General features: G+C 41.4%; 1 long non-coding RNA gene across 1 annotated transcript; it reads right to left on the bottom strand.

Annotated features, from left to right (window-relative positions):
* Positions 1 to 27,854: 27,854 nt before the first annotated feature.
* On the bottom strand, positions 27,855 to 44,357 carry LOC132834821 (uncharacterized). Its single transcript, XR_009647249.1, has 3 exons — positions 44,292 to 44,357; positions 43,892 to 43,925; positions 27,855 to 27,941 (listed from the first exon to the last, which is right to left on the bottom strand). It is a non-coding gene; the product is annotated as an uncharacterized LOC132834821 (long non-coding RNA).
* Between the last annotated feature and the right edge of the window lie 20,128 nt (positions 44,358 to 64,485).

Here is a 64,485-nt window from a genome sequence, read left to right as displayed (position 1 = left end):
ACAGTGGTTAGCACTGCTGCCTCACAGCGCCAGAGACCCGGGTTCAATTCCTGACTCAGGCAACTGACTGTGTGGAGTTTGCACATTCTCCCCGTGCCTGCGTGGGTTTCCTCCGGGTGCTCTGGTTTCCTCCCACAGTCCAAAGATGTGCAGATCAGGTGAATTGGCCATGCTAAATTGTCCGTAGTGTTAGGTAAAAGGGGTAAATGTAGGGGTATGGGTGGGTTGTGCTTCGGCGGGTCGGTGTGGACTTGTTGGGCCGAAGGGCCTGTTTCCACACTGTGTAATCTAATCTAATATGCCCTCTAGTTTTGGACTCCCCCACCCTAGGATCAAGACCATTGCTGTTCGTCCTATCCAACCCAGTGACTCTTCTTCAGGAGAGGAGTCATATTGGACTTGAAACATTAATTCTGTTTCTCTCTCCACAGATGCTGCCAGAAATAGAACAATGGGACAGCACTGGAACAGGCTGTTCAGCCCGCCATGCCCACAAAACTGCCTGCAAAACTTCTAAGTTCTCACTATCAGAAGAATTATACCTTGTACAAAACACTGCTAAATGAAAAAGAAAGATAATTTAGCAGTCAAAAATGTCTGAGAGATACAATAAGCCAAATTAACTTCATGAAAGGAAATTCTCTAGAAGGCCAGGTGAGGCTACAGGGATGTATACGAGTCCAACCAGGATACCTGGTGGAATTCTAAAAATATGTGGAGGTCAACAACCAGCCATCCAAATTTGCAAAGCTGACTTGCAAGCCCTGTGCCTTTGATTCTGATCAGCTTCTCTGTAATGGCCGAATGAGCAAATTGCTCAGCTGTCAAGGTGTTTGGAGATGGATGGGTAACCAATGCTGCCCCTAATCCTGTAAAAGATGAAGGGAGAAGTAGGCCAGGGGTTTGAAAGAAACGGGGTGGGTGAAGAGAAAGGACCATTTTTTGTTTCAGCTGAACAGTTTCATTCAAAGTCAATAAGTTTAAATCGGACCTGGCGACCCCAGAGAAACATAGGACCAAGAGTGGGACAGTTAGCCTGCAACCCTGTTTCTCCTTTGAATATAATCATAGCTGATTATCCAACTTAGTTACCTTCTTCACCATATCTTTTGATCCCTTTAGCCTTAAGAACTATATCTAAGTCCTTTGTGAAAACATTCAGTGCTTTTGGCCTTAATCACTTTCCACGGCAGAGAATTCCACAGGCTCACTACTCTCTGACGAAAGTTCTCTTCATCTCAGTCCAGAATATCATATCTTTAAATTATGGTTCTGGACTACCAAATCATTAACTACATCCTTTGTGTTTCTCTCAGATCCCACTCCCCAATTCTTCTAAACTCCAGCAATATAGTCTTAACTGAAGGCACCATAACTCAGTGGCTAGCACTACTGCCTCATTGCATCAAGGACCCAGTTTGTAGGTTGCCCCTGTGTCTATGTGGGTTTCCTCTGGGTGCTCCAGTTTTCTCCCACAATCCAAAGCTGTGCAGGTTAGGGGGGGATTGATTATACTAAATTGCTGGTAGTGACTTTGTATGTGTAGACAAGGTGTATTGGCCCTGGTCAATGCAGGGATACAAAAAGGGGGCAGAGTCTGGGTCAGATGTTTTTGGAGGGTGAGTGCAGGTTTAATGGGCCGAATCGCCTCTTTCTGCTCTGTAGGGATTCCATGAACTGATCCAGCCTCTCTTCACACATCAATCCTTCCACCCCAGGAATCAGCCTAGTAATCCAGAACTTTTGGTGTCAGACTTGAAGGCAATTAATGCCTTTATTGGGGAGGCAATGACCTAACGGTATCACCAATGGATTGTTAATCCAGGAACGCAGGTAAAGTTCTGGGGACTGCATTTTTTAAAAAAAAGTGTGGTAATTAAGAGTCTAATGAATCCATTGTTGGGAAAAACCCCATCAGGTTCACTAACGTCTTTTAGGGAAGGGGACAACCTGGCCTACACGTGATTCCAGAACCTCAGCAATGTGGCTGACTCTTAACAATTAGGGATGGGCAATAAATATTGGCCTGGGGAGCGATGGATGAATCCAGCTACCCCAGAATAGAATGTTTTACAGGCCTGGGGACGCGTGTAGCACTGAAACTGGAGCTTCCCGCGGGGGGCGTTAGCTTCCCTGGCAGTGCTCATTAAAATCTATTAAGGAGCTCCATCCCTTTCAGATGAAATTGCCCCGGATATAATTGGAGATTGCGATGTTCTTGCATTGTCCTTTTTGTAGTTAATGAGACGGCCGGTGACTTTGCACATTCTGGATCCATTGGTAAATAGACAATAAATCAGAACCAGTTCTCCTTTTGAGATACTTGATTTGTTGTCCCGGGGAAGAGATTAAGAAAGATAACCTTTCCGCACGCAAGGCTGTCTAAGAAGAAGTGCTCGGGGCTAAGCCGCGAAGAAAAATGACGTAACTTGTAGAGAGCACCTCAACATTTCACTGGGTGCTCAGTCCTGGTCCGGCTCTGGGGCTGTAAATTATACAGAAGGCGAGGCGATCCCCTAAAGCGTAGCACGTTTACATAAGATTTCTCCACATTAAACTATTCAGCTGAACTTCGTTTGTTTGCCCTTTTGACAGGAGTATGCCAAACAAACCTTTGCATTGAAATAATCAATCAGTCAGTCAGAGCAGAAGAACCAATAATCTTGTGGGTAAAGATCAGGGAATAGTGGCTGTGCTCCAACATTACCGCGTGGCAATATCACAAATTATCAGGCTGCTAAAATGGATACGTGTTAACCGTCTGATAGTGCAAAGAAAACGTTCAAGTTAGTCACCCCTACACATCGGCTTCACCCACTGGATAACTTCAGTAAAACTAAACAACTCTGGATACTAGAAACAAACTCAGAAACTGCAGTCTACTGCGTTCTGAGGAAGGGTCACTGGACTCCGAATGTTCACTCTGCTTTCTCTGTACAGGTGCTGCCAGACCTGCGGAGTTTCTCCAGCCATTTCTGTTTTTGTGAAACAGAATAGCTTCCTTCCGTGCTGTATCATTGTTTCATTCCGTATCTCTCCCAAAATGAAGACGCCTTGTTTAAATAAATTATTTGATTATATTAATCTGAAAACATATTTTTGGATGTGTCAGTCCTGGAGTATGCATTGTTAATCTGAAAGTACCTAATCGGTTATTTAAGGCCTAATCAAAATGAATGCAAGAAGACACGTGCGCTTTGATACATAGCAAATCGATTACCTTAATATATACAAACTAATAGGCGAATCCATTAGCTTAAACTGCTTTATACATACAGAAACTGCTGCGTCTCACAGCCTTTCACTATCTGATAGGGGTTTCGCTTACGCTGAGCCGTCACCCAGGAACCCCTCGTGGGCAGAAGTCAGTGATACTCGCCAGGCAAATATATCTAAATAGTTTAAACTAACAGATTCACTCATTAGTTGGCACATATCTAAATTAGATTCAGCGAAGACATTTATTTTACATCAAAGTGCACATGTCATCTGGTATTTAATTTGAGCAGACCTTAAAGTATCCATGAGGCACTTTCAGCCTAACGATACAGAGCACTGAACATTTCCGAAGCATTATCCCTCTGATAGGTGATGGCACAATGGCTCGCATCGTTAACAATTCAGAAAAGCTCTGGGACGTGAGGTCAATTCCATCTTTGCAGCCAGGGACATTTCATTTCAGTTCATAAAATTGTGAAATTATCGATGATTGTGGCAAAATACCATCTGGTTTACTACCCTGCTGTATGAATATGAGTAACCTCAGAATTTACCAGACCAGTCACTTAATTCAAGGACCGTTAGGTTTGACATCCACATCCCTTGAAGTGATATGTTGAAAAAAAAATTAAGACTCTTATGTTAAGTTTAATAGTCACCCTCTTGGTGAGTTGCTGGAACAGAGAGTGTGCATGAACATGATGTACTCTAACCATTCTGTGGAACTTTCTATTTTACCTAAAAGTAACATTGTATTTTACTTCAGAGCAGAGAACTCAAAAGGGGAGATTTAATGGATTTGAGTTTATGGTGAGATTCTTAGAGAGAACAAATAGAAACTGTTTCCAGTGGCAAAGGGGTCAGCAACAATGGAAATGATTGGCAAGGAATTGGCGATGAGACGTTCTGTAAAGTTTCTACTCAATGACTTCTAATTGTATGACAGAGGGATGGAAACACTCCTAAAAGAGTTCAGAATATGAATTGAAAAGGAACAGTTTGTAGGACTGGGGAGATACTAGGGTGAGTGGGACCAGTTGGATATGCTTGGAGGATAAAACAACAACACAAGCCTTTTTTTGAAAGAAATCATGCGAATATGGATGTCACTGGTGAGGGCAACATTTGCTGTCCATCCCTAATTGCCCTTGAACTGAATGACTTGCTATTTCAGAGTGCAGTTAAAATAGCCACATGACTGTGGATTGTGAATCACACCTAAGCCAGATCGCAGAAGCATTTCTGATTTCCTTCCGAAAGGAAATGAAAGAATGAGATTTACAATAAAACAACAATTGATAATACTTTCAAAGTCAACATTACTGAGGCCAGCTTTCAGATAAAGATGTTCAGAATTAATTGAACTTAAATTCGATCAACTGCAATGGTGAGATTTGAACACATGTCTTGGGAGTATTAGTGTTAACCCTATGGCTTACGAATTTAGGGATACCACTACCATCCCTCCACTTATTGGACTAAATGATGGACCATGTTTATTTTCATTAATTGGAGTTTTAGATTATATTAGATTACTTAGAGTGTGGAAACAGGCCCTTCCACACCGACCCGCCAAAGCATATACACCCAGACCCATACTCCTACATTTACCCCTTCACCTAACACTACGGGCAATTTAGCATGGCCAATTTACCTAACACGGACATTTTTGGATTGTGGGAGGAAACCAGAGCATCCGGAGGAAACCCATGCAGACACGGGGAGAATGTGCAAACTCCACACAGAGAGTTGCCTGAGGCGGGAATTGAACCCGGGTCTCTGGTGCTGTGAGGCAGCAGTGCTAACCACTGTGCCACCGTGCCACCCACTGTTTTTTGTGAAGACAAATTTGTGGAAATCTTGCAGGAGAAATTAATTGGAACCTATTGAGATTGACATTTGCCGACAAGAATTCTCCTGAATAAATATGGACAGCACAGTTTCTTCATGTATGCTCACACTCTACTTACCCAAATCTAGAATGTTTAGATATTGGCTGATAATATACAAACTGGAGATCTCCAGTTGTAGGAAAGTGTATCAATTAAAGCCCATAGTTTATTTATTATATATCATTGGTATGTATCTCATCACTCACCCAACTATGACTATTATGAAAGACATAGCAACTACTCATCCCACTGCAATGCATTATGACTGGCATCAGATCATGTGAAAATGTGTTGCTGGTTAAAGCACAGCATCCAAGGAACAGGAAATTCGATGTTTCGGGCATAAGCCCTTCATCAGGATCATGTGAGCCATACTCACAAATACATCTTCCAGGTAATATTATCTTATGCCAGAATGTTGGCATCAGAGCTGTAGAATGGACATGCATTCTCAGAAGAGTTTAGCCTAAGTCAGAATTCCTGAGTTCCTAAACATTCAAATTTAATGTCACATGGTGAGATTTGAACCTATATATTGGGAGCATTATGGCTTGCTAGTTTAGGGATACTCATCAAGACATTTATGTCAGGAAGTTTCACAGTGATGTGATCCATGGTCTTGAGAACTCCTATAGGATACTGATGAGATATAGTCATGATGTGGAGATGCCGGTGTTGGACTGGGGTGTACAAAGTTAAAAATCACATAACACCAGGTTATAGTCCAACAGGTTTAACTGGAAGCACACTAGCTTTCGGAGCGCTGCTTCTTCATCAGGATCATTGTCACCAGATGAAGGAGCAGCGCTCTGAAAGCTAGTGTGCTTCCAATTAAACCTGTTGGACTATAACCTGGTGTTGTGTGATTTTTAACGATGAGATATAGAGTGGAGATCTCCCTCACACATTGTATATGTTTAAGCCCTATATCTAATGACTTACCTCATAGCTTAATCATATAGCTCAGACATTAGCTCAGATGCTTATGTTTCTAAGAGTTATGAATCATGAATGAGAACGCTTTAGATAATACACTTCATGGCATGAACTTAGACAGCTCTGATGACAACCAGCAGTTGCCAGTTGGTTATCATCAAACAGACAAATTCTAGAATCCAGGACCAGCGAATGTTGTGTTCTCTATATAGCACTTGGAGCATATGATCTGCTCCAGCACACAGTGTCAATAGGAAATACTTCCAGTTCACTGTAGCACATACAAAAACCCAATCAGCTTCTATGACCTTGTGAAGAAGATGCAAAATAGTCAAGTGTAAGAAGCAGATAAAATGATGATAGCTGAAACTGTTATTTGATTTCAAAAGTCACATAAAGATCCAATTTAGTTGTGACTGATAACAACCAAAACTATGCATCACTGTTTAGTTTCTTTTCCCACTGTTTCAGGGGAATGTTATCGATTACATTCTTTGCTGTTGATGCAAAGTCTTTTGTGAAATTAAGGATTATAACGGGCGACATAAGGTAAAAACGCATGCAGCAGTTCAAGAAGGCAGCTTACCTTCTCAAGGGCAACTAGGGATGAGTCAATCAGCAACGCCCATGCCCATGAGGGAATAAAACAAAGCTGTTTGTCAATCTGATTTTGCATAACATGAAGGCAGGAATTATTTAGTACTTCTTCAAGAATTGGTTTGTTGATTAAATCCGAAATGGTTTCTAAATTAATATTTTGCTGGTTTTTGATCTATAAAAATCATTCAATCATCTTTTAAAAAAACTAACTGATGTTGTGTAGTGTTGTAGAACAGAGAGACCTAGGGGTTCAGGTTCATAATCCTTTGAAGGTTATATCACAAATAGATCGGGTAGTTAAGAAGGCATGTAGTATGTTTACCTTCATTGCTCAGACCTTTGAATTCAGGAGTTGGAAACTTATGTTGAAGTTGTACAAGACATTGAAGCCTCTTCTGGAGTACGTGTCCAGTTCTCTTCGCCCTGTTATAGAAAGGATACTATTAGCTGATGAGGGTTCAGAAAGGGATCTCAGGATGTTGCCAGGAACAGAGGTTTTGAGTTATGGGGACAGGCTGGATAGACTGGGACTTTTTTCACTGGTATGTAGGAGGTTGAGGAGTACAGATAAGGTGAATGGCAGGTGTCTTTTCCCTAGGGTTGGGGCTTTCAAGACTAAAGGGCACATTTTTAAGGTCAGAGGAGAAAAATTTTAAAAAGACATGAAGAACAATTCTTTTTACACAACGGGTGGTTCATGTGGGGAATGAATTTCCAGAAGAAGTGGTGGATGCAGATACAGCTACAACATTTAAAAAACACTTGGATAAGTACATGAATAAGAAATGTTTGGAGGGATATGAGCCAAGTGTAGGCAGGAGGAACTAGTTTAGTTTGGGATTATGGTTGGCATAGACTGGTTGAACCTGAAGGGTCTGTTTCCACGCTATATGACAATGGCCTGAAAATTGTAATATACCAATGAATGCAATGGGCCAGTGAAACAGCAGGGGGTATTCAGATGGTATCATAATAACAACTTACATTTATACAGCATGTTTAAAGTAGAAAAACATAACAATGCACTTTACAGGAGCATTCTTAAATGAAAAGACACTAAGCCACGTACGATGATATTGTCAGTTGGCCAAAGCTCAATCTAACTGGTAGCTTTTAAGAAACATCCAAATGGGGAGAGAGTGAAGCAGAGAGGGGCAGGGTGGATGTTTCAGAGTTTCAGACCTAGGCAACTGAAGCTGCAGTCACCAGTGACAGTGTGATTAAAATTGGAGATGTCCTAGAGACCAGAAATAGAAGATCAGAAATAATTTGGGGGCTTTTGAATCTGGAGGAGATTGCAGTGATAGGCCCAAAGCAAAGCCATGGAGGAATTTGAAAACAAGGATGAGGACTGAGGATTAATAAGTCACAAGTAATCCCCAAAACCTATATGAAACTTAAATCAAGTAAGAACACTGATATAATGGAAAATGTGAAGAGATCACCTGAATTAATCTGCTCATTTGTTAGCCTTGAACTTCTATGATGCTGACCAATCCGACAAAAATATTGATTTTGTTTCAGACACTGAAGTGACCATCAATCTCTTGGCCATTGCTACATTATTTGATCCATGCTACAGCAGTGAGTGATTCATGTACCTGGTCGATATGATGGGTTAAAATTATAATTGAGGATTTCTCTCGATTTCAACCAGCGACCCAATCGAAAGTGTTACATTAGATTTATATGTTGGATTTATTTTAGTTTATGTGTGACAATTAAATGTGGAAAGAATTGTGCTTGTTAAGATATGTCCTCTGATCATGTGCTATTCCAGTATATTACCAGTTGAGCTATCAATTGAAGCAATTTGCAATACACGTGGCTGCCATCATACATGAAAAATTAAAAATCACACAACACCAGGTTATAGTCCAACAGGTTTGTTTGGAAGCACTAGCTTTCAGAGCACTGCTCTTTCAACAGGTAACAAGTGGGACAGGACCATAAGCCACAGAATTTGTAACAAAAGATCACAGTGTCATGCAATTAAAACAACTGTTCAATATATATTGCGATCTTTTGCTATAAATTCTGTGTCTTATGGTCCTGCCCTGATGAAGCAGCAGTGCTCTGAAAGCTAGTACTTTGAAATAAACCTGTGGGGCTATAACCTGGTGTTGTGTGATTTCTAACTTTGTCCACCTCAGTCCAACACTGGCACCTCCAAATCATACATGCAAAAAGAGAACTTTGGAGTATTTACCATTTTCAAACACTACCTCTGCCTGTTTATATCTGGAATAATTTAACTTGAAAGCATTACATTTATTTTGTCTATACCCAAATTTGTGATTACTGTTCTTCCTTGGCTTTAGTCTGCAGGTTTAATGATTCTATACAGTACATACTTAAACGGAAAAGAATGTTAGCACACCTGCCAAACAGGTCCTTGCCTGCAGAACACCTGTCCTGCACTAACTGGCATTCAGCATTTGGCTGCTCTCTATTGCAGTTTCCATCCTGGAATGACCAAAGTTGAAGATGCACCTCTTGTTTGTAAGCAGTTGTTCAGTGACTCGTGCTCTCATCTCAAAGTCAGAAGTCTGTATGTTCAAATCCCACACAAGTAATTGTGTTCATGCTATAGAAGGTCACTTTGCTGTTGGCAATGCCAACCTTTCAGACAAAGAACTGAGGCTGCCCTTTCAGGATAAAAAAAAATCCCAATACATTATTGCAGGGGCTGAGGGCACATGCTTTGATTTAATTCTGATAAGTTTCCATTCTTCTTTTGATTTTTTTTAACTGCGGCCCTCAGTGGTTTTTTAATATTTATTTGCAAAAGTGTAGAGAGGCTGTTGCATTGCAGTTACTACATGTTTCTAGACTCTCCAGGGATTAACTGAATTGGAATTGGAATTGGAATTCCAATTTTTGTCACAGGTACTCCAATGAGTACAGTGAAAAGTTTACAAGTCACCATTTACAGCGCCATCTTATGTTCCAAGGTATCTAGGTACAGATTTTGAGTACAAATTTCCAGAGAAAAAAATATCAAAAAAGTAAAGAAATAAAAGTCCGGCATAACAGACCTTCAAAAATACAAAATCACAGTAATATATTAGAAAAATAAAGAAATAACAAAGTCAGAATCAGAATCCTCCACGGTAATGTAATAAAGAAACAAAATTTTAAAAAAAGAGAATTTAAGACAAAGTCTATTTAGTCCATTTCACAACTCTGGGTTCAAGGACCCGATCCCAGTTGGAATCCCAGGCTGGTCCCAACGTAGTGCTGAAGAAAACGCCACATGGTGTCACAGACTGACTGAAGCTGCCACAGGAGACCCAGACTGACATTTACAAAAACAGCCACCAAAGTGGCTGAAAGAACTCCCAGGCCAGGCCAGACCAACCATGCCACCGCAAAGACACTGCAGAAGCCTCAAGGAAACTCGGAGGCCATTGGTATCCTGAGTCCAGACCCACCTGGCCTTCAGCCGCTGCCAAAGCAGCCTAACTCTGAACCAGGAAATCCAGGTTTTAATCCTACCTGCTCCAGTAGTGTGCAATCACATCTCTGAACAAGCCTATTAGAAAATACCTGCCTGATATTAGCATTGCAGAAAGATTTGCAGGATGCTAATCAATCTGTTTGGTCACGACATGTATGCATGCTTCTGGAATGGGACTTGAATCCAGGGATTCTGGCTTAGAGACAAGAACATTACCCAATGCATCACAAGACCTTCAGTTTCTACATTACATCAGTGATGAACTTAAAGATTCCTGCAATGGTTGTAAACTGTTGAGGGATGACACGGAGGCTCAATGGTTAGCACTAACAGCACCAGGGACCCAGGTTCAATTCTAGATTCAATTCTACCCTTGGGTGACTGTCTGTGTGGAGTTTGCACATTCTCCCTGTAACTGCATGGGTTTCCTCCCACAGCCCAGAGATGTGCAGGTTAGGTGGATTGGCCATGCTGAATTGCCCATAGTGTCTAAGAATGTGTAGGTGAGGTGGATTAGCCATGGAAAATACAGGGATTGGATGGGGTGCTGGGACTGGCTGTATAACCAATGGTGAGCTGAAAGTGTGTTGCTGGTAAAGCGTGGCAGGTCAGGCAGCATCCAAGGAGCAGGAGAATCGATGTTTCAGGCATGAGCCCTTCTTCAGGAAAATTCCTGAAGAAGGGCTCATGCTTGAAACGTCGATTCTCCTGCTCCTTGGATGCTGTCTGACCTGCTGCGCTTTTCCAGCAACACATTTTCAGCTCTGATCTCCAGCATCTAGAGTCCTCACTTTCTCCCTGTATAACCAATGGACCAAAGGAGGTCTTTTCACATTGTAGGGATTTTATGATTTAGGTGACAAAATACAAGTACAATCCCGAACTGAGTATATTTTGTACCCTTGCCACCTTCACTGCTTCCTCCAGGTGTCGCTCAACATGGACGAGTACTGATTCATCAGACAAGGGAGGGAGCACATAGTAATTAGCAGGAAGTTTCTTTGCCCATGTTTAACCTGAGGCCATAAGACTTCATGGGGTCCAAATTCAATTTAAGGATTCAGAAGGCAACACCTTCCCAACTGTTCAGATCAGACCAATTCAGCATGGATTTAGTAAGGGAACAAATAGGTTAGACAGGGAAACCCAGTGGATGTTATCTACCTAGACTTCCAAAAGGCCTTTGATAAGGTGCCTCACAGGAAGCTGCTGAGTAAGGTGAGGGCCCATTGTGTTCGAAGTGAGCTACTGGCATGGATTGACAGATGTGTTTCTGTCGTTTATTTCTGTGCCTAGTCCGAGGATGGGTGGTCCGTCTGGATTCATTTCTTTCTTACTACTATGAACTATTGGAACTAACTCATCTGACAAAAAGTCACACTGGAAACTCTTAATGTGAACTCTGCTTTCTACTCACAGATGGTGCCAGATCTGCTGAGTTTCTCAGCACTTTTGGTTTTTCCTTTGAGGAATAATTGTCGTGTAAGATTATTTGAGTTATTAAAATGCATTATCAGTCAACGTCACCGATGTCTGATATCTAATTTCTAATGCTAGTCTAGTCTACTTTCAAAGACATATAATTTCATTTTGGTGTCATTGATCATACAAGCCTGCAGGATGATACTTGAAGAAAACAATTGTTGCTATTTCAGGCCAAATTATGTTGGAAGCAGATGTGAATGCAGACCGTGTCTGCTTATTCCATGTCTGAATCCAGATCAAAACATGTGTTTATTTTCTGTGCTTTTAATTATACAATTATCTTGCATATATCATACAGTATAATTCATCATTTTGCAAAAGACCTTATGCATGAATAGCAAAAACAAAACCATACATCTCACTCACACACACACACACACACACACACACACACACACACACACACACACACGTCAACCAGAACATTCGGTTTTCTTGTGACCTTTAGCATTCAATTGCAGCTTTAACTCACATTTTATGTATTTCCTACATTTACTTCACTGGAGCTGGTAGAGGGCATTCTGTGGGAGCAGAGTACCATACCCTTTTAATTAAATCCTTTTTGCAGGTCTCTCTGGCTATTGTAGGGGAGAAAGTGAGGACTGCAGATGCTGGAAATCAGAGCTGAAAATGTGTTACTGGAAAAGCGCAGCAGGTCAGGCAGATCCAAGGAACAGGAGATTCGGTGTTTTGGGCATGAGTCCATCTTCAGGAAAATTCCTGAAGAAGGGCTCATGCCCAAAACGTCGATTCTCCTGCTTCTTGGATGCTGCCTGACCTGCTGTGCTTCTCTGGCTATTTTACCCTGTTTCCCCCATACTTTGCTTAAAAGAATGACTTCCATTTGTGTAGCACCTTTTATGATGCCACAGTATCTCTATAGAATCCCTACAGTGTGGAAACAGGCCCTTTGGCGCAACAGGTCCACACTAACCGTCAGTAAGAATATCCCATCCAAACACACTTCACCTCATCCTTACCAATCTGCCGGCTGCAGATGCATCTGTCCATAACAGTATCGGTAAGAGTCACCACTGCACAGTCCTCGTGGAGATGAATTCCCACCTTCACATTGAGAATACCCTCCATCACGCTGTGTGGCACTATCACAGTACTAAATGGGATAGACTTCTCATTTTTTTAAATTAGATTCCCTACAGTCCAGTAACAGGCTCTTCGGCCCAACAAGTACACATCAACCCTCTGAAAAGTAACCCACCCACACCCATTTCCTTCTGACTCATGCACCTAACACTATGGGCAATTTAACATGGTAGATTCACCTACACATCTTTGGACTGTGGGAGGAAACCAGAGCACGTGGAGGAAAACCACACAGACACAGGGAGAATGTACAAACTCCACACAGACAGTAGCCCCATGCAGGAATTGAACCCAGGTCCCTGGTGCTGTGAGGCAGCAGTGCTAACCACTGAGCCACCTAATAGATCTAGCAACTTAAGACTGGGCATCCATGAGGCACTGTGGACCATCAACAGCAGCAGAATTGTACTCTAACACAATCTGTGACATCATATCCCCCACTCAACCAGTACTATTAAGCGAGGGGATCAACACCGGTTCAATGGAGACTACAGGAGGGCATGCCAGCAGCAGCATCAGGTATACCTGAAGATGACGCGTCAATATGGTGAGGTTACCAAACAGGACTATTTGCATGCCAAACAATATAAGCAGCAAGTGATAGACAGAGCTAAGAATTAAAAAAAGCCAATGGACCTCTGCAGTCCTGTTGCATGCAACTTTGAATGATGGTGGACAGTCAAACAACTGACTGGAGGAGGAGGCTCCACAAATATCTCCATCCTCAATGATGGAAGAGTCCAGTATGTAAGTGCAAAAGATAAGATTAAAGTTTTTGCAGCAAACTTTAGCCAGAAGTGTCAAGTGGATGATTTATCTTGGCCTTCCCCTGTGGTCCCCAGCATTACAGATATCAGCCTTCAGCCAATTCTATTCATTGCATGTGATATCAAGAAATAGTTGGAGATGCTGGATACAGCAAAGTTTATAGGCTCTGACAACATTCCAGCAATAGGTACTGAAAACCCGTGCTCCAGACCTGCTGCTCCCCTAGCCAAGCTGTTCTAGTGCATTTACAACACTGGCATCTGTCCAACAATATGTCCTGTACACAAAGAACAGGACAAATCCAACCCAGCCAATTTACTGGCTCTTCAATCTACTCTCGAAAATCAGGAAAGTGATGGACGATATCAGCTACTTTACTATCAAGCAGCACCTGCTCAGTGACACCCAGTTTGGGTTCCACAAATGCCACTCAGCTCCTGACCTCATTATAGCCTTAGTTTAAAGATGGTCAAAAGAGCTGCAGTCCAGAGGTGAGGTAAGAGTGATAGCCCTTAATGTCAAGGCTGCATTTGACCAACTGGAGCCAATGGGGACAAATTCTCCACTGGTTGGAGTCACATCTGGTACACAGGAAAGTGGTCATGTTGTCCCAAGAGTGAATTTTAAAAATTGTTCCTATACCATAGATGCCAAGGGAAACGTCTTCATACAGAGTAATCAACACTTTGGAATGGATTTCAATTTGGCAATGTCGTGCAAATGAAAGCCTGAAATGATTTTTCTTCTTTAAGTTGTTGAATTGAAAGTGCACAGAGATTGTAGGATGTTTTCAGATGGATGAGCTGAATTATCCACCTCATCTGTATTTATCTTGTGATCTTGTCTTAACATAGCAAACTATTTCCTGTGATTGCTATTTCCAGTAAAAATGTTTAAATTTTTCTAGCGAGTGATCAAAGGAAAATTTTCTAGCTCCTTTTACAGTGTCATGAAAACAGGCACTGGAGGAAATCTCCATTCCCCCAAGAATGTTCCAAAAATGTTCTTTGCCAAAATTGTTACTGTAATAACACATCACACTTTAAACATACTTGTTTATAAACTTGGTTAAAATGGTCAATGAGAACTATTTTGGAGAACAGTCCCTTTGCATTTCCCTGTGAATTTTAACATAGACTGTCAGAGAATTAGAAAAAGCTAAGGTTTGGAACAAAGGTTCCTCAGAAGAGTCATACCAGACTTCAACTGTTAACTCTGCTTCTCTTTCCACTGATGTTGTCAGACCTGCTGGGTTTCTCCAGCACTTTCTATTTTTATTTCAGAAAGCTATTTGACCCTTTCTGCTCATAGTCATAGAGTCTTACAGCATAGAAACAGAACCTTTGGTCCAACTCATTCACACCAACTAGACATCCCAATCTGACCGAGTCCCATTTACCAGCATTTGGCCCATATCCCTCTAAACAGTTTGTTTCCATATACCCATCCAGATGCCTTTTAAATGTGCAATTGTACCAATCTCCACCACTTCCTCTGTCAGCTCATTCTATACCTGCATAATCCTCTGTGTGAAAAAGTTGCCACTCAGATCTCTTTCTTGCCCCACTCACCATAAACCTATGCCCTCTAGTTTTGGATTCCCCAACCCTAGGAAAGAGGTATTGGCTATCCACCTTATCCATGCCCCTCATTATTCTTTAAATCTCTATAACGTCACCCCTCAGTTCCGATGTTCGAGGGAAAAAAGCCCCAGCCTATTCAATCCCTCCATATAGCTCATCCTTCGGAAACATCCAAATGCACTGTAACTTGATCAAATTTAGCTTTTTTTATCTTTTATTCAATCGGGGATGTGGGCATTGCTGGCTCAGGGAACATTTATTGCCCAACTATAATTGTCCTTGAGAGCATGGTGGTGAGGTGTCTCCTTGAACTGCTGCAGTCCATGTGGTGTAGAAGCATCCACAGCACTGCAAACAAAGGAGTTCCATGATTTTGACCCAGAAACAGTGAAGGAACAGTGATATAGTTCCAAGGCAGGTGTGGCTTGGAGGTAGGTGTGCAGATGGTGTTTCCATGAGTCTGCTGCCATTGCCCTTTCAGGTGGTGGGTTTGGAAGGTGCAACCAAAAGAGCATTGATGAGTTGATGCAATGTCTCTTGTAGATTGTACAGTCAGTGGGATGAATGTTGAAGGATAGGGTGCTGGTCAAGCAGGATTATTTGTCCTAGATGTCGTCAAGCTTTTCGAGTATAAAATTAACTATTGGGGGTGGCACAGTGGCTCAGTGGTTACGTGTTCCCCCCATGTCTGGGTAGATTTCCCCTGGATACTCTGATTTCCTCCCACAGTCGAAACTTGTGCAAATTAGATGGATTGGCCACGCTAATTTGCCCATATGTCCAGGGATGTGTTGGTTAGGTGGATTAACCACGACAAGTGCAGGCTTACAGGGATTGAACATGGATCTGGGTGGGATACTCTTCAGAGGGGCGGTGTGAACTCATTGGGCTGAATGGCCTGCTTCCACATTGTAGGGAGTCTTTGATTTTCATATTGATTAACCAAATTTGGTAAGGTTTTTAATCCTAGCCGACAAATTTCCATAGGCACCTCTTTCCATGAGAATGCACAATTGGTTTTATATGCATAATTTTAAGGGCACAACTCTGCAAGTGTGGGGTTGCCTGAGAAGGCAGACATCCTTGAGCTACAACAGCCAGTATGGAGATTGAACCTGAGCCATTGGCATCCCATTCTCGTCAGCTCGTTAACTGAGCAAACTGAGCTGCACTCTAAATTTAACAAATTATTCAAAGCTTGAAAGATGTACCAATGTACAGCAGGAGAACATTCAGTCCCTGAAACTTGTTCTGCCATTAAGTGATATCCCGGTTGCTCTGCGATTGAACTCCATACTGCACCCTTTGTTGTGCAAAGCTCTCCATCCTTCACAAACTGAAATAAAGCAAATAACAATAGAAAAATAATAATAAACAAAAGAATTTGGCATTACAGAAGCAGCGAAAAGATCAACAAGGGTGCGGTCATTCTCCATGAATCATGTGAATAGTTAAAGAGACTGGAGTTATCCTGTCCTGCTGCTCTGATGAACCTTTTGCACTTTGAAAACCATTATTCATGCCTATCACTTTCGCATTTTCACACACTTATATGAATAAGCAACACACAAACTTGTCAAACTATGGTGCAAAAAGGAAGTGAAAGAAAGGACAAGCTTGCATTAAAAGCGCAGTGCTAATTTTTTAAGGAAGTCAACAACATTAAATGTTTCCTATTGTGAATGTGCAGTGTGGTCTTGCAATTTGTTACTCCACATTCAGCTACAGGCAGGGTTGGAGTGATGGGGTCTAGATTAGAGTGGTGCTGGAAAAGCCTTTCCTAATGAAGAGCTTTTGCCCGAAACGTCGATTTTCCTGCTCCTCAGATGTTGCCTGACCTGCTGTGCTTTTCCAGCACCACTTTAATCTAGACTCTGATTTCCAGTTTCTGCAGTCCTCACTTTTGCCTTAGAGCGATGGAGTCTGGCTTTAATGTGTGGGGAAACTCCACTGAGTATTTTGTTAAGCTTAAGGCACTATATAAATGCAAGAGCTTGGAATCTAATGCTCTTTTGGGATGTTTAATTTAGTTGGAAGGTAGTGGGTGAACAACCTGATCCCATCACACCCTTATACTGATCAAGTCCAAGGCAGGAAGACTTGTGGACAGCCTTCCTGCCATACCACCAACTGCATAAGAGGCATTTTGGAGTCCACGTCCATGAATCATAACAAGCTAGCATCCAAGTTCATCAGATAATATAGAGGGCAAATTAATATTTGGCCTTTATTTCAAAGAGAATGGAGTTTAAAAGCAGGGAGGTTTTGCTAAAACCATACAAGGCACTAGTTAGACAACACCTGGATTAGGCCCCTAATCTAAAGGAAGATGTACAGGCATTGGAGGCAGTCCAGAGAAGTGTTTCTCGGCTGATACTAGGCATACAGGGACTGTCTCATGAGGAGACGACAAATAGAATGGGTCTGTACTCATTGGAATATAGAAGACTGAGAGGTAATCTTATTAAAATATACAAGATTCTAAAGAGACTTGACAGGGTAGATGCACAAAGATTGTTTCCCCTGTGGAAGAGTCTGGGCCCAGAGGGAATAATCTCACAATAAGGAGTCTTATTTTAAGACAGAGCTGAGGAGGAATTTCTTCTCTCAAAGCGTTGTGAATCTAGAGAATTATTTACCACAGAGGTTAGGTGATTCAAGGCTAGGACAGACACATTTTAATCAGAAAAGGAATCAGCTATTGTGGAGAATAGCCACGAAAATGGAATTGAGGATTATTAGATCATCCATGATTTCATTGATTGGTAGAGAAGACTCAATTGAATGAATGGTGTACTTTTGTTCCTCTGTCTTATGGTCTCATGGGAGTCCTTATGGGTACTAATGCCCACCAAAGGGTCTTTTCCTACCACTGTTGATATTCAGGCAATGGAAAATGGCTACACTGGAATTCCAAAAGGCAAATCCCATTGAGTTTGTTTGCGTGCTTACTGGGCCATTCCTAGTTGTTAGAGAGTAGCAGAAAAGATCTGCCACTGACCAGGTGTGTGCTTGTGTAGCACTTATTCAGTAAGTCTTTCCAAAAGGAAACTGCCTCCCAAACAAGATCCTGTCTTATGTTGTGCACAATGAAAGGGATTGAAGAGGAGCCCTTGTCTCCAAATCTCTTGTCCTAGATTACATCCCCTCCAGGCCCACCAAAGACAGATTACCTCACCATTTACTAATAATTGATCATGTTGGGCACAAAATTGCTTCTGATTTTGTCTTGTTAATCAGAATTACACAGCATTTTACCATGTCAGGAAATAATGCTGAGAAGTTCAAAAGATGTGATCAGTCACTGTTACAATTGTAGGAAACGCAGACGCCAGCTTGAGTACAGCAAGATCCCACAGAAATTAGATGATGAGGAAGAAACCACATTCACTGTTGTCAATTGAAGGGTAAATATTGACTAGGTCGCTTAGCCTCTTGTGCTTAGACTCCCAGCCCAACTGTTTACTCTATGATGCTTTGGAATCCATGGACCATGTATATTTTGGTTGTTAGCCACCAATCTTTTAGTGATTTGAAAAATCTATCATTGTACTTTTGGATATCTTTGAACCCCATGCTCTCGATCTTTGGGCATCTGGTGTGTGAAAGGGCGTGGGCAAGTCAGCGGACTTCCTTGTGGGCTGCTCCTGGGTTGGACAAGTTGGTCATTAACAGGTCCAGTGGGCAGTATAACTGCTGACAGTCAGACCCTCTTCTGCAGCTGCATTTATGCTTTGTATCCTTTGAGACAGAGCAAGCAGTGTCCACCACTACTCTCAATACCTCACTACCTGCATGGAATAGTGCTTTATCTCTCCGCCAATCTCCATTTTGATTTAGCCGTTCCATGCTCTCTCACCTCCGCCCTTAAAATGGATTTTACATGTCAATTAATCAATTAGAAAACACCAGTGATTTACTGGTGGTCATTAATAGATTAAAGAAATACCACAAGTGATTTGGTGATGGAGGGAAAAAAAAACAAGCAGTTGTGTGTAAGAGTACTTCTGGATATAAAAATGTCTCTAGTTCCATTCTTGCCTGCATGAGGAAATATTCTCTCTGTGTCCACGCTCATCAAAATCTTTGGAAATTTCAAAGACCTCAAGGTCAACCCTGGAGAACAGACCTAGCCTGTCGATCCTTTTCTAATATTTATCCCTACACATTTTTGGTATGTCTTTGTAACCTTTCTCCCCACTGCCTCCCTGTAACATAGCAAAGTGAACTGTAGGTGTGCAGACCCTCCAATGCATGTAAATATGATGTGGAGGCACCGGCATTGGACTGGGTGATGATGGAGCCCTGCTCCAAAAGCTTATGATAAAACCTGTTGGACTATAACCTGGTGTCATGTGAATATAGTCTGGTTCAAGCCTTTGGTTTGTTTGGATTGAGTCAAACTCTAATGTTTGTTTCCTTGCTCTGTTACTTGCAGAACTGAACTGCATTTGTGACTATATATAGATATATAATATATGTATACAATTTTATGAATAAAGTATATTTTTGGAAGAAAACAAAGGTTCAATGGAAGTTCCCCCTTCTTCTTGACTCTTCAGTTCCAAAGTCCCAATCTGTTCACAAGAGAAGAGCCAGATACAGAAACTGTAGAGAGTGGTAACACCTCGATGGGCATGGATAGGATATATAGATAAAGTCTTTTCCCTGGGAACGGGGAGTCCAGAACTAGAGGGCTTAGGTTTACGGTGAGAGGGGAAAGATATAAAAGAGACCTAAGGGGCAACTTTTCCACACAGAGAGTGGTAAGTGTATGGAATGAGCTGCCAGAGAAAGTGGTGGAGGCTGGTACAATGCAACATTTAAGAGGCATTTGGATGGGTATATGAATTGGAAGGGTTTGGAGGGATATGGGCTGGGTGCTGGCAGGTGGGACTAGATTGGGTTGGGATATCTGGTCGGCGTGGACGGGTTGGACCGAAGGGTCTGTTTCCATGCTGTACATCTCTATGATCTCTGGGCCAGGAAGTCTGGGTTCAAGTCCCACATGCTCCACAGGTGTGGCATGATGTCTGACCAGGTTGATTAAAAAAGTATCTCCAGGAATTGAGCCAACTGGAGGAATTGAGATCAGGAGGGATGGTTACTGAAGCTGGTACATCTTGGAGTTGAATTCTACAAGGGGTGACCTTACAAGCGGAGACAAGAATCTCTGGACCAGCCCTGGTCATAGCTGAAGTCTTTCTGTAACAGTCCCTCTGATCGACCTGGATGCGATAACCAAGAATTACTTACTGTTCCCTCACTCGTTTTGGTTCCGGATTCACAACCTCATCAATCATTTGCGAAATATTCCTCTCCGCGCCGCCGCTCCGTATCACATTTTCGCTTTTCCGAGGCATATTCTAACTAAAAAAAATAAACAACAGAGAAAGACAGGCGTGAAGATTTTTGGTTTATAGGCAAGTCACCGATTAACATTTGTCAATGTACGCATTATGGGGAAAAGGAAATCACAAATTCACTTTGTGCAACAGCAGAACGGAATAAATCAATCCCAGACAGGATTTAATTAATTTTGTGTCCCGTTTCCCTCTTTCTTACTTCGATTCATCTTCGGGAACGGATTTCGCAAATCAACCACTTTTTCGTTAATAACGTGTTCCGAAAAGTAGAGAATTTAACTAGACATTTGTCCCCGCAAAGTTTCAGTTGTTGTTTTGAATGCGATACTGAGCTGCGTTAAGCAACGAACGCAGAATGCGCCCAGTGAAAGAGTTTATTCCTCAGCAGAGCTGAAAGCGAATTTTGAAATCACCCGCACAGAGGAATTAACAAGAGGAGCACAAAAGGTCTCAAGGAAACTAAAAGGCGGATTTTAACTGAAACTGTGAGCATTCAATGAGCAACCTGAACAAAATTTTGGAAAACAAAGATCAAATCGCCAACTGTGGATCAGGAATTAGGTTGAGGCGTCCAACGAATTTGACTGCATTTAAATCAGACAGTGAGAAGCTAAAACAAACCAAACTTAGGTGTCCCCCGATCTCGTCTGTGTCTGATGTTCCTGGTGATCTTTACAAAACAAAGAAAGGTTTATTTCATAGTATTATTTTAAATAGTTATTTATTTACAAAATAATTTTTATTTTATAATATTGTTTTAAATGTTTATATTAAAATTGTTATTTTTATAATAGTGTTTTAAATATTTATTTTATTAAAATATATTTATCTTATATTTTGAATATTTACTTTATTTTAAAAATATTTTAAATAGAATAAATAATTAAAACAATATAATTTTATATTATATTGTTTTAATTATTTATTCTATTTAAAATATTTTTAATCTTATAATAGTGTTATAAATATTTATTTTATTAAAATATATTTATTTCATGCTTGAATATTTATTTTATTTATTAAAATGTTTTACATTATATTGTTTTAATTATTTATTCTATTTAAAGTATTTTTAATTTTATAATGTTGTTTTAAATATTATTTTATTAGAAACGTTATATTTTATATTATTTTGAATATTTATTTTACAGATAAGATTCTTATTTTATGTTATTTAAATGCTTACTGTATTTATTAAACATATTTATTTTTATATTATTTTATTGATTAAATGTTTTTCACTTGATACTATTATTTTAAATATTACTTTTATTTTATAAAAATACAATCTTTGTCCATTGAAGTGACACATTTCAGAATCATTAAACAGCCAAGCTTTGGAGAAAAGGAAAATGCAATTTCTAAGACCACCAACAAAGGGGGAATAAAAGGAAGCGGACAAATGTTTTGAAGGGGAGGGAAAAAATGTGATATCGTGTTTCCAAAAGAGAGAGGGAAAAAAAGTTCTGTCTCGCCTCATCGAAGGGAGTAAGGTTTTGAAAGTTGCGTGCAAAGGATTTAAAGTTCATTGTGAATTTTCCCCTTAGGTAAACCCTAAGCACGGGAGGCTTCGCACGCGACCAACAACCAATCAGCTCCTGTACTTACAATTTTTGAGAGGAGAAAAAAGTTAAATGTCTATATCCGGGGTTGTTCTATTGTTCCCAAATGAACGAGAAACGTGTTTGTAATATTGCACAGGCAGGTGTGAAGGATGTGTGTCAGACAGGGCTTTTTTTTTGGGAAGGGGGGTTAGTTTCATGAGTTGCGTGTCATCAGAGTGCACACCTGGGAATGACTTTTTTTAAAAAATGTAAAAAAAAATCAAAAGAAAATGTATTTTTTTTTCAAAAAATGAAAATACACGCATTTCCGTTTACTCTGATTTTTTTAATGGAAAGGTGTCACAGGCCAGTGGAGCCAGCAGCTCCACGCAGGCAGGATACACGACCAGGAGGACATAGTTCCAATTGGAATAGGCAGTTGACCTGCAAATGCTGGAGACGCCAAATCAGAGTGAGTTATAGTCCGGCTCTGGAGGAGGGTATGGAACATCAGTCACAGTCAGGGAATATTTCCCCAGTGGGCTGTGTTGGACCTATTCCTCATGAACAGTTTAAACAGCACCAAAGGGACATGGAAAGGTTCCTATGTTCCCCATTCAACAGGTTCACCCTTCCGTATGTTGACAACTGTTAGAATTCAAAAGTGATAGAATGGTTGGAATTACTTTAAATTCGGAACACAAAGACAGGAATTGCCACATTTTTCTTTTGTGTTTTCCCTTTTAGAGTCATGGAGTCATAAACATATACTGTACGGAAACAGGTCATTCGGTCCAACTCATCCATGCTGACAAGATATCCGAAATTAATCTAGTTCCATTTGCCTGCACTTGGCCCATATCCCTCTAAACCCTTTATATTCATATACCCATCAGATGTCTTTCAAATGTTGTAATTGTACCAGCCTTTATCATTGCCTCTGGCAGCTCATTCCATACACGCACCACCCTCTGCATGAAAAAGTTGCCACTTCGGTCCCTTTTATATCTTTCCCCTCCCACCTTAAACCCATACCTCTAGTTCTGGAATCCCCCACCCCAGGGAAAAGACTTTGTCTATTTATCCTATCCATGCCTCTCATGATTTTATAAACCTCTATAAGGTCATCCCTCAGCCTCTGATGCTCCAGGGAAAACAGCCCCAGCCTATTCAGCCTCTCCCTATAGCTCAAACCCTCCAACCCTGGCGACATCCTTGTAAAATCTTTTCTGTACCCTTTCAAGTTTCACAACATCTCTCCTACAGATCTCAATATATTAATCTCTGGGACAATGTTGATTCATTCTCTGAGACATATGTGAAAATGAACTTTTCCCTAAACACCCAGAAACCTCTCATCCTCTTCCAACCAGCTCCCACAAAAAAGTCTAATCCTACTATTAAGATTGAGGTGAGATCTAGGAAAAATTGTAAAAGTAGACTGTTTACCCCCTCAAAAATCTCCTCTTGATGCAGAATAGACATTGTTGTTGGACTACTACATTATCATTTTCATTGTGCAAGTTCAGCATTCATTTGACTCAAATCCAAGATTATGGACATATTTTGCTATGGAGCAGTGATCCACATAGTCCTATATGCTTCAGAGGTGAAGACAAAATATTGTAATCACTTCAAATGCATTGGAGAGCTACCATAATTTCTATCTAGTAATGGGCAGCACAGTGGCTCAGTGGTTCACACTACTACCTCAGAACACTGTCTGTGTAGAGTTTGCACTGTCTCCCCATGTCTGTGTGGGTTTCCTCCAGGTGCTCCAGTTTCTTCCCACAATCCAAAGATGTGCAGGTTCAGTGAATTGGCTGTGCTGAATTGCCCATAGTGTTCAGGGATGTATACGTTAGGTGCATTAGTCAGGGGTAAATGTAGGGGAATAGGTCTGGGTGGGTTACTCTTCGGAGGGTCAGTATGGACTTGCTGGGCCGAGGGTCCTGTTTCCACTCTGTAGGGATCCACAACATCCTCTAAATCCAGTGACCAGGAAGGTGGACCAATAGCAACATCCTTTTGGTGACCAACTTATCCAACACTGAAGTGCGAATCTCTCAAAGACAGCTCTGCCCAAAAGAACATGTTGTTCATAGGGGCTGACACCAGAGATCTGAAGTAATTGCTCCATCCAGAACAATGTCATGGCAGGAAACTCTCAGAAGCAGAGTAGAAACATTTCAGGAAGCAACCCTCAAGGTGACAAATATATCTGCTGAGTCACGAGAGTCTTTGGCTTGTGATAGACCAAAGTAGGGAAGATTCACGAAGGAAGGCATTGAACACATCGAAAAATGTACTTGGGAATATGTAGAAGAGAGTCAAGGTGCGGAAGGGAGCACATAAACATCCAAATAATTCATCTACCCACTTACACTACAAATTGCAGTCCATGAATTGCACATTGGATTTATTACACATCTTAGAACCCACTTGAACTGGAATGGAAACAAAACATTCTCAATCCTGAGGAATTACCTAAGAATCATTAGAAGAGATTGAAGGAGGGTCTTGTCTTCCTGCTTAGACTTTTTGTTTCACAGTGATGCTAAATCAAAGGGTCATATTGACGTTACACACACACTATCAAGAGTGGATGCAATGCAGAGTGTTAGAAGTCAGCACAACATACAATGATAGAAGAGGGTTGATATTGTGAAAGTAATGCTAAAAAAATGTTGCTAATTCCATCAGTGTATGCTCATTGCTAAGCAAATAAAATCTGCTCTAGCTCGACTATGTCCATTGGCTGGGGTGGCAGCTGTCTACTCAAAGACATGTGAATTTTCCACTGGTGACAAATTCCTGATGTCCAGACCTCCAAGGATCACTATCAAACAAGCTGTGAAGATGGGGCAACATTTTTCAATGACAACTGGGAGGCAGTTACTTTGACTTTCTGACGCTGAATGTTTGGAATTGAAAGAGGTAAAAACAATGTCTGCAGATGCTGGAAACCAGATTCTGGATTAGTGGTGCTGGAAGAGCACAGCAGTTCAGGCAGCATCCGAGGAGCAGTAAAATCGATGTTTCGGGCAAAAGCCCTTCATCAGGAATACAGGCAGAGAGCCTGAAGGGTGGAGAGATTAGTGAGGGGAAGGTGGGGGTGGGGAGAAAGTACCAAAGTGAGTGGGAGAGGGGATGAAGGTGGTAGGTCAGGGGCAAGGGGAGTGGGGAGTGGATAGGTGGAAAAGAAAATAGGCAGGTAGGACAAGTCATGGGGACAGTGCTGAGCTGGAAGTTTGGAACTGGGGTGAGATGGGGGAAGGGGAAATGAGGAAACTGTTGAAGTCCACATTGATGCCCTGGGGTTGAAGTGTTCCGAGGCGGAAGATGAGGCTTTTTTCCTCCAGGCGTCTTGTGGTGAGGGAGCGGTGGTGAAGGAGGTCCAGGACCTCTATGTCCTTGGCAGAGTGGGAGGGGAAATTGAAATGTTGGGCCACAGGGTGGTGTGGTTGATTGGTGCGGGTGTCCCGGTGATGTTCCCTAAAGCACTCTGCTAGGAGGCGTCCAGTCTCCCCAATGTAGAGGAGACCACATCGGGAGCAACGGATACAATCAATGATATTGGTGGATGTACAGGTAAAATTTTGATGGATGTGTAAGGCTCCTTTAGGGCCTTGGATGGCGGTGTAGGCACAGGATTTGCAATTCCTGTGGTACAGGGGAAGGTGCCAGGATGGGAGGTTGGGTTGTAGGGGGGCGTGGACCTGACCAGGTAGTCACGGAGGCAACGGTCTTTGCGGAAGGCAGAAAGGGGTGGGGAAGGAAATATATCCCTGGTGGTGGGGTCTGTTTGGAGGTGGCGGAAATGTCAGTGGATGATTTGGTTTATGTGAAGGTTGGTAGGGTGGAAAGTGAGCACCAGGGGCGTTCTGTCCTTGTTACGGTTGGAGGGGAGGGGTCTGAGGGCAGAGGTGTGGGATGTGGACGAGATCGAGATGCGTTGGAGAGCATCTTTAAACACGTGGGAAGGGAAATTGCAGTCTCTAAAGAAGGAGGCCACCTGGTGTGTTCTGTGGTGGAGGCAAGTGAAAGCAAAAAGTTCAACTGGCTGAGGAGGTCTAGACAAAGTGGACACTAACAAAACGTGCCTCTTCTCAGCTCTCTGTGTTTCTCTTCAGAGAGTGCAGCAGAGACTGCCATGCCAGAATGGGGAATTCTGTGCCTGATCTGGCAATACTTAACACGTGTTGACCATCACAGTGTAACTATTATCTACTCAGATGATATTACTACAGATTACAGGTTAATCATTTGATTTAATTAGAAATAATATCAGCAGCAGTTTTGCCTACTCTTGTTCCTACGTCACAAACACTTCTCACTTTCTTGTTCTTTGCCTTCATACTCTTGATCCCCTTATCCATTACCTTTTACGTTGATTGAATCGAACGTTTAATTAATTTCCCTTCTTTATTCTTCATTCTTCCTGAAACCTATTGTTCACTTCCAAAGTATGATCCGAATGAAACCTTTTTGTTAAACGTTAAACGTGATTTTCAGACATTGTTTGTTTTCTAATAAAGGGTAACACACCCACTCTGTCATAACCCAACTTTAACCCTTTTTACGGCTTACCCTTCTGCATAATTCCAACATTTCCTTGTTTTTATTTCAACATTGTGAGTTTGAAATCTGTTGGCCGATTTAAACTAACCCAATCTGTTGCAGCCTGATCCATCTTTAGGTGTGACTGTATACGCTAAATGCCATGGAAGATGCATCAGTCCACATAGCTCCCTGCCTCCCTCCCCCTGCAACCTCGTTCCCTAAACCCAGCAGCTCCCAGGACAAATAAATTCATCCACGGTTCTGGAAGGGTTAATTTTTGCAAGAAGAATTCTCTGAAAAATCATAAATAACTGTTATTAAAAGAAAACTCCTGCAAGCTGTGCAACGGTTGAAGCATTAAATAAGGCTGTTATGTATTTGACTTTGATTGTTATACAGATCAATGACAGGAAGACAAATGTGAAACTGTCTCCATGATGAGAGTTGGAATAATAGCCTCCTGGCAAAGTGATCAGGCACTTAGTCTACACCTGGTCTCAGCTGCAGCCCCAGCCCAGGGAGACATATCATTCTATTCTAGCTGTTTGATATTTCCATATTACACCTTGAAATAGTGCTTCTGGTGAGCAAGACGTCTTGGTGACTTGGTCAATATTTATGCGTCAAATTAACTTCCCAAAAACAGATGATCTGATTGCTATCACGATGTTTCTGGAAGTTTACTGCCCGCTGCACTTCTTACATTAAAAAAGTAATTACACTTCAAAAACACTTCACTGACATCAAGTACTCTGGCCAGGACAATAAGAAACTACAGAGGGTTGTGTACACATCCAGACCATCACGGAAGCCAACCTCCCATCCATGGACTCCAACTACACTTTTCATTGCAGTGGAAAGGCTGCCAATATCATCAAACACCCCTCCCACCTCAGTAATACTCTCTTCCAACCTCTTCTGTAAGGCAGAAGATACAGAAGCTTACACACTAACTGGTTCAAGAACAGCTTCTTCTCCCTGTTGTTAGAATGCTGAATGGACCTCTCTAATTTCAAATCTAATGTCAATCTCGCTTTAGTGCACCGTAAGCTTGTGTGCCTCACTCTGTCTAAACAATCTGTATGTCCTTGTTTGTTATGATCTGTCTGTACAGCTTGCAAAACAAAACCTTTCACTGTACTTAGGTACATATGACAACAAAAAATTAAATCAAGTCAAATCAAATCAAAGAATTTATGAATATAAATCTTTATCTTCACTCGCTGTCCATTGGCTTATTTTCTTCACCAATTTGGTATTTTTGATGGCTGTTCCATGTTCTTCTCCATTCCTCCGCCCAGTAGTCCTTTTGTATTGTCTTCACCAGTCTGCAGCTGCTGGGTCCTAGAATTCTCTCTCTTTGGTCGTTCATCCTGTTACTTCCTTTTTGGTTCCATGTCAAATTTTGTTAGATGATGGTCCTGGGAAGCAAATTGGGATGTTCTATGACAACACAAGATTGCATTTATCTATTAATGTTAACACATTTGAACCTCCCAAGGCACTTTAAGGCAGCAAGCTAAACAGAAAAAGCCGATTGAACCTCTCCCTACACAGCTCAAATCCTTCAACCCAGACAACATCCCTGTAAATCTTTTCTGAATCCTTTCAAGTTTCACAACATCTTTCTGATAGGAGGGAGACCAAAATTGCACACAATATTCCAAAAGTGGCCTAACGAATATCCTGTACAGCTGCAACATGACCTCCCAATTCCCATACTCAGTACACTGGCCAATAAAGGAAAGCATACCAAACGCTTTCTTCACTATCGTATCTATGTATGACTCCACTTTTAAGGAACTACGAACCTGCACTCCAAGGATATTCAGCAACATTTCCCAGGACAATACCATAGAGTGTGTAAGTCCTGCCCTGATTTACTTTCCCAAAATGCAGCACCTCACATTTATCTAAATAAAACTCCAGCTATCACTCCTCAGCTCATTGGTCCACCTGATCAAGATCCCATTGCTGTACATCTCTACGACTCTATGATTCTATGACAAAGGCACTACATTATTCTAAATTGTTCTCTCAAAATGATTAGCATCATTGATTGATTCACATTTTCTGTTCATCACTATATTTCTTTCTACAATTAAATACTAATTTTTGACTGAAGCCACTCACCTTTCACAAACAATTCAAGCGTCACTTGCAAAGACATTCATTTAAAACTACAAGTCTTACATTTTACATGAGATTATCCTTATCTTATAGATATCCTATCCACTGCCTTACTCAGTTAAGATGTGAAGGTGAATTTTACATTCAATTGCTCAGGCACAAACCTTTAAATCAGCTGGCTTTTATCTTTTTTTTCTTGGGAGACCTGCTCCATACTTTCTAAAGTAATCAACTTGTACAATGTTCAATGTTTGTCAGTCATTCATACTCTTTGAAACCACAGGTAATGGTTACCATTGGTGAACATTTTCAGTGTGTAACTCGATGGAAGTCTGTCTGTAGATGTTGTATTTGGAGACAATGGGTTTTGATCAATTTTGTACGTTTTTAGTCACCTTCCAGGATGTCAGAGCAGAAATCCGCCTCAAGGTGAAAAGCCAAGATCCCCATCTGTAGTAGTGCATAGTATCAATGATTGAAAAAAGTTGATCGCAAAGTTAATCAACTCCAATTAATTCCAGTCCCTCATATTTGACCATAGCTCTGCACAATTCCAACACCTATACTTCCAATATTTTTCAGTCATTCTATTTTGCCCTGTTAGAAGAAGCATATTATTAAACTAAGAGGGTTCAGAAAAGATCAATCAGGATGTTGGCGGGTTTGGGGTTTGGAGGGTTTGAGTTCTAAGGAGGGGCTGGATAGGCTGGGACTTTTTTCCCTGGAGCATAGAAGGTTGAAGGGTGACCTTATCAAGATTTGTAAAATAATGAGGAGTTTAGATAAGGTGAATGACTGGTTCTTTTCCCTAGGGTGATGGATTTCAAGAAGAGGGGGCATATTTTTAAGGTGAGAGGAGAAAGATTGTTCTTTTAAAATAATTAGCTTCATCGATTGATTCACATTTTCTGTTCCCCACTATATTTCTTTCTACAATTTAATATTTTTTTACTGAAGCCACTAAGCTTTCACAAACAATTCAAGTGAAGAAATGAGGTGCAACTTTTTTTTAAAACACACAGAGAGGTTCGTGTGTGGAATGAACTTCCATAGGAAATGGTGGATGTGGGTACAATTACAACATTTAAAAGACATTTGGATAAGTACATGAGTAAGAAATGTTTGGAGGGATATGGGCCAAGCGCAGTCAGATGGGACTAGTTTAGTTTGGGATTTTGGCTGGTAATGACTGGTTGGACCATGCTGGATGACTGTATGACTCTTATGTATTATCGAAATTTCCACATCACCTCTGTTTTGAAAGTTCCTTTAAAACTGTGTCCTCTGATTCCTGACAGGTCTGAATCAAAAACATATGCAGTGATGTGGGGGAGAAAAAAGCAGGGTCATAGGACTATTTAGAGAGCATTATCAAAGAGCCAACACAGACTGAATTGACTAAATGGCCTCCTTCAGTGTTAAATCATTCTATGATTCTCCCAGTCACTATACTTCAAAGAGTTGGTTGGCTTTAAAGTGCTATTAGGACATCCTGAAGGTTTACAAAAACATCCTATATAAATGCAAGTTCCTTCTCCAACTTCAGGGATATAAACAGTTATAAAATGACTAAATTATGGGGAAATTACTATGCCAAGATGCTGTGATTACACAAAACACAAGTGGGTCATAAACATCACCTGAATCATAAAACAAATGCATCTTGTAACACACTGTTTTTCATTGTTATTTTGACAGGACAATGGAACATTGTTTAAGGCAACAGGTCAAAGGAAGAATCAAATCATTTTATAGTTAGATACACACAAAGCAGCTTGATTTTCCAACATCGAATAAATCATCGTCAACAGCACTGGAATAAGAACTGTAATATGAGATAAGAATATTTTGAAACAATGTCCAGGGATAAATTCTTTCCTTTGTTTCCATTGATATAATTAGCCAATTTTTCAAAATTTAACTTTATCGAATGCTTAAAGAAGCACAAGCAACTGGTTATCTCCCACCAAGGCCTGACAGCTACAATTATTTTTGTGTGGTCTTTTTTTTCTAAACAATTGACTATAAGAAGTGGATGCCCCTGGCAAGACCGCACTTATTGTCCATTCCTGATTACCCTTGAGAAACTTGTGGTGAGCATTGCTTCTTGAATTGCTTCCACCTCTGTGCTGAAGGTGCTCCCTAATCCTGTCAGTGAAGAAGTCCCAGGATTTCGACATACCGGCTGTGATAGAATGACAATTTGGCTCCAAATCAGAATAATGTCCAAATTGAAGGGGGAACTTGGAGGTGGTGGGGTTTCCATTCATCTGCTGCCCTTGTCCTTTAGGATGGTATCGATTGTGGACTGTTGATGTAACCTTCACAAATTGCACCAGTGCAGCAACACACTGCACCTAGGGACTCGGAGAAAGTGACGACTGCAGATACTGGAGATCAGAGTCGAAAAGTGTGTGCTGGAAAAGCACAGCAGGCCAGGCAGCATCCGAGGAACAGGAGAGTCGACGTTTCAGACATAGGCCCTTCAGCAGAACAATGCTAAACTGCCCTGTGAATTGTGCTGGGACCCATGGTATTTCCTTTATCCAGTTCACTCAGCATTTCTTGATATCATATGGAGTGAATCAAATTGGCTGAAGATGGGCATTTTTGATGATGGTGACCTTAGGAGGAGGATGAGACACAATGTCCACTCAGCACTTCTGGCAGAAGACAGTTGCAAATGATTTAGCTTTGGCTTTGGCACTGATGTTCAGGGCTGTGCCATCATTGAGAATGAGATCTTTCATTGTCTCCAGCTCCCAGTCTCTGCATTCTTTGATTGAGTGGCACAGTGGCACAGTGGTTAGCACTGCTGCCTCACAGCGCCAGAGACCCAGGTTCAATTCCAGCCTCAGGCAACTGTCTGGAGTTTGCACATTCTCCCCATGTCTACATGGGTTTCCTCCGGGTGCTCTGGTTTCCACAGCAGGATAGGTGAATTGGCCATGTTAAGTTGCCTGTAGTGTTAGGTGAAGGGGTAAATGTAGAGGAATAGGTCTGGGTAGGTCGCTCTTCGGAGTGTTGGTGTGGACTTGTTGGGCTGAAGGGCCTGTTTCCACACTATAAGTAATCTAATCTAATTCAAGTCTGTTGTACATCACTCTTCTTCAGCCACTGAGACCTTCCACTGTGAATTCCATATTCACTGGCAATTGTCTGTGTAGGGTTTATGTATTCTCTGGACCTCACCACCATCAGCATCCTTTGGCCTGAATATAACTGGACTAACAATATAAAAAGTCTTGCTACAACTGAAGATCAGTGTTTGCACATTCTCCCCGTGTTTGCGTGACTTTCCTCTGGGTGCTCCTGTTTTCTCCCACAGTACAAAGCTGTGCAGGTTAGGTGGATTGGCTGTGCTAAATTGCCCAGAATGTTCAGGGATGTGTGGGTTAGGTGCATTAATCAGGGGGAAATGTAAAGTAATAGGGTAGAGGAATGGGTCAGGGTGGGATACTCTTCAGAGGATCGGTGTGGATTTGCTGGGCCTAATGGCCTGCTTCCTCGCTGTAGGGATTCCATGATTCCGAAATATATAGTGTGATCAATGCAATTCAAAGACAAATATATGCTTCTAAAATGAGATTACAAATAGTATTCTTAACAAGAGCATTCCATTACATTTACAGCCTAAAGAGTACAAGCTAGTCACCATCTGATTAAATCTGTAAACTGGTGAGATCAATTACCTGGTTTTGGCAATAGAAAACAATAGTCTTTAAAGGACAGACACAATTAATAGCTGAAAGCCTCATATCCAATGCATTTATCCAATCACAGCAATACCCATATATGGTCTACCAAGGAAGTACAACTAATCGTTCCTTTAACCTCGTCAAAGATCCAAAGTTGTTTCACAGGCATATTATAAACTAAAATGTGACACTAAACCAAATGAAATCAGATGGGTCAATAGGGTAAATTTTAAAGAGCCTTTTAAAGGAGGTTAGACAGAGCAGGAGAAGACTGGGGAGTGAGCTTAGACCTATGTAATTGACAATGTATTTATCAGCTGGTTTGATACTTATCCACTTTTCCTACACAATTCAGTTGTATTAGAAAAATGACAAATAATTTGCAAAGCTTTTTGCCTTTATGATTGACTCCAGCAACATTCCCAAACTGACTGGTCCATATGCTGATCCAGACCTTTTAGAAATGTAGTTAGTAAATACTTACAATGATCTGACAGTCATTAATATTATTGAAAAGCTCAAAGTTTTACATCTTGCACTCATCAGGAAAAGCAGTCTTATAGAACATAAAACAGCCCTTCAGCCCATGATATTGTACTGAGCATTTATCTTAATCTAAGATCAACCTAACCTACACACTCCTCAATTTATTGCCGTCCATGTGCTTGTCCAGCAATTGCTTAAATGTCTCTGACTCTACTACCACCACTGGCAGAGCATTCCGTGCACCCAACACTTTCTGCGTAAAGACCTACCTCTGACAACTCTCCTATACCTTCCTCCAATCACCTTAAAATTATGACCCCTCATGACAGCCAGTTCTGCCCTGGGGAAAAGTCTCTGGCTATCTACTCTATCAATGCCTCTCATTACCTTGTACACCTCTATCAAGTCACCACTCTTCCTTCTTCTCTCCAGTGTGAAAAGCCCCAGCTCTCTTTGTAAGACAAGCCCTACAATCGAGGCAGCATCCTGGCAAATCTCCTCTGCACCCTCTCTAAAGCATCTACAACCTTCCCATAATGAATCGGCCAGAACTGGATTCAAAGTGTGGAACTAACTAGAGTTTTATAGAGCCGCAGCAAAACCTCGTGGCTCTTAAACTCAATCCTCTCATTAATAAAAGCCAAAACACCATATGCCTTCTTAACAACCCTATCAACTTGGGTGGCAACTTTGAGGGATTTATATGCATGGACCCCAAGATCCCGCTGTTCCTCCACACTGCCAAGAATCCTGTCTTTAACTGTGTATTCAAATTCAACCTTGCAAAATGAATCACTTCTCACTTATCAAGGTTGAACTCCATCTGCCACTTCTCAGCCCAGCTCTGCATCCTGTCAATGTCATGTTTTAGCCTGCAACAAACCTCCACACTATCTACAATACCACTAATATTTGTGTTATCAGCACACTTACTAACCCACTCTTCCAGTTCTTCATTCTCTTCCAAAGTATCTCCACATTAACCAAGTAAGATCACACATCTTTGGTAGAAGAATAAAACATTCTAAACTTCAAATTTCTTATGAATGTATAGCTACATAAATGTACATTTTAAACAGCCATAATTATTCAGGAGGAAAGAGATGCTGCAAAGTCAGCTCTGATTGGCTGAGGGATGGAATAATACAGCTGTCTTGATGGCTGCAAGAAGAAAATGTGCCTTTCTCTTCAACAATGTTTAAAAACAGTTACATTTGTGCTATTGGCACTGTAATAACAAAGAATTTTAGAGTCATAGAGTCATAAAGATGTACAGCACAGAAACAGATCCTTCAGTCCAACTCGTCCATGCTGACCAGATATCCCAATCTAATCTAAGTCCCATTTGCCAGCACTTGGCCCATAGCCTTCGAAAAACTTCCTATTCATGTACCCATCCAGATGCCCTTTAAATGTTGCAATTGTACCGGCCTACACCACTTCCTCTGCCAGTTCATTCATGTTTCACAACATCCTTCTGATAGGAAGGAAAGTAGAATTGCACACAATATTCCAAAAATGGCCTAACCAGCTGCAACATTACTTCCCAACTCCTATACTCAATACTCTGGTCAATAATCTTTAATTGGAATTTCTGGACTCAGACTGATTTGTCTCCTCTCTTTAAAAATACATCAATCTGGTGCATGTATGGAATGAGATTCCAGAGGAAGTGGTGGAGGTGTGTACAATTGCAACATTTAAAATACATTTTGACAGGTACATGGATAGGAAAGGTTTAAGAGGGATATGGGCCAAATGCTGGCAAATGAGACTAGTTCAGCTTCGGAAACATGGACAGAATGAATGAGTTAGGCTGAAAGATCTGTTTCTATACTGTGTGACTATGAATCTACGCTGAGTCAACACTGGAAAGTGGCTTAGGACACAGATTCTGTGAGACGATACCAGTCACTGCCACTTTAAGTATTGCGTTTTATGTCAATTGTTTTCAAGCCAATTTTCTATTTGATTGGCCACCTCCTCAGTTATTCCATGAATTTTCACACTTGTAAGCAGTCTAGCTCTGATACCTAAAGAAAATCACAATGTACAGTACAAAGTTCATATTTTTCAATGCTAACTTGGTTGCTTAATTAAAAATGCCACTGCGTATTGTTTCCATTCCTAAATCCATCTCAACCTGTACTTCATTCAGTTATAGATTTTTTTTAATTCAAGTAAATTGTTACAAACTACTTGAAGAACAAACTCTAGTATCTTCCCACTGTGCAATTTTAAATAATGGCAATAGACTTCAAAATGTACTAGCATCTACAATGTGCTAATGAAAAAATGCTAACACTTTGTTATAATACAAGGAAGTTCTATCAGCTGTACTGCAGACAGAAGCAAACTTTTTTCAATTAAGGAGGAAGTTATTGTGAGCTAGTGATGCAAGAATGTTGAAAGCTGTAACACCAGTAAGATGGAAAATGGACATCGAGTATTTGTAAAAACATAAATTAATGATCTAGAGAACAAAAATGTCTATTTATATGGCACCAGTTTTGATCTTAGGATGTCCGGGAGTGGCTTTAACCAGTGTGATGTTTTTCAAAACGTAGTCATTGCTATAATATGTTAACTGTTTTTGACCCACTAAATGTGATATGGCCAATGTGATAATGAATCCTGATGAAGGGCTTATGCCCGAAACGTCGAATTTCCTGTTCCTTGGATGCTGCCTGACCTGCTGCACTTTAACCAGCAACACATTTTCAGCAATGTGATAATGACCTAATTTAGGGATAAATATTGGCCTCCTCAGCATCTCCATGGCTCAGCTTTGAATTATGGTGTTGGATATTTTGTATTTTTTGAAGACAGTTATCCAAAGAAAAAGTACAGAACAGAACTCCCAACTATGCCCTCATACAATACAGACAGCTTTTGCATTTGGGGTGGCAATTTCTGGATCCAGAGGACAAAAATGAAATGCACAGAGAACCACTGTTGCATTCAGATAGCCAGCCTTAACTGAGGCCAGATTCCAACCTGAACAGTGCCAAATTTTCTACTTTTCATTTTCACACATGACAACATAGAAAGCTTAGCATTAGTACCTCACACAGGTGTACATACTTCATCTTCATTCCTCTTGTAGCACAGTGCTAATGTCCCTATCCCTGGACTGTGAGGCCTTGATTCAAGTCCCACTTAGAATTAGAATCCCAACAAGTCCACACTGACCCTCCAAAGAGTATCACACCCAGTCCCATTCCCCAGCATTTACCCCTGACTCATGCACTTGACCTATACATCCTTGACCACTATGGACAACTTAGCACAGCCAATTCACCTAACCTGCACATCTTTGGATTGTGGGAGGAAACCGGAGCACCCGGAGGAAACCCAAGGCTGGAATTGAACTTGGGACCCTGGAGTTGTGAGGCAGCAGTGCTAACCACTGAGCCACCATATCGCCCTTGACACAGAGGAATGCAATAACATCTCTGAACAGGTTGATTAAGAAATATGGGTTAATTTACAAAAAACTTGCATGCAAAAAGACAATGTTCCGTTCCTGACCAGGCCAAAATAAGCTGTTCCCTCAAATTAAAGCACTAACTTTGGATAAATACAAGAGATTGCAGATTGAATACTAAACATTCTATCTGACCAAATAAAAACCGAGAGAACTACAGATCGTAGAAATCAGAAACAAAAACAGAAATTGCTGGAAAAGCTCAGAAAGTCTGATAGCATCAGTGGAGAGAAATCAGAGTTAACTGGACCCAAAATCTTAACTCTGATTTCTCTCCACAGATGCTGCCAGACCTACTGAGCTTTTGCAACACGTTCTGTTGGTGATTCTATCTGACCAGTTTTCAGTGTGGGTAAGCAGACTGTGGATCTAAACTCTAAAGATTGTTTTTTTCAAGAGTGTATGTTTGGTTTATATACCAGGAACTAGAATTCACTTTCCCATGACATACAATATTAAACCCAGCCAGTGCAATGCAGTATCAGATTTGTGAGCCTTGGAGCAGCTGAATTAAAGATCATCCCACCAACTAAAATGAGCTGTTTACTGTTGTCAAACTAGAAACTGCTGAAAAAGATCTTGAAGAAACGTCACTTAATCCAAAAAGATAACTCTGCTTTCCCTTCACAGACTGGTTGCCAGACCTGTTGAGCTTTTCCAGCAATTTCTGTTTTTGTTTCTGATTTTCACATACTGTAGCTCTTTGTTTTATTTTCAGATAACAGTTGTGTTAAGTGTTGGAAACTGCTCTTTTTGGGGATTCAGCTTTAAGGTTATAAAAATGGTCATGCTTTTTTCTAAAAATGGCATTCTTAGTTTTATGAAAATTATGAAATGAAAGCACAGAATCATTAGATTTGCATAGAAAGCTTCAGAATGAACACAATCATGTTACCACAGGTGAGGACAGAATCTGGTATGGTCGCTTAGTTATTACATCTAATCAGATCTTAGAATAGAATCATTATTCTGATGTTATTACTCTGATATTATTCTGAAGTGTGTTGTAGGGTTATAAGACAGTGCTATTTTCTGGGTCTGTAGATTGAAAGAAGCAAAAATGGCCTTTAGTAGAGTGATAAGCTCTTCTTGTTGAATGTGGGAGTTTAGGGAGAATTTATCGGTTAACTGAGGATTATATCTGCAATAAATGCCGTTAGTTGCGAATCCAATTGGATGTGAACTTCTCAGCCCTCCTTTTCTTTGTCGGTTTCTCGCCACCTGACAGTGACATCTGTGGCTCATTTGGTAGAACTCTCATTTTGGTCAAATAGTTGTGGGATCATGTCCCATGCCAAGAATTGAACACAAGTATCACAGCTGACACTTCAGTGCTGCATACTGAGCATACACTACACTGTCAGAGAGGCTATCTTTCGGAGGGAATACTAAACCAAGAAACTGTCCACATTCCCATTTGGACATAGTGGCAGTAGACTCCTTGTTCAATCATGTCCAATGAACATGAACATATAATCCAAGATGGAGGACGGGAAAAATTTCTGGCTGTAACAGCTGCTCCTTTTTTGAGGTATTTTAGGTGTTGGAGGTGATTTCCTCAAATTCCAGGAGCAGCAATTACTGTTTTATATGCTGTTGCATTGTTTTAGAACTCTGGAGGGAAAAAAAAGTCAAAACAACAGCAGTTTTAAAAGGGAGAAGAACAGACAAAGGAAGCACATGGTGAGGTCAGTGCAGGAGAGAAAGAGAGAGAGAAATAAACCCACACTGCTAACTGACAGAGCAGTGAACCTGCGCAGTTACCGCCTTTGCTGTTTGAATTCATGGATCGCTGGATATCGGATGCGTCTGGGAAAATTAGCAAACAGTGAAATTTTCAACTAATCTTGGAGGAACCTGTTTGGGAGAGGTCACAACAGAGAAACAGGTAAGTGGATATTTTAAGTGTGGCCTTACAATAAGTTTGCAGTAATGTGTAGAGTAGGTTCTTTCTTGATTATATGTTTTGTTGAGCAATGCCTCTTGATTAAACTTAAAATATAAGCCAGAAGTATTAATTTAACCTGGAGAAGTGTGTTGTAGAGATATAAGACCGTGCTATTTTCTGGGTCTGTAGACTGAAAGACGCAAAAATGGCCTTTAGTAGAGTGATAAGCTCTTATTGTTGGATGTGGGAGTTTAGGGAAAGTTTATCGGTTAACTGAGGATTATATCTGCAATAAAAGCTGTTAGTTGCGAATCCTATTGGATCAAATGGATCATAGAGAGACAGTCAGAGACAATGAGGAATTTACAAGAGCAAGGGGATGTGATGCATGGCAATTAAAGAAGGGGGAATGTCTCAGTTACAGTCACATAAATGGGTTAACTCCAGGAAAGGTAAGTGAGATAGGCAGGTAGTGCAGGGAACTTCAAAAGCTAACCCCATTTCAAACAAGTATGTTTTTTTGGAAAATGTAGGCGGTGATGGATTCTCAGGGGAATGTAGCTCATACAGCTATGTTTCTGGCAATGATGTAAAGTATTGAGGGGTATGTCGGGTTCCAAGAGATCAATTGTATTAGGGGACTCTCTAGTCTGAGGTACAGACAAATGTTTTTGTGGCCAGCAGTAATAAATCAGAATGGTGTGTTGCTTCCCTGGTGCCAGGATCAAGGATGTCTCAGAGAGGGTGCAGAATGTTCTCAAGTGGGAGAGGGCCAGCAGGAAGTCATTGTACACATTGGAATCAATGACATAGGAAGGGAAAAGGTTGAGATTCTGAATGGAGATTATAAAGAGTTAGGCAGGAAGTTAAAAAGGAGGTCCTCAAGAGTAGTAATATCTGGATTACTCCCGGTACAGGAATAGAAGGATAGAGCAGATGAATGCATGGCTGAGGAGCTGGGAGAAGGATTCACATTTTTGGATCATGGGAAGCTCTTTTGGGGTAGAAGTGACCTGTACAAGAAGGACGGATTGCACCTAAATTGGAAGGGGACTAATATGCTAGAAGGGAGATTTGCTAGAGCTGCTCAGGAGGGTTTTAGCTAGTAAGGTGGCGGGGTTGGGGGGGGGGGGGGGGGGGGGTTGAACCCAGGGAGATAGTGAGGAAAGAAATCAATCTGAGATGGGTACAGTTGAGAACAAAGGTGAGTCAAACAGTCAGGGCAGGCAGGAACAAAGCAGAGAACAAGGCAGAACTAATAAATTAAACTGCAGTTATTTCAATGCAATGGGCCCAACAGGGAAGGCAGATGAACTCAGGGCATGGTTAGGAACATGGGACTGGGATTATCATAGCAATTACAGAAACATGGCTCAGGGATGGACAGGACTGGCAGCTTAATGTTCCAGGATACAAATGCTACAGGAAGGACAGAAAAGGAGGCAAGAAAGGAGAGGGAGTGCATTTTTGATAAGGGATAGCATGACAGCTGTACTTAGGGAGGATATTCCCGGAAATACATCCAGGGAAGTTATTTGGGTGAAACTGAGAAATAAGAAAGGGATGATCACCTGATTGGGATTGTATTATAGATCCACTAATAGTTAGAGGGAAATTGAGAAGCAAATTTGTAAGGAGATCTGTTATCTGTAAGAATAATAGGGTAGTTATGGTAGGGAATTTTAACTTTCCAAACATAGACAGGGATTGCCATAGTGTTAAGGATTTAGATGAAGAGGAATTTGTTAAGTATGTACAAGAAAATTTTCTGATTCAGTATGTGGATGTACCTCCTAGAAAAGGTGCAAAACTTGACCTACTCTTGGGAAATAAGGCAGGGCAGGTGACTGAGGTGTCAGAGGGGAGCACTTTGGGGCCAGCAACCATAATTCTATTAGTTTTAAAATTGTGATGGAAAAGGGTAGACCAGATCTAAAAGTTGCAGTTCTAAATTGGAGAAAGGCCAATTTTGACGGTATTAGGCAAGAACTTTCAAAAGCTGATTGAGGGTGGATGTTCGCAGGTAAAGTGACGGTTGGAAAATGGGAAGCCTTCAGAAATGAGATAACGAGAGTCCAGAGAAAGTACATTCTTGTTAGGGTGAAAGGAAAGGCTGGTAGGTATAGGGAATATTGGATGACTAAAGAAATTGAGGGATTGGTTAAGAAAAAGAAGAAAGCATATGTCAGGTATAGATAGGATAGATCAAGTGAATCCTTAGAAGAGTATTAAGACAGTAGGAGTATATTTAGAGAGAAATCAGGAGGGCAAAAAGGGGACATGAGATAGTTTTGGCAAATAGAGTTAAGGAGAATCCAAAGAGTTTTTACAAATACAATAAGCACAAAAGGGTAACTAGGGAGAGAATAGGGCCCCTTAAAGATTGGCAAGGCGGCCTTTGTGTGGAGCAGCAGACATGGGGCAGATACTAAATGAGTATTTTGCATCAGTATTTACTGTGAAAAAGGACATGGAAGTATAGAATGTAGGGAAATAGATGGTGACATCTTGCAAAATGTCCATATTACAGAGGAGGAAGTGCTGGATGTCTTGAAATGCATAAAAGCAAATACATCCCCAGGTCCTGATCAGGTGTACCCTAGAACTCTGTGGGAAGCTAGGGAAGTGATTGCTGGGCCTTTTACTGAGATATTTGTATCATCTAAAGTCACAGGTGAGGTGCCAGAAGACTGGAAGTTGGCTAACGTGGTGCCACTATTTAAGAAAGATGGTAAGGACAAGCCAGAGAACTATAGACCAGTGAGCCTGACATTGGTGGTGGGCAAGCTGTTGGAGGGAATCCTGAGGGACAGGATGTACATGTATTTGGAAAGGCAAGGACTGATTAGGGATAGTCAACATGGCTTTGTGCGTGGGAAGGGATAGTCAACATGGCTTTGTGCGTGGGAAATCATGTCTCACAAATTTGATTGAATTTTTTGAAGAAGTAACAAAGACGATTGATGAGGGCAGAGGGGTAGATGTAATCTACATGGACTTCAGTAAGACGTTTGACAAGGTTCTCCATGGGAGGCTGGTTAGCAAGGTTACATCTCATGGAATACAGGGAGACTTTGTGGGCGGCACGGTGGCACAGTGGTTAGCACTGCTGCCTCACAGCACCTGTAGACCCGGGTTCAATTCCCGACTCAGGTGACTGACTGTGTGGAGTTTGCACGTTCTCCCCGTGTCTGCGTGGGTTTCCTCCGGGTGCTCCGGTTTCCTCCCACAGTCCAAAGATGTGCAGGTCAGGTGAATTGGCCAAGCTAAATTGCCCGTAGTGTTAGGTAAGGGGTAAATGTAGGGGTATGGGTGGGTTGCGCTTCGGCGGGTCGGTGTGGACTTGTTGGGCCGAAGGGCCTGTTTCCACACTGTAAGTCTAATCTAAAAAAAAACTAGCCATTTGGATACAGAACTGGCTCAAAGGTAGAAGACAGAGGGTGGTGGTGGAGGGTTGTTTTCCAGACCAGAGGCCTGTGTCCACTGGAGTACCACAAAGATTGATGCTGGGTCCACTGCTTTTTGTCACTTATTTAAACGTTTTGGATATAAGCATAAGAGATATAGTTAATAAGTTTGCAGTTGACACCAAAATTGGAGGTGTAGTGGACAACGAAGAAGGTTTAGGATATCTGGTCAGCATGGACGAGTTGGACGAGAGGTCTGTTTCCATGCTGTACATCTCTATGACTCTACGACTCATTGTAACCTACAAAATATTTCAATCGATAGAGAGCAATAGATGCAGTTAAGATGTCTCTCATGTTTGCCAACCTGCCAACAGGGGACATCATTTGAAACAGAAACAAAAAGTGCTGGAGAAATTCTGTAGGTTTGGCAGCATCTGTGGAGAGAACGCAGAGTTAATCTTTCGAGTCCAGTGACCCTTCTCAATAATTTCACAGGGAGAAGGTCACTTAGTACAGAGAAGAAAATATTTTTTTTTTTAACTTGGACAGTTGTGAAACTTTGGAAAAACCAAAAGAACTGCAGATGCTAGAAAAAGTTCTGAGGAAAGGTCAGGGAATCTGAAACGTTAACTCTGATTTCTCTCCACAAATGCTGCCAGACCCACTGAGCTTTTCTTAGCAGTTTCTGTTTTTGTTTGTGAAACGTTGCAATTGTCTACCACGGATTGTTCTGGAAACTCAGTCACTGAGTATGTTTAGAGATTGGTATTTAGAAATCTGACAATGACAAGATACATTGAATGGTGGAACAGGCTTAACAGGAGGAATCACCTATTTCTGGGAAGTTAAAAATCACACAACACCAGGTTATAGTCCAACAGGTTTAATTGGAAGCACTAGCTTTCGGAGCGACGCTCCTTCATCAGGTGGTTAACCTCCTGATGAAGGAGCAGCGCTCTGAAAGTTAGTGCTTCCAATTAAACCTGTTGGACTATAGTCTGGGGCTGTGTGATTTTTAACTTTGTACACCCCAGTCCAACACCGCCATCTCCAAATCATGACTACTTCTGGGAGGCACTGTGGCTTAGTGGTTAGCACTGCTGCCTCACAGAGCCAGAGATCCAGTTTGATTCCACCCTCAGGTGATTGCATGGAGTTCGCACATTCTCCTAATATTGGTGTGGCTTTCCTCCCACAGTCCGGAGATGTGCAGTGTAGATGGACTGACCATGCTAAATTGCTCATAGTGTCCAGGGATGTGCAGGCTTGGTGGACTAGCCATGGAAAATGCAGGGTTACAGGGATGGGGGTAGGTCAGTCTGCACCCGATGAGCAAAATGGCCTGCTTCCACTCTGTAGGGATTCTATGATTCTGCTCCCATCCACGTTTCCTTTCTCCCTCAAAAAATGAGGACACTAGCAGGTGAAAAGGTAGCTTCATCAGGGTTAGGCCCAGCGTCATTTGATTATATACTGACTGAACACACCAAAACCGGGCCATTTGGCAAGTTTTACACATCATTAACTTGAACTTCACTCAGCGGCTTCCTTCAATGTGATTCTAATCTGCTCTTTGCACTTCTTTAGTATTCCTGTTTATAGTGTTTTGAAATTGATTTCGCACAATAGAACATTATCTTATCAGCACAAAAAGTCAAATGTTTTATTTGGGTCCAGATATTGCTCTGCAACAGCATTTTGACTTTAAAAGAGTAACATTTCCCAAGGGGCACTTCATAGAAACTGCTCGAATGCAAAATTTGACAGCATATCACAATGACGTGATCTGTCCCTTGAAAGTTCTTTAAAAATGTCAAAGGCTGCACCTACAGAAAAGATAAACCGAGAGAACAGTCGATGCTGTAAATCAGAGGGGGAAAAAATGCTGACAAAACTCAACAGGTCTGGCAGCATCTGTGCAGAGACATCAGACTTAATGTTTCAGGCCCGGTGACCCTTCCTTAGAACAGTCACCGGACCCGAAACGTTAACTTTAATTTCTCTGCATAGATGCTGCCAGATCTGCTGTGCTTTTCCAGCAACTTGTTTTTTTTTGTTGGCGGGGAAGGAAGCGTTTGCACCGAATCATGGTTCCCTGACATATAAATTACCTCCTCTTTTGAGTGGTAATTGGTGAGACGGGACGGGTTCAGGTTACAGAACAACCTTGTCAACAATTGTCAATTACCAACTATGGAAAGTACACAATCAACTTTCTATTGTTACGCTATCGCATTTTTAAAATAAAATCATGTATAATACAGGGACTCACGCCAAGATTTGAGATTCTCGATTCCATTACACGCCTGGAATTAAGAAGGAAACACTGTTACAAGATACAATCAACAATAAAGGTCTTTTAGCACCTGCAATAACTATAAGCTGAGATAACTAGCCCCGCCAGATGTGTTGTAGTTTTAATATTGCAACTTCTGGCGGGTTGTAAAGAAGTTGCATTTCGCAAATTATTTTCTAGTCAAAGAGGGAGCTCGGCACATGACTTTGTCATCAAGAATTTTTGGGTTTTAGGAAGCGTGGCCCCATACTTGCGTTGTTTACTTGCGGTCTACCGTAAGCTTATTTACTTCCAAATCTTCAGAAAGAGAGGGAGAGAGAGGACCAGCGGCGTTTGATGTTCTGGTTCCTCCCAATTGCCTTTCGACACAACATACCTGACACACTTGGCTCTGACCGCATTGTTGCTGAACAGGCACATCAAGCCTTTCAAAGGCTGGAGTTTCGCGTGTGAATGAAATTGGTGTGTTTGTCTGTGTGTGGCTTCATCACGCTACACTGAGCATGTCAATGAGACCTGATGATAACACAGTCTGTCCTCGCAAAGGCAGGTTTCAGGGACTTTTTTTAGTCAAAGTAACAAACTCCCGAAAGTAGCTGACAAATTAAGTCTTTATTTTGCTCGAGCTCATTGTTGTTTACATCTGGACCAACGACAAATTGATTGTTGCAAATTTTTCAAATCAGGGATTTGAAAAAAAAATTCAAAATCTAATTTATTCATTAAAATATCTTCACATAGTCACGAAAGCAATTCGGTTTTGCACAGTAGCATGTGAAGAAACAACAAGCATTGGAGTTTGATTCTATCTAACAACAAATCCAATGCATTTCTTACTTGTACAAGACTGTATTTACATATATTTGAGGTGGGGTGGAGGGGGTGTCCAACAACTGAACAGACCCCCATTCAATTTCGGCAGCAAGACCTCAAACAGTGGTGTTTCCCCACTGTGCTTCGGTGGCAGCTGGCCCAAGCTTTAGTATGTCCCTCAGCATGTAGCCCTGGATCTTGGAATATGCCAGTCTGCAACATTCTGTCGAAGTCCATTCCTGGAAGACCATCACATTGCAGGCGATGAAAGAGCATCTTTCACCAAGCTGATGGTACCCTCCAGGCACTCCAGAGAATGTTCAAAGTTTGTGAGAAGATTTGTAGCTCGGGTGCTCGTTGTTGTGGTTCTGTTCACCGAGCTGGGAATTTGTGTTGCAGACGTTTCGTCCCCTGTCTAGGTGACATCCTCAGTGCTTGGGAGCCTCCTGTGAAGCACTTCTGTGATCTTTCCTCCGGCATTTGTAGTGGTTTGAATCTGCCGCTTCTGGTTGTCAGTTCCAGTTGTCCGCTGTAGTGGTTGCTATATTGGGTCCAGGTCGGAAGCGGCAGATTCAAACCACTACAAATGGTGGAGGAAAGATCACAGAAGCACTTCACAGGAGGCTCCCAAGCACTGAGGATGTCACCAAGACAGGGGATGAAACGTCTGTAACACAAATTCCCAGCTCGGCGAACAGAACCACAACTCCAGAGAATGGTTATAATATAGAGGCTATTTGGCCCATTTGTGTGTCTATCTGCAAGACCAACTTGGGCAACCTTACTCTTTCTAGTCATCCTGAATGTTTCTTCTGCCCTCATGAGCTTATCCAATTTCCTTTTGAAAGCTTGAACTGAGTCTGCCTCCACCACACACACAGGCAGTGTGTTCTACATCCTAACCTCTTGCTGCATTTTTGTGAATAGCTTTCTTCTCTCATTTCGCCATGGCATTTTTGCCAATCACCTTAAATGGGCGTCTTCTGGTTCTCAACCCTTCTGCCAATGAATACAATTTCTCCCTATCTTCATTTGTCTTATAGCGTCATAGAGATGTACAGTGTGGAAACTTCATGCTGACCAGATATCCCAACCCAACCTAGTCCCACCTGCCAGCACCCAGCCCATATCTCTCCAAACCCTTCCTATTCATATAATCATCCAAATGCCTCTTAAATGTTGTAATTGTACCAGCCTCCACCACTTCCTCTGGCAGCTCATTCCACATTTGTACCACCCTCTGTGTGAAAGAGTTGCCCCATAGGTCTTTTTTATATCTTTCCCCTCTCACTCTCAACCTATGCCCTCTAGTTCTGGACTCCCCAACCCCAGGGAAAAGACTTTGCCTATTTACCCTATCCATGCCCCTCATAATTTTGTAAACCTCCATAAGGTCACCCCTCAGCCTTCAACGCTCCAGGGAAAACAGCCCCAGCCTGTTCAGCCTCTCCCTGTAGCTCAAATCCTCCAAGCCTGGCAACATCCCGAGCCTTTCCCCTCCGTGACCCCATTTCAAATTTTGAAAATTGTTGTGACCCCCATGGGGAAAACTGAGCAGTAGAGGGCACGGGGAGGAGAAAGGGGGTTGTGGAGAGAGGATCAATGAGACTGGGGTTCAGCTTGTGGCCTTGATACTGTGCCCATATGGCTGAGAAACATGACTCCAGCCAGGTCCTTTTCCTCCACTTTCAAATGGCCAGCATTATAGGTCGGGCACAGCAAAACTTCACAAAGGCATGCTTAGGCTCTCCTTGAAACCTGTCAACTTTGACATTAATAACTGGGAGGGATTTGCTACCAACCCTTCAAAATGGTGACAGCTGTCCATCAAGCTACATTCTTTGCTCTCAGATTTGCTCTGTACAGCACCACCACTTTATTTAAACCCAGGCCACTTGGTCACATCAATCCTCATATGAGCTCCCACCTGCATTTTATATAATGACCAATTGAGACTTACTGCCTCTATTTTTTTTTCTCTGTCTCTCTTTCTCCCTTTCTCCTCTTTGATTCTTTCTGCTGACGCTGCTGCACTTAAAAAGTAATTTATTGATAATGAATTAATGTCCTAACAGGAATACTACCTATGTAACTATACATAAAATATATATTGAACACATACATAAGCTGAATACCTGTCACTGTACTGAGGAAATTTGGATTAGACATTAAATAGAGGACTTCCTCTTTCCTCTCAGGTGGCTGGAAAAGCACCAGTAGCAAAGCACCAATAAAGCACTGTTCAAAGAGGAGTTGTGGAGATCTCACATTCTCTTTGTCAACACTTAAAACAGACTGTCCTGTCATTTTTTAAAATTGCTGTTTATGGAACCTCAATTTATGGAATTTGACGATTGCTTGCTGTCATTCCAGAAGAAAGTACACATACATAAAAAAGACTTAAGTCATGACAAAACACTTTGTAACAGGCTAGCATTGTAAGACGTTCCATGAGCGCAAATCTTTCTCTTAGCTGTTGGTAGACAGGTATATTCTAACACTCCATACAGCAGATCTCAGATACTGTAAATGAGATAAGTGGGAGGATAATATTTTTTGATGGTTCTGGTGGAGGCAAGGAAGAAAACCTTGTATTTAAGTGTTGTTGTTTGTGAGCCAAGGATGTTCCAAATATATTTGGGTCGATTAATTACTTTTAAAGTTATTTTTGTAATTCGTCAATGCGGCACTAAATTTACACAAAGCAAGAGGGGTAAAGAGTACTGGGCTAATGGTAAGATTGTTGGTCGTGTAGATGAACAAAGAGATCTCGGTCTCCATGTACATTGATCACTGAAAGTTACCACCCAGGTTGATAGGGTTGTTAAGAAGGCATACGGTGTGTTAGCTTTTATCGGTACAGGGAATGAGTTTTGTTGCAGCTGTACAAAACTCTGTGCGGCTGCACTTGGAGTATTGCGTACAATTTCAGTCACCGCATTATAGGAAGGATGTGGAAGCTTTGGAAAGGGATCAGAGGAAATTTAGTAGGATATTGCCTGGTATGGAGGGAAGGTCTTATGAGGAAAGACTGAGGGAGTTAAGGCAGTTTTTTGTTGGAGAGAGGAGGGTTGAGAGGTGACTTAATTGAGACATATAAGCTAATCAGCTGGTTAGGTAGGGTGGACAGTGAGAGCCTTTTTCCTCGGGTGATAATGGCTACCATGAGGGGACATAGGTTTAAATTGAGGGGTGATAGATATAAGACAGATGTCAGAGGTAGTTTCTTTACTCAGAGAGTAGTAGGGGTGTGGAACGCACTGCCTGCAAACTGTAGTAGACTCACCAATTTTAAGGGCATTTAAATGGTCATTGGATAAACACATGGATGAAAATGGAATAGTGTACATTAGGTGGGCTTCAGATTGGTTCCACATGTTGGCACAACATTGAGGGACAAAGGACCTGTACTGCGCTGCAATGTTCTATGTTCAATAAGAGCTTACAAAGCGTAATGTGTTCAGGACCAGATATTAGAACGTAGAACAAAGAACACAGAACATAGAAGTACAGAGAATAGGAGTGGGCCCTGCAGCCCACAATGTTGTGCTGAACATGATACAAAATTAAATTAGTCTCTTCTGCCTGCCCTTGGTCCATATCCCACCACTTCTTGCATATTTATGTGCTTACCGAAAATCCCTTAACCGCCTCTATAATATCTGCCTCCAGTGCCACCCCTGGCAGCACAGTCCAGACTCTTACTGCTCTCTGTGTAAAAAACCTGCCCCTCACATCTCCTTTGAACTTTCCCCCCCTTCATCTTAAATGCATGTTCCCTCATTTTAGATGTTTCCCCTCGGGGAATAGAGATTCTGACCATCAACCCTATGAATGCATCTCATAATTTTGTAGATTTCTTTCAAGTCTCCCCTCAGCCTCTGCCACTCAAGCCAGTTTTCCTAGCCTTCCCTTATAGCTCATACCCTCTAATCCATGCAGCATTCTGGTAAACCTCTTCTGTACTCTCTCCAAAGCTTCCACATACTTCCTGTAATGTGGCTACCAGAACTAAACATAATACTCAAATATGGCCTAACCAAAGTCTTATAAAGTTGTGACGTGACATCCTCACTGTCGATGTCATATTGACTGAGGGAAAAGTATTAGTGTGGTCACAAGGGTCAATTCCACTGCTCTACTTCATAATAATGCTCTGAGATTGTTTATACACAAGAGTCTTGGTTTAACATATAATTTAAAAGGTGATACTGTCCACAATGTATCCATCCCTGATACCTCACTGGAGTTTCCCCCAATTTTCTTTGCTCTCTGGAGTATGACTTGATCCCGCAACTTTCAGACTGAGGATGGATTGTGGCTACTATTTGGTGATATGGGATACAATCTCTTTTGAGACAGGTAATTCTTCAAATGAAATTCAAGTTCCTAGTGTATAATGAAATGATCAAATCATGAGATTCAGATTTTTTTTTCAGACTTTTACTGTAACAACTGAAGTAAAAGCTACATTAACTAAACAGTATTTCGGGAGGAAATTCCAACTACAGAAAATAGCTCCCCTTTAAAAATTATCAAAATCTCCTTCTGTGGTTATATTTTAGCTCCTACTTGTACATTTCTTTCACCAGGAACTGCTCCCAGTTGATTCTTAGCTCCTTTTTCCAGCCATATAACCTCTCTTCCCAGAATCAACTTTCATACTGTGGGTTACCATGTAGAGCACCCCCCCCCCCCCCCCCCCCCCCCCCCCCCCCCCCCCCCCCCCCCGCCCCACTCCCCGGTCAAGCCTCAGAAAATCTCTAGCTTCATTTAAACCATAGCAACTTGGTTAATATGAGCTCCTAAGTGCATTATGCAGAATGACCAATTGAAACTGCCTCTGTCTCTATCCTCTCTCCTCCATCATTCTTTCAACCAACTCTGCCTGTCTACAAGGTTCAGTATATTTTAGGAACCCAATCCAACAATGGTTTCTCAAGAAAGGTCACTGGACACAATATATCGACTCTCCTTTCCCCCCACAGATGCTGCCAGACTTGCTGAATTTCCCCAGCAATTTCTGGTTTTGTTTCAACAATGGTTTCCTTTGGACTATCCTTTCTCAAAGCCCCAAAAACACAGCAACATGAATTACAGGGGCTTTGTATCCAGGTAAAACAGCTAATTAACCACCCAGTGGATACCTCAACTGCATTCTTTCATGGAATTAAATACATTGTTTAAAGTATAACTGTTCGCAAAATCTGAAATTCCTCGTCTTAACCTTTAGCAAACAAGTCACCCAGAATTTAGAACAGGTCACATTATCTCTTCATTTCTCCAATTTATCCAAAGTTATGTACACAGTCCTGAAATAGTCTCATAAACATCCTATTTATTATGCATGAATATTGACCATGGTTAAAGGGAAACAAATTACAATTTAAAAATGGTGAAAGGAAACCCTGTACGTTGATACCCAGAGCAATTTATATCATGAATGATCAAAGGTCTTTTCATTTGAAAGCTTAATCTGTGATAGAGAGCGTTGACGCTCATTATATAACCCTGGATTGAATTCAAACCTAAGTTTGGACAGGTGAAGTAATAGTAGTTTTGTAACCATCATCCAATTTCACCTTCATTGCTTCAAACTAAAGAATAGCCATTGCACATGCATCCAGTTTTAGTTTTCATTTCCCTTGCAGTACTGGAAAGTTTCAGACATGCTTTTACTTGTTTTTTGCTAATGTTGTCTGTTCTGTAGATCATTTTGAATTTGTCGACAGCATGCACAATGAACAGCAAGACAACACTGAGTTTGAACAGAATGGTGGAAAGGAAAAGTAACCTAAATAATAACTGCTAGATGACACCAAGCTTGAATTATAAAGACCTGTGGCTAGCTGATGGAAGAGAGGCTCATATGAGGCAAAGAATTTGACAGTTCCTGCAAATCTGGTTTCATGATTTTAATCACTCTACCATTGCCAGCTAGCCCTATACTCCAGAATTCCTTCTCTAATCCCCCTTTGACTCAATCTCCTCCTTGAGATTTGCTCCTCAAAACTTACCTTTCACCTGTCCTCGAATAGCCTGGTGTCAAATATTGCTTGGCAACACTCTGTGATGTATTTTACTATCTTTTTTACTGTGTTAAATGTGCTGCATAAATGCAGATTGTTATTGTTTTCCAGTCCTGTGAAGGAACTGCTATGGGAATCCATGTAGTACTCATTTGACTAGTGACAGTACTCAGACAGAAACAGGATCATGGAGATCTTTCTGCATTTCAGAAGAAATAAGGGAGAAGGGCCAGAGAGATGCAACAAGCAGAACAACATTGCCTTGAGATAATTTGTGAATGAGTAAGAGACTGGAGGCTAAAAGACACAGGAAAGCATTTTAAGGAACTTGCCTCAACATGTCTAATTGGATAGTCAAATATAATTGTAATCAAGTTAGAAAATATTAGGGGTCACAAATGGTTGTCACATTCTCTCCATCACATTGGCCTCCAACATCCAGCTCAATATAACATCACCTACTTTCACCAGTCTTCAGCCCATTTCATTGTCAGACCTAATTATTTCAGTGCTATTCTGGCCAAGCCTCCCATTCTCCATAAACTTGAGTTCATCCAAAAATCTGCTTTTGTATATAAACCCACACCAAGTCCTATTCACTAATCTCCCTTGCCTGTCCTAACCTGGACTGGCCCCAGTCTTCCTGCACCTCCCATCCTTCCATTTACATGCTTTCATGCCCTTTCCCCTCTGAATTACTATAACCTCCTACAGCCCCTCAATCCTACCAGATCTCTGCTCTCTCACTCTCTGCTCTTGTGCAGCTCTTGTCATAGAGTCATACCGTCATATTGCACGGAAACAGACCCTTCAGTCCCACCAATCCATAATCCCAAATAAACTGGTCCCACCTGCTTGCATTTGGCCCATATCCCTCCAAACATTTCGTTGTGTTCTGCTCTTTGCAGTCCCTTACCTTATTTTAACTTTGGCAACTATGCCTTCAGCCTATGCTCTCAGATTTCTTTCTCAAACCTCCTCTAAGATTTTTCTTAAAACTGGCTCCTTGACCAAGCCAACAGCTCCTGTGAATATTTAAATTAAGAGGAATAAGCCATTCAGATCTTCGTGCCTGATGCTGTATTCAATAAGATTGTGGCAGACCTGCCTTTGGCCTTTATCTTCACATTCCTGCCTCCCTTTTAATCCCTTTCTTGGCTTGTCATGTGTTTTTAGCGTGATTAGACCTCTGACGTGTTTTGGGTCATTTTTCTGAACTAAAGCATTTTTGAAATGAATTCATTATTGTCAAGACTGGCATATTATGGTGAAACTGGTCACAATCAATAATAGAGATATATGTCTGTTACTAGTTATTGCTGAAGGCGGTATCTGATTGGCAATGCACCAAGCAGTATATCAGGAACTTAGGATATTCTGAGCCAGTAACCATATCTCATAGTCAGCAGGTAAACTTTCAGGGACATTTATGGAAAAGCCCCTGAGACAGTAGCCAGATAATATATGTGGATGAACAATGTTTGGGGCATTTCGTATGCCCATAAATCTTCTTTATCTTTTGTCATTGAAAACAATAAAATTGCCACACAATGTAACATTGAAGGAAATAACCTCATTGTCTTGTGAAGAATTCAAAGACTGAGCAAACTGAGGGAGGATGCCGCAGTCGTTTTACTGCACTGAACATTTAAGCTTTTAAATTGGGGTTTTCAGATCTATTGACAACAGTTTTAAAAACGTATTTATTTTGTGGGATGTGGGCATCACTGGCTGGGCCAGCATCTATTCCCCGTCCCTTGTTGCCCTTGAGGAGAACTGCCTTCTTGAACCACAGCCAGTCCACCTGGTCTGGGTTGACCCAAAATGCCTTTCGAAAGGGAATTTCAGGACTTTGACCCAGCCGCAGTGAAGGAATGCTGATATATTTCCAAGTCAGGACAGTGAGTGGCTTGGAGGGGGGACTTGAAGGTAGTGATGTTCCCATATATCTGCTGCCCTTATCCTTCTAGATGGAAGTGGTCGTGGATTTGGAAGGTGCTGTCTGAGGATCTTCAGCGAATTTCTGCCGTGCAGCTTGTCAATAGTGCACACTGCTGTTACTGAGCATCGGTGGTGGAGGGAGTGGATGTTTATGGATGTAGTGCCAATCAAGTGGGGGCTGCTTTGTTCTGGATGGTGTCAAGCTTCTTGAGTGTTTTTGGAGCTGCACTCATCCAGCCAAGTGAGGAGCATTTCATCACACTCCTGACTTGGCCTTGTGGATGGTCAACAGGCTTTGGAGAGTCAGGAGTGTGTTATTCACTGAAATATTCCTAGCCTCTGACCTGACCTTGGAGCCAATGTGTTTATGTGGTGACTCCAGTTGAGTTTCTGATCAATAATAACTTTCAGGACATTGGTTAGGCCACTGTTGGAATATTGCGAGCAGTTCTGGTCTCCTTCCTATCAGACAGATGTTGTCAAACTTGAAAGGGTTCAGAAAGGATTTACAAGGATGTTGCCAGGGTTGGAGAATTTGAGCTATAGGGAGAGGCTGAACAGGCTGGGGCTGTTTTCCCTGGAGTGTCGGAGGCTGAGAGGTGACCTTATAGAGGTTTACAAAATTATGCGGGGCATGGATAGGGTAAATAGGCAAAGTCTTTTCCCTGGGGTCAGGGAGTCCAGAACTAGAGGGCATAGGTTTAGGGTGAGAGGGGAAAGATATAAAAGGGACCTATGGCCAGTTTTTCACACAGAGGGTGGTACGTGTATGGTTGGTGCTGCCAGAGGAAGTGGTGGAGGCTGGTACAATTGCAACATTTAAGAGGCATTTGGATGGGTATATGAATAGGAAGGGTTTGGAGGGTAATGGGCTAGGTGCTGGCAGGTGGGACTAGATTAGGTTGGGATATCTGGTCGGCGCGGATGGATTGAACCGAAGTGTCTGTTTTCATGCTGTACATCTCTATGACTCTATGACTCTAATTGAGAACCTTTACGCAATAGTTGCATTATAGGGTCTACAAAGAACATCGCTTACAGTTTTCAAATATCAACACAATCCTTTCTTATTAATTAATTTTCTAATGTCAGACAAGAAGTTACAAGAGTGTTTCATTAGACGTGAACTCCCAAGTAGGGAAAAAGTACTTCCTCTTCCATAGCATCTTTCACTACAATAGACTCTGCTAAAATGCTTCACAGCAAATCAAGTCATTTGAAGTGGTTACTTTATAATATAGGTTAATGTAGAGCAGCCAATAGTAATGTGTCCAAATGAGTTAGAGAGAAAAATGGCCAGATAATTTGTTTTTGACAATGTTTGTTAAGGGATAGATGTTGGTCAAAACATCTGGGATCTTCCTTGCTCTTCTTAGTGTCATGGTTTAGTGTCACAGCTAAGAAACCATACATGCAACAGTGCAACAATCCTTTATTATTTCACCAAGGTATTCATCTGTACTCAAGATTATACGTTCAAATCTCTGGAGTGAGGCTTAAATCTATACCTTTTTCAACTGGGAGACAACAGTGCTACCATTAATGCCTAAACCACATAAAGATATAGGCATACCTTACATTGACTGTGATCAATACGAAAATCAATAGAAATTTCATATGGCATAAGATAATTTTTTGCCTCCTATTTTAGTGGATTAATACCTCTAACTGAGTCATCAAAAATAAGACACAAGAATGTATTAAGTAAGGTAAAACAGAAAATATTTCAAAAGTAGCTGAATCAATGTCCTGTACAGCCGCAACATGACCTCCCGACGCCTGTACTCAATACTCTGACGATAAAGGAAAGCATACCAAATGCCTTCTTCACTATCCTATCTACCTGCGACTCCACTTTCAAGGAGCTATGAGCCTGCACTCCAAGGTCTTTGTTCAGCAACACTCCCCAGGACCTTACCCTTAAGTGTATAAGTCCTGCTCTGATTTGCTTTTCCAAAATGTTGCATCTTGCATTTATCTGAATTGAATTCAATCTGCTACTCCTCTGCCCAATGGCCCATCTGATCAAGATCCTGTTGTAATCTGAGGTAATCTTCTTCACTGTCCACTACACTTTCAATTTTGGTGTCATCTGCAAACTTACTAACTACACCTCCTATATTCATATCCAAATCATTTACAATAATGATGAAAAGCAGTGGACCCAGCACTGATCTTTGTGGCACACCACTCCCGTCACAGGCCTCCAGTCTAAAAGGCATCCCTCCGCCACCACACCTTTGAGCCGGTTTTGTATCTAAATGGCTAGTTCTCGCTGTATTCCATGACATCTACCCTTGCTAACCAGTCTACCATAAGAATACTTGTTGAATGCCTTACGGAAATCCATATAGGTCATGTCCACCACTCTGCCCTTATCATCCTCTTTGTTACTTCTTCAAAAACTCAATCAAGTTTGTGAGATATGATTTCCAATGCACAAAGCCATGTTGATTGTCCCTAATCAGTCCTTGCCTTTCCAAATACATGTAAATCCTGTCCCTCAGGATTCCCTCCCACAACTTGTCCATTATCGATGTCAGGCTCACTGGTCTATAGGTCCCTTAGCTTTTCCTGAGCACCTTTCTTAAATAGTGGCACCACATTAGCCAACCTCAAGACTTCTTACACCTCACCTGTGACTATCGATGATACAAATATCTCAGCAATGGGCCCAGCAATCACTTCTATTTGCATTGCATCTGGAACATGGGCATCACATCCACTTTTAACATAAGAATAAGTTAAGATCTAGGCTACCTTCATAAAAACATTTTGAGGGGGCCTGGTCTGGTCCATAACATCCTCTATCTTATTGGCAAAATACAGCGTAATCATAGTTGTCAACTTACACTATGCTCCACACCAGGCAGAAAATTGTTTTATTGTATCCATTAGTGAAAATGTTATTGTTGGTCTTAAACTTGATTCTCATTCCCAACTCTGCAAGCAAATTAAGTTGGATCCCTGCCATTTACAACATGAAAAAAGCAAGAGCATTGTTGACTCATCTTTGCTTGTTTGAGAAAACAAATTGCCAAAGAGGTCACAGCTTATCACACATTTGGCTTATAAAAATTAAGTTTTTACAATGATATTCTTATCTATGTTACTTTTAGTAAACTCTTAAAAAGTCCAAGCCAATTCAATTCTCTAAATCTTCAGGGTTTAAATTTTGGTAACTCATTTTCACTTCTTACACCACAACAACTCCACAACAATTGGGAGATTTACACGGACAAAGGCCCTTTTATAATGCAAAAAAGAATGACAAGGAGCCAGTGCAATTCCAGTTCAGAAATATTAATATGTTTTAATGAGAGAAGCTAGTTACCCCATGTCTACTGAGTTTCAAATAAATCTGTGCAACATCAACAAATGCATCAAATGTCTATGAATGTTTACAAATTTTGGAAATAGAATATGTACAGCAAGAGATCTACTGACTTCGTTTGCAATCAATAGCTAAATAATAGGTAGGTCAGCCAGTACGAAATCATCATTGTAAACTGGCAAATATTGAGTTACAATTTGGCAGTTTTTCAATCTTGTTTATTAAGTCAGATGGAGAAAGTGATGACTGCAAATGCTGGAGATCACAGTCAGAAAGGGTGGTGCTGGAAAAGCATAGCCAGTCAGGCTGCGTCCGAGGAGCAGAGAATCGATGTTTAAGGCATAAGCCCTCCATCAGGAATGAGGCTCATTCCTGATGAAGGGTTTATGCTCAAAATGTTGATTCTCTTGCTCCTCAGATGCTGCCTGACCAGCTGTGCTTTTCCAGCACCACCCTTTTTGACTCTGTTAAGTCAGACAACAGTTTGAAACTGAGAATCACTTTCTTCGTAATTGAAGGAAACCAGCATTTTGAGAATGTCAAGTTAACATCATCAAAGTCTTACCAGATCTTAGGGCTGCTATTTCATTACAGAGATATGACTGGTGTTAGCTTAACTTGAGGGTCACCATGGCTCAGACAAAGGGGAGAGGTTGAGAAGGAGAATGTTTCATGGTAACCTCAACTGGTGCAGCAATTGAACCCACACTGAATCAACTGTTCAGCTGACTGAGCTAAACCAACCCCCTTAAAGTTATGTTAGCATAGACCTTCCAGACCACTGTGCTACCATTTCTCATTAAAGAGAGCTGATTGGTGGTGGTTTAACCTGAGGGTCACCATTTCCTTAGGTGAGGAGAGAGATTGAGATGGCAAATCCTTCATGTTAACCTCAGCTGGATGTAATGAGCGTACAGTGGAAGAAGACGATTGCTCCTTGGGTGAGCACATACTCTGAGCTAACAAAGTTTAGGTAGATGAATTTTAATGCCATAAACTACTACCTGGGCAAGGTTCATTTGATAATTCCTTGTAATGTCACCACTAAAGTAGTTAAAATACTGAGAGTATAAAATACTAGTAGAAATTCCTCTCTTCCACTACAATAGAACTGAATATCAGCCAACTAACCTGGTAGAGATTTTCATTTCATTGCCCAAGACAAATCTCTCCCCTGAATGTGTTGGATTCATGAGCTATTAAAAGATGGAGACAGCTCATCTCTTATCCTGTTATGTAGAAGGGATGGTTAGCACATTATATTAAACTGTTCATCCGGGAATTTAGTTACTAGTGGCGTACCCAAGGATCTGTTTTGGGGCCACTGCTGTTAGTCATTTTTATAAATGACCTAGATGAGGGCATAGAAGGATTGGTTAGTAAATTTGCAGATGACACTAAGGTTGGTGGAGTTGTGCATAGTGCTGAAGAATGTTGCAGGTTACAGAGGGACATAGACAAGCTGCAGAGCTGGGCTGAGAGGTGGTAAATGGAGTTTAATGCAGAAAAGTGTGACGTAATTCACTTTGGAAAGAGCAACAGGAATAAAGAGTACTGGGCTAATGGTAAGATTCTTGGTAGTATAGATGAGCAGAGAGATCTTGATGTTGATGCACATAGATCCCTGAAAGTTGCCACCCAGATTGAAAGAGTTGTTAAGAAGGCATATGGTATGTTCACTTTTATTGGTAGAGGGATTGAGTTTCAGAGCCATGAGGTCATGCTTTAGCTGTACAAAATTCTGGTGCGGCCGCACTTGGAGTATCACATACAAAACTCTGGTCACCGCATTATAGGAAGGATGTGGAAGCTTTGAAAAAGCTTCAGAGGAGATTTACTAGGATGTTGCCTGGTATGGAAAGGAGGTCTTACGAGGAAAGGCTGAGGGACTTGAGGCTGTTTTCGTTGGAGAGAAGGAGGTTGTGGGGGTGACTTAATTGAGACGTATAAGATAATCAGAAGGTCAGATAGGATGAACAGTGCGAGTTGTTTTCCTCGGATGGTGATGGCTAGCATGCGGGGACATAGCTTTAAATGATAGATATAGTTCAGATGTCAGAGATAGTTTCTTTACTCAGAGAGTAATCAGGGCGTGGAACGCACTGCCTGCAACAGTCGTAGACTCGCGAACTTTAAGGGCATTTAAATGGTCATTGGATTAACATACGGATGAAAATGGAATAGTGTCGGATATTTGGACTTCCTATTGGTTTCACAGATTGGTGCGACATCAAGGGCCTAAGGGCCTGCACTGTGCTGTAATGTTCCATATTCTATATGCAACTGCCCATCATTCCATACCCATACACCCCTTAACTAATGTATTTTATGAAAGTAATTTCATAAATCTGCTCTCCCATAAAGGTTGCAAAAATCTCATCATTGCAAAACTTCCAAGTTGGTGCTTTGTCTTTTCCTAATTGCAAGATGGATCTGCTAGGTGACATGACATTAAATCTGGAACGTACAGGAAGGTGTGGCATCGGGCAGCAACAAGATGTTTAGAAGTCATGGCATTACAGTCAGTTGTTGCCTGGATATGGCGGCCAGTATTGAATCAATAAAGTGACCCTGGTATCATTGGAAGATTTAGTTGCACAACAGTTACTACTTACACTATGCAGCTGGTATGCAAATCAGTAATCTGGGTGGAAATGCTCTGGAGATTTGTGATGTGTGCCCTTAAGAGAATGCAACTCTTTCTGCATTCGTTATTATACTCATTCATGAGAGTGTTGCTGGCTAGACCAGCATTTATTGTCCATCCCTAATTGGCCAGAAGGCAATTAAGAGTCAACCACATTGCTGTGGGTCTGGTAGCCGAGACCTGGTAAGCATTTCCTTCCCTGAAGAACATTCGCGACGCAGATGGGTTTTTCCAACAATTGACAATGGATTCATTGTCATCATTAGACTCTTAATTCCAGATTTTTTGTTGAATTCAAATTCCATCATCTGCTGTGGCAGGATACAAACCTGGGCCCCAGAACGTTACCTAGGTCTCTGGATTAACAGTCCAGTGATAATGTCACTAGGCCATCACTGCCCCCTTTACAAAAGCATATTCCAGAAAGAGATGCAGTACTTCATTGTCATGGTTCACTCCAAGCAGTTCCATAACACCGGGCACTGTGCTCCTTGGACTGTGCTCTGGACTGTTTTCAGAGACGCACAATGAGGCAAACATCAGCCGCTGTTGGAAGGCCATCAGCGTGGTGGAAGTTGCTCTTTTGTCTGCCAGAAACTACTTAATCTGCCATTCAAAGGAGCTACAATGTGTCGAGCGACACACTGTAGATTGGGCTGCTACTGTAAAGGCTTAATAGGGAACCACATTCCCATCGTGATATATACACAATAGGGCTTGAATAAGGGCTTGGGCTGTATGCATCATGAAGCATTTACTGACATGTAAATATAAGTGGACGTTCCATTTGAAGTGCAGTGAGGCAAATTAGATGACCATGTTCTCTACTTAATCTAAATAATTTGTTGACAAATTTTATGAAGAAAGTGTGTTTTGGAAAGAAAATCACCAAGGAAGCTCCACTGACCACATGCAATGTTCTGGTCTCTAATATGTGCCCAGGTTGATTGGGACTAAGCAAAGTTCACCAGGTTGCTTTAAGTTTTCCATAGTGGAAATCCACAGCTCATTGACTATTTCACACATACAAATGATCAATTGTTATTCACATACACTATTATCTAACTTAATCATTGCAATCTCAGTCATCTATCAATGGTATTGGTCAGTTACTATTTCCTTTAGGAGAAAGTGAGGTCTCAGATGCTGGAATCCAGCAGAGGCCTGATGCTGCAGTATTTCAATTAGGACCATCCATACTACACTTATTACTCAATGGTGATTCCAACTTGAAGCATTTGTATTTAGATTGGACTGCTGTTTGACAGTGACTGTCATCTCTGTTTGTAGTCCTGAGATAATAGAATGACCAGAAAGTTACTTTTCCTCTACTTCAGCAGTCTTAATTTGAACAAATTTAACTGTTACTGGAATTGTGGATTGTGGATTTTGTGCCACAAATCAAAACTGGAGCCTCAGTACACAAACACCAAGTGTCGCTGTGTACTGAGTTTCTACCTGTCCCCAGTATTACAAAGGATGGGACTGGCCTCAGTACTGCGGAACTCTCCAAGTAGTTGGACCATCCCATATCACCAGTCCTTCATGAAGAAATTTGCAAAGTAAACTACATTTGACCACAATCCATCAGGAAGTGGTCAGTACTTAGGATCCGTGAGACCCTGTTGAGTTGTTCCCTGAGCAGACTGGTGACGTCATTTGGCAGAATGCCTTAGCACCAGAACTTTTCAACAAGCACCAAAACATACCTTGGCTGATGGTAAGAAGGGCAGTACTCATCATATCCTTCACATACGCCTTATTTCCATGTGCCACTGCACACTGCCTTTGAAGCAACTGCAGGGGTGGGTACAGACTGTCACACATCTCCTTCTGGAAAGTACCTTTGCAAAGGAAGTCAGGAGAGAGATGCAATGGTTATTGTTCAGGTTCGTCCCAAGCAGTTCCGTGACACAAGACTCTACTCTGTGGGCTGTTTCTCTCAACGCACACTGAGACAAACATCAACCTCACCTGGAGGACTGTCAACTCAGTGAAAGATGCTCTTTAGTCTGCCTGAATCCTGTTGGTCTTCCAGTTCAAGGCGTTGACCTTGAGTGAATGTAGCAAGCTGGCACAATCCAAGGTGCAGTGGGGAAAGACCACTATCTAAGATCTTTCAGCCAAAGTGCAATGGGGGTCCATTCAGTTATCAGACCCTCCCAGTGCCTCCAATATATGTAAATAGGATTTGGCATATTTAAGAAATTTCTTTGGGTTTGATTGTTGGAACTGTTGGGAAAGTCAAACTCCAACATTTGTTTGTTCTCCATATGCAAAGACTGCGCAGAACTGACCTGCTCCAGTGACTATGAACATATATAATGAACTTTTATGAATAAAGTATATTTTTGAAATTTAAAAAATGACGCCACATTTGTTTTAAAGTAATTCTCATTGGTTGCAGGTCGGTGGGTCTGAAAGGCTGGTGCAGGGATCATCAACATCTAAGAAACCTGTCAGATTTGCTTCAAGTTGCTTGTTTCAAGTACTCTGTTTTAAGAAATGGTCTTGTTGATGGAACTTCTTACAGCCCTAGACACTCTGTTGTATAATATAGCGAAGGTCTGTTACATTCAAGATACCCTCATCGCTTTAATTGGAATGTAGATTTTTATGGTCATGTTTAGTAAAGGTTATTTTTCTTGAAATGGATCAGAGCACAAAATGAGGAATGTCATAATTTTACTGTATTCCAAGGCATGTCTGAAGTAAACTTTTGTATTGCATCTCTAACTTATGAATAAAGTATATTTTTGCAATTACATTTTAAAAATGTTGGTATTCCTTCAACATTTGTCAACTTGCCCACTTCTACTCACTGCAACATTGAAGGTCTTGCCTTCGCCCATTCAAGGTCAAAATGTATGGGACTTAGTCTCAAATGGATTTGCCACTTCATTCCCCTTAAGATGCTTCTTATAACCTAACTTTTTGACCACGGATTTCATAATCTTCCATAAAGTCTCCTCATTTGGCTCAGTGTCAATTTTGAAATCTAGTGATGGTGTCTGGATAGACTTTGTGGCAGCAGTATAGTGGATAAAAATGGTGACCCTACTGCCAGACGTTTTGCACACCTCACAAGTCAGAATGGAACATTTTTCATATCTCGGTGATGCAACAGAGTTATTCACTGTCACATTCACACTGGCGCCAAATGAGTAATGTTTCTCACGAACACTGTCGTTATCAGTGTGAGACCAACTTATCAGCAGGAGTCCACCTATCTCAAGCAATCATATTGCTGTTTCTGCACTGCACTCCAGCTTGATTTATATTTGCATTTGGCATCAGTTTTGGCACCCAAGATAAAGTGGTTATGAATGCCAGAAACAAAGTATAAACAAATTATTGAAAGTTGGAATCACAATAGAAAGACAGTCTCATCATTACAGACAGTGAGATCTATGCAATCCTAGAATATTTTCTATCCACGACTCTCCTAATTAATTTCTCGATCTATTTTTCTCCAACTAGTACTTATGGACAATCCTCTACATGCACAAGGGAAAACACTGGAAATTGCATTAAAGATTTTTGTCAGGCTGACTCAGCAGAACCTGATCTTTGCAGACTCGAAAGTGTAAACAGACCTTCCCTGTAGGATTTCTGTCATGTTTGTATCCCACTTGACTCAATTTGCATTTATTCTCAACTGAATTTCAATGTGTGAATGGAATTGGTTCAACTTCACTTTCCTTAATATGAGCACAGCTCATATTTAATATGCAAACCAAAGCAAATCACTTGTTAAATAGGCTGCTGAGAAATCTCTGCACTTTCCTGTTCCTTGCTCCATTGTACAAGAGTAGCGTACATTAGTCCCTCAGTAATCTGAAACAATCCAAAGCTGCTACAACTGAATATACAAGGCAAACCATAAACAGTATGACAGATCACATTTGTTTTTTTTAGATTACTTACAGTGTGGAAACAGGCCCTTCGGCCCAACAAGTCCACACCGACCCGCCGAAGCGCAACCCACCCATACCCCTACATTTACCCCTTACCTAACACTACGGGCAATTTTGCATGGCCACTTCACCCTACCTGCACATCTTTAGACTGTGGGAGGAAACCGGAGCACCCGGAGGAAACCCACGCAGACACGGGGAGAACGTGCAAACTCCACACAGTCAGTCGCCTGAGACAGGAACTGAACCTGGGTCTCTAGCGCTGTGAGGCAGCAGTGCTAACCACTGTGCCACCGTGCCGCCCACTAACAGGTCTACATGGTTCCTTTGTGGAGTTTGTCTACATGAATGCATGGATTTCTGTGTCTTGTTGGGATTTCTAGACAACAGGTGAGGACGTGTCTGAGGAAGGGTCATCAGACACAAAACATTTACTCTGATTTCTCTGCAAAGATGCTGCCAGACCTGCTGAGCTTTTCCAGCATTTTCTGTTTTTGTTTCGAGGCAACAGGCCTCCAATATCCTGGCCAGCTGCACAGTGCAAAAACACAAGTTTACCCTGAAAGTTGGGGTCATGTGAAATGAATTGCAAGTCCACAGAAAATTCATAATAAGTCTTTGCCAGATAAAATTACAAATTTCAAAAATAATCCTTGAAAGTGCTTTCGGAGCATGTGAATACTCACATCTGTTACTACCTTGAGACTCATCCCATCTGTCTTCTTTCTTGAACATTAACAGAATGGTAGATTACTCATAAAAGAGTTTTTATTCCAATGATTAACTTACAGAGGTTGGATTATACAGGAGGCAACCAAAAGGGGGCATGAAAAGGAAAATGGGACCTTTTGAGAGCAACAGTGCACCTACATAAATAAATAAAAACAGAAATTGCTGGAAAAGCTCAGCAGGTCTGGCAGCACCTGTGGAGAGGAATCAGAGTTAATGTTTCGGGTTGAGTGACCCCTTCCTCAGAACAATATCTACATAGTTTTTTTGATTCATCTGTCAGTAATGTCAGAGCACCTCATGTATAATGAATTACTTTGAAGTGCAAAAGAAAATTATATTGTAAGCAGATACATCAATCTTTCTGTGCACGTTTCTGTGCACTGACATTGAACATATTTTTAGTGGGGCTGCTCAAATATTCAGGACAGAGGTCAAGGCAGATAATGAACAATTTACTGCTCATTGCACCATGCCATAGGATTATACACATCCAGTTGAATCACTAAGGAAAGGAACATTAAAAGTGTGCTCAGCCCCTCCTCACAAGTTGAAGCCATGCATCATGAAGTCTCATTCAGATGACCACCTTAATTAGTGTAAAGACAGGAATGAGTGGGGGCAGAAAGTTCAATGTTAATTTTAAAAACTTTCATTTGGTGTTGGAGTGCCCGTCTGATCAGTCAAGACATCCGTGCAGGTTTTTTTATGTCTATATATGCAGATCTCCAGCAACGCCAACACTTGCAAATTCATGTACAGTTTGGGAAGGCTGTCGCAATGCTGATGTGATGCTGCATAATTTGGAAGCAAAGTACATCACTTAGGTACACTCTGAGGTTGGAAACGATCAGAGGAAATGTTAGTTGGCCATACTGCACCTGGAGGCTTTAAACTCCAAACCTGATCCTGATCCTGTTCCCAGTAATTCTCACAAGCTGAAACCAACAGTATACAATCCTGTTGTCATCTCTTGGCTTAGTGCTGATCATTCAAACTCCTATCATATTCATCATCAAAGCTTTCTGATTCTAGCTCCACAGCATTCCCACATACTTCTCTGTCAGTGATATTCGGATGCGTTCTTTAATCATCTCCTGGCTCAATTTCTTCAATGCTCTGCCCAAGATTCATTGTTCGCGAGCCACAGATTGTCCAAA

This window comes from Hemiscyllium ocellatum, chromosome 42, assembly GCF_020745735.1.
Source record: "Hemiscyllium ocellatum isolate sHemOce1 chromosome 42, sHemOce1.pat.X.cur, whole genome shotgun sequence".
In the NCBI taxonomy this organism is placed as follows: Eukaryota; Metazoa; Chordata; class Chondrichthyes; order Orectolobiformes; family Hemiscylliidae; genus Hemiscyllium; species Hemiscyllium ocellatum.
Note: the sequence above shows the minus strand (reverse complement) of the source record. Positions and strands in the feature narration are given on the sequence as shown.